Here is a 66,674-nt window from a genome sequence, read left to right as displayed (position 1 = left end):
ACAAGGACGAGATACAACCATAAGTAGCAGAATGAAGACAGCGAAAACCTAAAATCCTCGGGCGAATATTTCAATTAACTGGCGAAGTGGCTGAGTGCAATTTAATTATTGGGTCGGAGCAAACAGTCGGACTACCCGGAGCTTGATTGCTCGTCCTCCGATAAATAAATGCACGGCAGATCCTTGCAGTTGCTCCGAGGAGCTTTCACTTTGGACATTTACCAAAATTTCACGTGGTCGCTGCCTGAATTGCATTTTCTATAACTTGAAACTTTCCGTGGCCGGGCAATCTTTTCACCCGCTATATGATGGCTTCCGCCCTGGTATTCTGTTCCGTTGTAATAAAATTTCAGTTTTGAGTGAAACTGCCCGGAGGTGAGGTTGCACAGGTTTCGTTTTGTTGTGTTCCGCTCAGACTAGACGTTGTTGCTGTCCGCCATGACTTGTGATGGAATTCAATTTAATTTCATTAATTTGGACTTGATAGAGACGAGCGGAATTTCCAGTCGTCGATGGTCTGGCAATGTTTCCGTTTGGATTTGAGTGGGGGAGGCAGTTCGTCCTGGTAATTTTTTAATTTTTAATAGGAATTACTTAAGGAGAGAAGCGATAAGCAAGACAACTAATTTGGATTTTAATTTTCCGATGACTGCGAGGTACCCTTGGGAGGTGCTGGTTAATGAAGAATTATCGAGTTTTCAACTGAATCAGTTGTGATTGAATTTGTCGCGATAATTCATTTAGGTTTGAAGGGAATATTGGAGGAGCTTAATTTATTTTATTATTAGTGGAAAACGCTGTACTGCTCCTTGACTAAAAGTTGTATTTTGTTAATGTTTAAATTGTAGTTGAAGGTAACAGACTGAACTATTCCACTGATAATAAACAGTGTGGTTATATTGAACTCATCGTTGATGGTTTTTAATAGTGTGACTCATCTTAGTTCGTCTGTTCGGGAAGCCTATAATCTTCATGTATTGTCCTGTACTGCGACCCATTCCACAATAGTGGATTATATTGCATGTCACAGCCTGCAATGTCGTTGTCAGCCTTCGTTTACATGTGATCTACGCACTGTCATTTCTGACTTCTAGTCAAAGGGACGTAGACTTTCGTTGTTCTTTGGGCTAGAACCAAGTGGAGTAAAACAGGTAATGACGAAGATTTGGAATTGCTGTGCAACAGTGGTGGACACTTTCCATATGATTTTCCATATAACACTACAGAGAGAACATTGGTCCTGAATAACATAAATTCGATGTTGGCTTAGAGGTATTTCCATATTTAGATTTTGGACAAAAGAACGTATTCTAACCTAGCGCTGTAACGAGTTAACGAGTAACACTGAGTTCGGTTCCACCTGCCAGCGTTCCTGTGAAAAGTTGTTGACGAATTCCATCTTACTTTCCATAAGAAAAAAAGTGCGATCGGTGTCGTTCAACACCCCAATGAAAAACACAGATGTTTTCCAGAACTCTCTACCCGTCCTCCAGCGACACTGGCGATTTCGTAGTAAGGTATCCCCCTTCAAGTGCTTCGGCATTGAAGTCACTCCCGACCATGATCCGCCTCTTGCGCTCGCGTCAAAATTCCGGCATCGTCCCATTCGGTGTTAGATAGACTTAACAAAGTTACTTATGAACACTGAATCCAGATAAAGTCATCCACCCTGCCTTGGGCAAGAATCCTATGGCGGGTGCTGTAGAATGCGGATCATGTTATCCGCGACCTAGCTGTTTCCAGTTCTGCTCTGGGCAGTATATTCAACGTTTTTGTCATTTTGCTGTATTGGGACCTAATTCGACCAGGATTTCGCCACCCTTCGTTTTCCGAATGGAAGGCACTTTTGCTCTGTTATCTTCGGATTTGACCCTATCTCGGATTTCCAGGACTTCCGCTAAGGTCTTGCCATTCGTCGGCTTGATTAGCAGAGTTGGCCAACTAGTTCTCCTTCATCTCCCTACCTTTGTTTTTAGTACTCCACCATTTGTGAGTGCCTTAATTTTAGGCCCCTTTGCCTTGTTCTTTTCAGCCCTTTTGCACGATCCGAGGAAATTCCCCTTCAGATACGCCCTCTTGTTTTCGTTTTTATCGCAGTTTGCTCTGCAATGGGCTATCTGCGATCTATTTGGTGCTTAGGGTGCTCACAGGAGGAGAAGGATTGCTTCTGCGTTCCATGCATCTTCCGTTGCTCTCCACGTACACCTTTAGTAGGAAACACGATCCAGAGGTTCTTCAAGCTCTATCAGCTCGTCTTTCATGCCTTTGCTGATATTTTTTTAGAGGACCGTTCCAGACTGTATGCGATTTACAATTGACGCGCATTTCAGGATAAACCTTCGGCTTCATCATTCAATTTGGATCCACGGTTCTTCCACATTCGTAAGGTTTGGTAATCACATGAGTGAGATAATTTCTTTATTCCCACGAAATAGCCACGTTTGATGTGCGGTGGGCCAGTGCGTTTCCACGTTATTTTACCGGTACCTTGATTCGCAAGGCGACAATCAACGGACGATGTTAAAGTGCGATGGTCGATTAAGGAATGGCTTTGCCTTTTATGATTTCCATTATAAAATGTAGGAAGATGAGACAATCGTTTGACGAACCATGTGCTTCAAATCCTTTTCCCACATTACACCTATTGCCATCTGCTTTTTAACCCACATGACCATTAAGGTCGCCCAAGATAACGGTATTAGACCTAACTATGTAAGACTTAATTCGTCTTAAAGTTTTTACTATTATATGGGAATTAATTCGCCTTTTGATCAGTGCGTTGATTTTCGTTCAATCTTTTGCTTGGGGCTCCGGATGGTAGAATCTTAATGAAAGTGCGGTTATGTTGATTTGAAATTTTGAATAGTGCTGTAATCGTGTGTTACTCATTATTAATAATGGAATATTCAAGAAAGGAAGAAACTGAAAAAAAGACGGAGATCGTGTAGTATCCGTAAATTAAATTGCAATCGGAACATTAATTGCGGTCAAAGTATAGGTTCTAGAGCGGAACGTCACTTCGTACCCACGATGAAGCACAACAGCTGGGAAACCCCTCCTGAACCAACACCATCAGCTCTACTACCAAACCCTATCGCCACTTTCGCCTGTTGATCGCTGGAAGTTCTTTCTTAATGAAAAACTGCCCACGAGGAAGTATGAAGGCGAGTCTGCCGCGCCACTTGTACTCCAGATTAGGAGTTGGGTTGGGCTGACAACCTTACACGGAAAACTATAGTTACGAAGCTGTGGAAGGAGCCTCGGACACGATGAAATGATGACGAATCCGGCAACCAAAACCGAAGAATGATTTGCGCATTTTCTCATGGAACGTGGGCTCCCTGTACAGCTGAATGCTGCTCAATAGTTAGCCGATACCCTGTCCCGATATTAGGGGGAGATGTAACAGCATTACAAGAGATGCCATGGACAGGGGCCGGTTTCCTGGGGAAAAGCTACTACACTATATATTATAGTGGCCATCCAGTAAACCATGTGCTGGGAGTAGGTTCTGCTAGTCAGCCAAAAAATAAAACCTGCTGTTTCGGCTTTGAAAACATAAACGAAAGGCATTTGCAAGGCCAATTTAGAAATATAAGCCTTATTAACATTCACGCCTAGCTTTGAATATCAGAACATATAGGGGAGCTAATATAAACTCGTATCATAATCTCGTTGGCATAGTGCTCCGGCTCTATTCATAACAACGCCTACAATTCCTTCTGACAATCAGCTGATAGTGAATACTGAAACTATCCACAACAAAACCATCCGTAACATCCGTTTGGGGAAATGGATACCGCAATAACCGCAGTTAACAGATGCCCCCGAGGTGCAGCTTCAACAAATGATCTTCACAACCACCTGAAGAGCATTATCATTGATAGGACCACAAACATACTTGGTACCATCTACAAGAAAAGTCGGAACGGCAGATTCGACGATGAATGTAAGGTAGCAACGGAATGGAAGAATGTTGCATACCGGGAAATGCTGCACGCTCAAACAACGCGGGCACGCGGAGAGGCCTATCACGAACTCCGTCAAGTGGAGAAGCGACTTCGCGGACGGAAAAAAGAAGCCTAAGACAACTATTACCGAATACTGTATCCTATATGCATGTATATAAATTGATCGTAGACCTATTTCCGATTTACTTCGTGCATAAAAGTATACATATGTACATATATATATTGTACACCGCTTGTTCAATATACAAATGTATCTATCTGAATTTGGCACTATTCCAAGGCTTCATTTACATATAAATATAAATATCATACATACTGTCTCGAGTAATTGATATTGATATATAAACGATTAAAAAACTAAAACGAAATGTTTCCCTGCGACCTCCCATTAACATGAGCTCACTTCGTTGTGGCATTGACGAATTGATATGTTACGATGACGCCATACACATTTGAGAATGCACGAAATTCACACAAAATGTGGAAGTTTCACCTTTTATAATTTTGTTAATAATTGTTGGATATCCTTAAAATTTCCCAGTTATGCCGTACGTTATCCCTTATCTGTTCTCCTAGCATTAACTTAAGGGGGGAGATATTTTGTGGCCTAGATTTCCTTTATATACACCCCCGGATTTTTTTTCAGATTTTTTGGTTGGATAGGTTCTGAGAACAAGACCTGTTACACTTTTTGAGGGTCTTATTTTGACCCCTCACTCCGCTATCTTGTTACGACTGTTACAAAAATAGAGGAGTTTGTAGCCACTTTTACGCATTCGCACTCTATGCCGCAGTTCAAGTTTCTTGTAGAGCACAAATATCAATGCGCCTATCTGAAGAGCTCTTGCGTCTTTCCAATGCTTGTTTTGCTCGAACCAATTTACTTGCGTCCTGAGACCTTCCATCTGCCAAGAACCCTTGCCGATTTCTCGACAGGACCAGGACCTGTTTTGTGCCATCGACTGGGGTGAACACCCCAGCATTTCTGCCAGTTTTTGAATTTCTTCTCAGCATGATCACTTTTATTTTTGACGACATTGAATGCATTTGGTTGGTATACCTTATCACCACTTTCCCTGATCTCAGCATTTTATTTTCATTTTACTGAATATAGTACAAAGTACGTTGCCTCAAACCCCTCCTCCTTTATCTAGGCTTGGGACCAGCATGCTATATATTAGTAAATAACATGGCGGAGTTAAAGGATTATATACAGTTGCAAAGAGGGAGAGCTTTCCATGTAAATACTATAAACTAGGGAAATCGAATAACTCAATAGCGATTCATCCGAAATCAGAATTTAAAAAATGTTTGTCAGTGTATAGTATTGTCTCGTCGCTAAACGAAGGATGCAAACTTTTCAAACACATGGCGAGGCTTTTCACAAAGTATTTTGCAAAATGTTTGTTTAGAATATGAGGAATCTTCAGTCAATCATCCGTTTGATATCGGGGGCGGACTAATTTTCGAGAAACTTTCTCCCACTGGTTCTGATCCACGGGCTCTTCGCTTCCGGCTGACATTCAAATGAACACGTGGTGAGGCAGCGTCTGATGAGCTGCCTATGTCCTAGACTAAACCGTAAGTCATCTATATTTTTTTTAAATGTTGACTGTTTTGAATTATTTACTTTAAGAAAAAATTATTTTTAAAAAGCTGAAAATCTTCAGCTACTATCTATTATCATAATAAATAACTGGTAAAAACTTGACGCTGATGGCGTAGGAGTTTTCTAGTAATCGAGTCCACCGCGAAGGTACTTTATTGTATTGAGGGTATACTGTATTAGTAAATTAAGGAGAAGTTATTGTTTTTGTTCGTTGGTTATAGTAGGTTTACCATATGTACAGCCCTAAAAGCCCTATAAGCTACAACAATTCTAGCTGGACCTACTGTGACTCCTAATTTTCACGAGTTGTCGTCCTATTCCGAGACACAACGAAACCATTTTTAACTGACCTTTTCACACAATGCGGACGGTTCTGGCTCTCATTTGATTTCTTCCGATGTCCGCTACCCTACTTTCTTGGTACGGGATTCTGAATTCCTTTGCAACTACTCTCTGACTAGAGTCCTTTTCTACCACTTTAACGATAAATCAACAATTAACTAAGAAAATTACTTTGAACACGAACCACGAACCATAAATTGGTAAAAATTATTTTGAGCACGCTTTTTTTTTCGCCCAAAAAAAATTTGACGTAATTAATTTATGACACCTTTTTCCAAAAATTCAAATTACACAACTAATTCCATATAAGATATGCTACAAAATCATACAACATAAAAATAAAGTAAATCCTTTTTTAACGGAAAACATCTTGAAAAACTTTAGGCACCTTTTTTGCGTCACTGTATAGCTATCTGCCAATAGGAAGACGTGCATAGAAGTTTCCTCACATAAGATGAACACAAAACCTTTATACCTGAAGCGACCCCCTTCCGTTATCCCGACCTGTTTAATTCTAGTTTTGATTCATATAATAACAGTTCGTCTGGCACTTCATTGCCTTCTGTTCTAATAAGACGCGGAATCACGAGCATCTATATTTAATTATATAGACCAAGAGTATTTACGTTATGACGGCATTCCTATGCCGGTTTGGAGTTTCCCTAGGTGAATTTCAGTACCTTGATGACCGCCTGGCTGTCGATTAGAATTGGAATGTTCTACTCGCTGCAGGTCGGTTTGGAGTTTGAAGTCAGCACATCCGCAGATATATTTCCACCTGGCTGGTATCTTCACTCATTGGCACGAAATATTTATTTCTTCGCCTTAAAACTTGTGCATCTGCTTCCTCTGTAGAATTTAGCTTTTGCTTTCCAAAATACCCAACTACTTATTCGAGCCTAAGATCTCTTGTTAAAGGAAAACTACATTACAATGTTCATCATTCATTCTCAGCATTTTAGTATATTGCCTGCAAAGAATGTGGAGCTTACCGAAGTAAGCTATATCCTGAATTAAGCCAAACCTTAGGCAACATTCTAACCAAGAGCTAACTTCTGTTGATGAAGGACTAATCCTAACAAGACCCCTGAAGTAGACGTTGGATATGTTAACTTTAACTTTGTCGAAATTATCAGTCCGTAGATAATCATTGGTCAGTATTTTAAGGGTGCCGCTTTACTTTTTTAACTGCAACGCTAATCGTTTTAGCCGCTTCTTAAGTATTCTGTGGATATATAAGCCTTCTAAGTAGCTTTCGATTTAAAATATTTCTTTGTTTCACATTCGGTAGCAAACTGCTACTGCAACTAAAATGCCCGTCATGTGTCGGTTATTAGCAGTTTGCTCTTCACCGTCTATCGTTCTCGAGACTACTAGCTAGGACCCAGCTATAATGCCAGCTAGGGGGTCGCAATTACTTGCTCGAGTGAGTTAGGATGGCACTCCACATATCATAACACACCCGTTAAGGATCGGTGACAACCCCTGTGGGAGGCTGAAAATATTGATAAACAGTGAACAGCCATGGTTATGTTTTTTGAGAGCATTAAATTGTCCGCAACGTCTCAAAAGGATATCACAGGACCGGGCCGAATACGTAATCATTGAGTTGGATCGCTGAGCCTAAGGATGTTCTGTGGATTGTGGGGGTGAACCTTAGGCGTAGAAGCTCCGTTGCTCTGATAAGGTAGAGAAATCTAACGTAGCCTGCTCTTTGACAAAGGGAATTCCACTATCGCATTGGTCAGCAGATAACACTGATTTCGCGATAGTATATCGCGTCACGAAACGTCATGTGAAGGACGATAACACTAGGCTTCTGATCAATGCTTAGCAGCTGAAAAAGTATAAAGACTATTTCTCCACGATACTGAACCATATATCATTCCCCTTGTAGATAATATGGCACTTTAAGACTCGAAGCTTTCATAAACTCGCACTGCGGGAGCTTCTCCAGGAATTATCCTGCAACAACATTAGCATGGCTAAGAGCGAAGAAGCAGAGAATTGGGTACCGCTTTTGCAAACACATTTAGGTAGCCGGTAACTGATTTCAAACGATTAATGAACGAATCTGTTTAATCTGCTTCATGGTGAAATTTCTTAATGTGTGATATATGATGTAAACTGCCATGCATCAATGGAGAACAAAGATAATGGCATTGAGGAGCAATTCTACACCCGAATGGATACCTAAAATGAAGGGCAGACATTCAATCAAATCGACAATATCCTCGTCAAAAAAGCTGCCTCAAACTTATTGGACATGAGGACGCTACAAGGTGCTACCTGTGACTCGGACCATTTCCTGGGTAGAGGAAAATACCGTTGTCGTATAGCCAAAACCAGCCATAGCTACAGGAGCTGGACTCCTAAAATCAATGTGAAAAGGCTGAAAGATGACACAGTTAAAGACAATTTTCGACGCACTATCTCCTGCTGGTGGAGAAAAGTAGTGATGAAATTTAGCGAAAAATTATGTCCAGAGTGCAACTAAAACACCTTTGGGCATGTATAATGAAGAAAGCATAGCGAATGGTTCAGTGATGCCTGCCTGGAAGCAATTAACAAGAAAGCGATTAAAAACAAAAATCGAAAGACGAACCCGAGCCTGAGAAGAAAAGTATCATAAACTAAGGTGATACGCTAAGAAGATCTGCAGATGAGAACATCGAAATTTCAATAACAACAAAATTTGAACACTTGGCGACAGCTTGAAAAAGAATGACGTACGAGTAGCATTTAGCACAGTGAAACAGATGAGGATAGGTTTTACACTGCGAACCACCCTCTGTGGAGATCAGAATGGCAATATAATCAGCGGCTCAAATAAAAGCAAGATCGGTTCAGTATTTTCAAAATCTCTTGAACTCAACGACGACACATTTCCATGTCTTTCCGGATGATCCAAACGGAGAACAAATCCCCACACCCCGCGACTCTGTACGAAGTAGAGGCATCTTTATTCAAATTATAATGAATTGATGACATTCCAACGGAGCTCTTAAAACAAGGGGAATTGAGCTCACCGGTCGAATCTACAAACTAATCAGCAGAATCTGGACAACCAAACAAATACCTGACGACTGGATGAAAAGTATAATTTCTCCAGCATACAAAAGGGGTCTGCGTTGCGAAAAGTGTAGGGGGATCTCACTGTTGTGCACATACTGGAAGATACTGCGAAAATAATCGAACGACGTCTGAGAGACAACACGGACAACATCATCAGAGAATACCAAGGTGGCTTCAGATTCGGATTATCGACAACGGACGAAATATTCGCAATTAAGCAGGTGCTTGAAAAGTGTTGGGAATATGATGTATACCAACTGTTCTTTGACTTCTGTCAGGCATACGATGGTAGAAAGCGTAAAGCTTTGTACAGAATAATGATCGAGCTAAAAATCTCACTGGAGCTAGTCCGGCTAGTGAAACCCACAATTATTAACAATGAGGGTCAGGTAAAAATGCAAAATGAACTTACACAAATAATAATAATAATCGTTCTCGCAACATTCCATATCGGATCAGAGCCTTAAAGTGGGCCAGACCACTTCATTCAATATCGTAACGGTACATTACAGTACACTGTAGGAGATAATGTGGTCAGCATTGCGCTCGCCCGAGATTATTAACCTGGTTTGACTCAGATAGTCGACTGGTATCCGACATCCAGTCCATCCTTCTGCCACCAGTGAGATTTGAACCGCGACCTTCCCCATGACAGCCGAACTCACACAGCTTTCCTATAGTGTCAGGTCTTAAGCAAGCGAATGGTCTCGCCCACAACCACTTTGAACTAGTGCTCGAAAACATCGTCAGGAAGGTGTCTTCAGTTGATCCGTTACTGGTAAAAACCGCGCAATTGGTGGCGTACACAGACGACGTGGATATTTGTGTTTGAGTAGTTCGAGTCAGTAGTGAAAGAAGAAGAAGAATATCAGGGTCAATGAATCCATAACGAAGTACATGACCTTAACTCGAAAGACGGCTGTTAGTGTACAGAACATTGCAATGTGCGCGTATAATTTCGAACAGGTGGACCAATTCGTCTACCTAGGAGCCCTCGTCTCGAAGAACGGAAACGAAAAACACGAAATCCAAGGCGGGTTACTACTACTAAAGCTGTTTATGCGGTCCTCCCCATAATGAGATCGAGAAAAGTACACAGACGGAATAAACTACGTATCTACAAGATATTAATTCGTCCCTTGCTGCTGTATGGATGCGAGACGAGGACCTTGACGCAAATGTCGGCAAAAAAGATCGATCGAAAGTCCTTCGAAAGACGTTCGTAGCCGCAAAGGAAGGAAATGCCTGGCGAATCAGATACAATCGTGAGTTGCATGAATTTTTATTATTTCAAATCTATAATATACTGCAGTGTGCAGTGTCATCCTTTACAGTTCTGAGTCTTGGCCGACTATAAAAGACAATGAACGATGTCTCGCGGTAATGGAGATAAAAAAATGTGGCGTTGGATTTGTAGCGTAACACGCCATGATCACGTCCGAAATGATGATATCTGTGATCGACTGCACCGATGGTGGAAAAATTGCGAGAGCGGCGTCTTCGATGGTATGATCACCTGATTTGCGCTAACGAGAATTCACTTTGCAAATTCGGTCTAAACATCGAACTCGATGGGAAAATACGAAAAGCCAGCAGAAAGAACGGTGGCCTGATACGCTGGATGGTGATTTAAAAGCCCCGCGACTGCATCCAGATCATCTTTAACAGAGCAAAATGGCACAACCGATGAGGACAATCCCGTCTCTAACCGGGATAAAGGCTGAAGAAGAAAAAAATTGTATATAATCATTGAAAATATAAAATTTAACAAATGTTGTGCAATAAAATGCAGACTTTTTCGCCATTTTGTTTTCTTGGTGTGCCATGATTAGACCTTAATTTATAATCTTTGATTGATTAAGCTGCTAATGTTTGTAATAGTTTAAGCGGTTGACCACACTTGTCATTTTAAAAAAATCAACTTTTATTGCTGCTGCTATCTGAAAATACCACCTTACAAGTTCAAGTCGATTCGATAAAAATTGACTGAGATACGGTCATTGAAGGAGAAGAATTCGTGACCAAGAGCGGTTAACACCCTTCGAAATGAGGAGACATTTCTGTACCTTCTGTCTGTACTCCGGTTTTAATAAGAGGTAAACATTGAACATTGTTCAAAGTTCTTCTCGGCGACATTAAGTATTTTTCCAGCTACAGTATCTGGCAGCATACGAATTTTAAGATTGCCGAAGATGTTGTTTCCAAGAGTTTATCACTAGTGTTAAGAGTATTCTATACTTATTTTCCCTGACCCTCTATAATCTTCTGATGTAATTTGTGAATAAAAAACAGGTTTTTAATGATTGCTGTTTATTTAACTGCATTACAGTTAGATATAGAAATGTTCACAGATGGAAATAATAATTAATTATTTATCTAGAACATTGCGAGCAGAGTTGTACGAGTTTTAAGGAATATGGCATATTTTAGATGGTTTCCATGATGTTGAGCAGTTTCGGCGAAGTTCAATAAACCAAGTTATCTATGAAATAAAGGGTTAGAAATTTGCATTTTCATAAGAAAATTTGTACATACCAATACCGCGGTCACGGCCACCTAAACCGTATTTATTATCGTAGTAGGTACGTCCTTGTGTATTCAAATTGTAGTCGGTATTATAGGCACCAGTCCTACGTCCATAAATATCACGTTCTCCACCAGTAACCAATTGGTTCCAGTTTCTGTGTCCTGTTATGTCTCGATCGACGTTAAGGTCATAACCACGGACTCCATAGTTTTGTCTGTCCCTTCCCAAAATCCCTTGGCGGCCGTAGATATCTTTATCATATCGATTGACTCCGTAGACGTTATCATTTCCATAGTTAACAGTGTCACGATCATCATCGCCAATCACACCATAGATGACTCTGTACCATCCTACAACTCCGAGGTCATTACCTGTTGTGTCCAATCTGTTATCATAGTTTAAGCTTCTTTGGTAGCGTCCATACGTACGGTCCTTATTCCAGTCATTGTCCACACCACCTATACCTCCAGTTTTCAAGCCGCCAACTCCGCGTCCTGTAATGTCATCACGTCCATAAATATTACCGCGTCCATAAACATCACTACGTCCTGTCAAATCGCCCTGGAAAACTCCACGTCCATAGGTATCTCCACGGTCAAGTCCGCCTACTCCCTTATTAATATTAGTATCGAAGAGCTTGTCAGTACCGCGGCCGGTAGTGTAGTCGCGATTTACCAAATCACGGTTGGTTATGAGGTCGCGGTCCGTTCCAAATGTTCCTAGGTTGCGATTAATACCCCAGACATTGGTTGCTTGGTTGAGGCGCCAGTCAAGGTTTCTGTTGGTGTTCATGAAGTCGGTATCCCGGAAGAAAACGTCGCATTGCCTCAAGCGATTGACGAGATTATCGAGTTCGCCGACGTTGTTGAGCAAGTTGTTGCGTTCTAAGAAGTCAACCTGCCCCAATGTAATGGCCATTAAGTTCCCAACGCAGTAGCGGTATTTAGCCACGTCTTTGCCGATCTTGTAGTCATCGGTGCATGAAGTCACGCAGCGGTCAACGTTCACCAAGATTTCGTCAATGAGATGGCGTTGTGTTAGGTCTACATTGAGGGTGCTGAGACGCTGATGAATCTTCAACTTGCAAACATCACCGAAGTTAAGGACATTTGTGTCTTTGTAAAGCAAGTCATGTATAATGCCTTTATCCTTGATCTTGTCCTGAAATCAATGCGGGTGGAAATTCGGGTTAATATAATCGATTGAGCTTATCGAAAGTTCTAAATTGTCTACAAATGAGTGCCTATTTAGGAAATTTCGGAATAAGTGAATAATACGCATGAAAGGATCCTTACTTTAGCAAGAGTTCCAATGACTAAAAGGCTCAGTAGGAAAATCTTCATTTTGCTGCTGTTTCCACTACTTTACAATCTGAAAGGGGAAAAAATATAAATAGCTTCTAAATGATACAGAAAAAATGTAATAAGTGTCCAAGGAAGAACACGTGAAAAGGTAGACACTAATAAAGGATCTCGTTCTCAGTCCCGACACCTGAATAATTCCAATCGCCAGATGTAGAGAGGGGCAAGTATGTTCTGGAAATTGCTTTTCCATTATTGGTCGGAATTGATTTCGATAAGCACCACAACTTCAACAAAGGACTCGTCCTGAATATTCGTTTCCCAGTTCTTTTCAATCTCCAGTAGGAGGACAAGTATCCGCTTGGTTGTTTGATTCACTATCACTTTGCGGGGATACTTACCAATGAAGAAGTTCTTGCTTGATTGGATAGCTCCCAATGAAATGCTCACTTCAGTGATTGATTATTGATTGACTGTGCCAGCTAATTAACTTGTTTCCATTTATATAGCAAGTTTTGGTCCTGGTCGAATCACAACGCTGATGTGGAAGAACCTCATGGAGGGGCTAAACACGTTATCAGCAAATTAAAATCGGGAGAAAAATATGAATTCTCGTAATGTTTCTCTGCAAAATCGCAACAAAAGGTATCATTTTGATTGTTATTAATTCAGCAGTGATTATGCATTTTAGCAGAGAGAAGAAACCGATTCTTTGGCAGATAATTTTAGCTTTTGATAAGTATCCAAGGGGAACATAAATCAGAAGAAACAGTTGCTCAGACATGTATTGGACGCGGGTCATTTCCAATACTCAATACGCAAACCTGATAACGAACATTTCCAGGGCACAACTGTTGTGTGCATAAACGGTTGACACAGGCGTGACCTCTTCGGTAATCACCACCTTGTCTTCGTATTAATAATATTTTTTCTTAAATAAAAAGGCGTTACTTTGTTCTTATCGCCAAGCAGAAAAACTGATCGACGAGTGCATAAATGAGGTTGAAAAAATACTGTCGAAAATAATAGCACCGAAGCCAATTAAACAAAAGAAAAAATAAACAGTGACTGATTATTTTAAGGTGGATCGGTTGTTTTTTGAATGCTGTGATAAGACTCAGTCAAGATTAAGACAGCATAAGCTCTTCTGGACCAATTTGCATAGCGATTTATTTTTAATTTCCAAATTGATATTGTAAGAATTTAATGAATTTTAATAAACCAGCAATTGAAAGAATGATTCATTTCTATTGATTATTAGCGAAATGTGTTCACAATGTTGCAGATTATATTTAAGAACAAAAAGATTTGTCCTTCTCAAATTTGAGTTTTTGGAATTTGGGTGTATTTATTGAGGTGAACTTTTTGTAGCTCAAATTTATGGTTTATGTTAGTAAACATTTGCACTCAATGGGGGCTTGCATTGAAACGGGTTCAAAGGCTGTCTAGCAATCAAAAATGTTTATCTTTCTAATATCAAGACCGGATTTATAGGCAAATTGTTAATCTTAGTCTTTTATTTCTTTTGGAGGTCTACCTGTCTGGCTGCCGCACTCGTTTTCCACAAAAGGGTCATACCGATTGACTAAAAATTTGGTGGGAAGGTGGGACTTATGAACGCCCACGCATACAGTCTACATGGAATTTAAAGGGGGTCTCCGCACCTACTATACAAATGAGGGGTGTATATTTTTTTATCGAATATAATCATGTTTTCAAAGCTGGTCTTAGTTCAGACATTTAACGCACAAGGATTTCCGCACTACTGTGGTAATTTCTTTCAGGGAACCATTCTCAGAACCTATCGAACCAAGAAATTTGAAAAAATTAGAAAGCTGCCAGTATACCGTGCCTAGGCTCCTAAATACCTTTCATACCGATATCTGTTCAAATAAAGTTAATAACAGTATAATACTATAATTTTTAGCAATCGGCTGTGAAAGCCCCTTTAAGTTCATTCCAGAATTATGAAATGCAGTAATATGAACTATAGTATAAAGAATGATCCCATCAAGTTTGGTAGAAATTGTACCATTACTAACAAAGTTATAATAGGTCAAAGTTGTCACTTCAATGCAAATTCTAAGACTTTGAATATCAGTGGCACGCGGGAATGAATCTTGTGACATAATATATGCATATATAATATATTACGGACAAATATCCACTCAAATATTTTTATATAAGAAATATACAAAACCTTTCATACCTGAAGCATCCAGCTTCTGGTTTCCGGACTTGTTTGTTTTTCTTTCTGTTTTTACCAATAGACTGTATTGCCAGACACTATCGTTGACTAACAGACCTGCCATAAGTCTGCCATAAGAGCACGTATCAACGAACGTCTCAAATCTAAAATTTACCGCAATGTCGTCCGTCCAGTCGCTCTCTATGGTTCTGAGTGTTGGCCGACCATAAAAGACAATGAACGACGTCTCGCGGTAATGGAGACGAAGATACTAAGTTGGACTAGTGGCGTCACACGTTTAGATCACATCCGAAATGACGATATCCGCGATCGTTATGGGGTTGCACCGATCGTGGAAAAGTTGCGAGAGAGGCGTCTTCGATGGTATGGTCACGCAATTCGTGCAAACGAGAATTCACTTGCAAAGATTGGTCTGAACATCGAAGTCGATGGTAAACGACCAAAAGGCCGACCTAAGCAACGGTGGCTTGATACGCTGGATGGGGATTTGAAAGCCTCGAGATTGCACCCAGATCAGGCATTCGATAGAGTCAAATGGCAAGCCGATCACGACGAGCGGACCCCGCTTGTGAACGGGACAAAGGCTGAAGAAAAAGAAGAAGACTTTCATTTGCCAAGAAGCATTTAGACGACTATGTTTAATAATTTATATTATCAGTCCAAAACTATCTATCAATCCTCTAACATAGTGCCTCTTCTTGAATGATTGATTAGGACTGCCCTCCAATATTTTTTGCTTCCTGGATTCTGGAAATGGCGGCGAGAACCGGGCACGTAGTTTTAAACATCAGATCCACGTCAACGTTTTGGTGCTCAGGCACCGTCGGAAGACTTCTCGGCAAGTCATCGTCAGTATGTCGCGTTTGAAGTGGTTGACGCTACTTTCCAGTGACTTGATGATCGAGACGTTGAACGTTTGCCTGAAGAAGGATATTTTTCCTTGTCACAGAAAGATGGCGAGACTCGCGCTAATCAGGAAAAGAAAAGGAGACCTGTGGCTGCCGTCTGTATACCGACCGCCTTGTATGCTTAACACGGTCGGGAAAGTGTTCAAAATACTCATCAGGAGTAGACTCGCTGGCGAGATCTGCGCTGCCGGGACTTATTTCCAAGGTAGTTCGGGTTCAGATCAGGGAGATCTACGGTAGATGCTGTTTTGGAGATCAACGAGACTGGTCGGTTATGCAGACTTGGCATATTGATGCGACGGGTAGGCAGATAAATGACTGCTCTTGTTTTCAGCCTTGCGCTGGAAAAAACCAAATTAGTCATCTTGACCCGAAAGAGAATCCCGACCCTGCGTCCCATATCGATCGGTGAGTTGACTGTGGAGTCAAAACCACCTGTTAAATACTTTAGTTTAATGATGATGAGTTTCTTGGAGCAAGTCAAAGCAGCACCACATTGCGATAAATTTTAGATTTAACGTTTCGATCACAAAGAACACTAGTTGTGGACCGCCACTGCATCTAGGTTACGCTAATGCTTGAAGTAATTTCATGACGCAATTTTCCATTGGAACTGTGGCATTTTCTTACCAGTCAGATAGTGTTCTGCCTTCTTTAATAACTCGGTTAAAGAATCTACTGAGCCACAGTGTTGGGCTCAGATGCGATGTCATCAGGTCCTGTTGTTTTCCCTGATTTCATTTGTTTTATTACTTCCTCATCTTCAGTGGCGCTGACGGGGGAAATGGCTCCAAAAGTCGGCAATGCTTGTGGAAGTTCTCTCGTTGAAATCTGCTCGAAATATTCAGACGATCTATTGGCCGCGGATTGTCGGTCGATAGCGACTTCTGCTCTCTAAATCTAATTGTTACGAATCTTTTCGTCGGTCGGATGTACACCTTCAGACAATCTGAACAAGCGATTTTAAAAATGCCGCTCATTTCATTTTTTAATGTGGCTGTATATGTCGTGACAAATTTGAAAAGGCGACCCTTTTTAGTGTGGTAGATGTCGATTGCTGGCTGTACAATGGAGTTAGGATATTCCGTTCTATACTTCGTGCGTGTCTCCGGATTGTCGTAGCTATGGTGGTCTTGCTGTATCCGTTCTTCCTTGTAGTGTCCGTAATATATTGTTTTTCAATCTCGAAGTTTTCCTCTATGAATGGAATTGTCAGACGGTTCATCGCCTTTTGACAATTCCATTCACAGAAGAAGACTAAAACAGGTAAAGATAATTCGGAATACCAGAAACTCGCTTTTCGGGTATAAAGGTTTTGTGTTCATCATGTAAGAAACTTCAACGCACATTTTTCTATTCGTATATACCTACAAATCCAACATATTCCTTCATTCATTCGTTTCCAAACTACAAGATATACATACATATTACAGCTATAGATATTACCCTCACCCTAAACAAACAAACTGCCTATTTCCGAAAAGCGCAGAAAAGCATACATATGTACATATATAGTGCGCATATTATATACGACTGGTTTAATGTACAAATATATCTATCTGAATTAGACACTACCCGCAAACTTCATTGGCTCGCATATACTGTATACCTACATACACAGATGTCTATTTGGAGTAATTGATTTATTAATATCAAATGACTAAAAAACCAAAACAAAATAATTCTTTCATATGAATCTATTTTGTTGGGGTATTGATGAATTGATATGGGGTGATGACGTCATTCACGTTGTAGAATGCACGAAATTCACAAAAAATGGCAAAGTTTCACCCCATATAACTTTGTTAATAATAATTGCATTTTTGTCAATTATTGCCAAATTATGCGTTATATTATCCCTTACATCAATACCAAATTTTGTACTTCTAGAATGGATATAAGGGAAGTTGTCGGGTAAATTTATAAAATATGGAAATATACTATTATTTACTTTATTATTTATTATGTGCAGATATCAGAACCGGATGTATTTTCAGGCCTAGATTTCGTAGAGATGCACCATGACGCACGTTCTGAGAACGAGACCTGTTACACATCGAAAAGATGTTCATATTTTGAGCTTTCACTCCCCTATGTTTCATGCGATATCAAATATGGAACCAGTTTCGAAAAGTACTAAGTACTTTCATTAGATACCCCACATGACCACATTTTATGAAAAGAAATTTTGCACCCTCCATTCACATTTATATAACACAAAATGGCTTGCTGCATATAAAGGGAACAACGTATCACATGCTCTTACCAATTTTCGTAACAATCGATCCAGCCATTTCCGAATAAATCGGGTGTGACAGACAGACAGATAGACATCGACTCGATTCTAATAAGGTTTTGTTTCACACAAAAGCTGAATGCCTACGAAGGCCTATTCATTAGCAAACAGGCCGTAGAGATTAGGTTGAATTCAAATCTAGGTAATTGGTATACCCCGTTATTTAAACAAATAATCATTCTTCTTCTTCTTTCAGGATATACAAAAAAGTTTTTAAAGTGTAAGTTTTTCAGAAGAAGGAATAAGTTTTTAAAAACTCGTCTAGTAATGTAATTAATATTGATTAGAATAGTAGTATAGATTTGAAATAGAATATAAGTTGTTAACAATCCCAGTTAAGAAAAGACTTGCAGCACTGATGAAGGGAACAAGCCTTTCAAGAAATGTCGATATTTTTTTTATTATTTCAACAAATTTGATCGCTAGAAACACCGCGACACTACATTTAGAGTAAAAGAAGCGTTCGATGTTGTTCATGTTGACTTTTGACAAGTTGATATAGACCTCTCTCGCCATCTCGAGTCCCAGTTTATCGTAAAAATCTTTGTAATGGACCGCTCGGGTGCCAGCCCAGTTGCCATTCTTATAAATTTTCCAATTGGCCTGCGTTTTATCGTTGAAAAGCTTGAGTTAGAAAAAATCCAACGGTTCCCAGCTTTGAGCATCTGATAAAGAGCAGCGTCTATTGCGATATCTGACGCATTGATGAGCACGGCTAGGGATGCACCCTGTCGAGGGCGTTTACCAGCTGTTACTTCGTGGCTTCAAACGGTTGAAGGGCTTCTGGAGACTGCACAACCTTTCGCGATTCATTGATCTTAGGACCAGACAGCAAGTAAAGGTTGGTTGTGAGTTTTGGGCAGAAAACCACGGTATAAGTTTACCATAACCAAGAACATTCTAAGGTTCTTTTAATGGTTGAGAAATTTCACCTGTTGCTAGAGAAATATCTAAAAAATCTATTTCAGTAAGTAACAAGAAAGAAAGAAAGAGAAACTCAATTTTTCTATACGTGCCAGCGTTGACACTTTTTTTCACGGCCAACTATTGAACCTTAGCTTGCTCTGTAAAAAGCATGTAAGAAGAAGAAGAAAACAAGTCGGGTAACCGGGAGCTGGGCGCTTGAGGTATGAAAGGTTTTGTTTGCTTCTTCTGTGAGTATATTTGAGTGTAGAACTATCCCATTTGTACGTAGTTCGTTATGTATATGCTTTAACATGTCTGACTACCCACTTCAGTGTGATATTGATATTTAGTTGCAGTAAATTTACACGGTAAAACTTCAACTTCGAGCTACTGTAACTATATTAGGAATAGTATGATTCGAAAAGTAGTAATCGAGACCTTTCATTTGATACCCTACATAACTACATTTGGGGAACAAAATTTGTACACCTTCCTTTTACATGTATGTGGACCCCCCCTAAATTCAACCTAGAAGGAGATCAATCACTGCATGTTTGGGGGTCCACAGTTCCCATCTTCTCACCAAATTTTGTATCAATCGGTATAGTCGTTTCTGAGAAAAGACGGACAGACAGACAAGCAGACATTGAACCGATTTTAATAAGGTTTTGTTTTCCAAACAAAACCTTAAAAAGAAACACAAGTAGGAAACGGGAAGCTCGGCTCCTTGTTGATTTTTATATAAGAATGTTTGGTTCTACTTATATTTAGCTTGTAGTGAATATACGTTGAATATACCCGATAGTCAATTGAATGAGGTACTGTAATTTTATTTCTAAATTTCGTATCAATAGGAGCAACCGTTTCTGAGGAAATGGGTGTGACAGGGAGACATACAGAGAGACACACCTATTCTGCTTAATGAAATAGTAACCAATCATTTTCCAAAAAATATGATTACCGTTAACCTTCCTACTATTGAGATAAACACCGCCGATGTCCTCTTGGTGAATCAGGAGGAGGTCCTAGGTCTTCTCTGAGGATCAGCTCGGTTTTGGATAGGCGAGGTCTACGAATAGAGCGATTTTTGTGCAAGAATTAAATGAGCTAGTAAATCATAGTGTATGTGAACTCAATACGCCAGGCTTTGCATTTTCTTGTGATACTGGTCTTCTATTCAGACCTACTATAGCTTTGTCAACAAAGGTTTCCAATGTCATGCTTTATATTGCATTTTACGTTTCAGTTAAATTTAGGAAACTTAGGATGAATTTAAGGCTTTTCAGTAAAATTATAAGATATAGTAATACACTATTATTAGGATATCTATTTTGATTCCTCGATTTTACATAAATTTTGTTTTGGATTTTTCAGGTGAGTAGCTTCTGAGAATGTTGGGATTCTATATAAAATCATATTATTCACTGCATGAAGCGTAGAGAGGACTGAGAAGACCCAGTGGAATGCGTGGCGGGATATACGGACACCGATGGCTCAAAAACAGAAGAGGGTTCTGGAGCCGGAGTCTACCTCTCGAATAAAAACTAGACGTGGGCTTTTCCTTTGGGACAATATGCAACGGTTTTTCAAGGCGAAGTTTATGCGATCCTAAGGGTGACAAACTGAGTGATTGACGAGCGGTTGAAGGGCAGGCGCATCGCAATCTGCAGTTACAGTCAAGCTGCACCGATGGCATTGAGCAGTCCTTTGATCACCTCGAAAATCGTTCAGGAATGCAGAAACCGTTTGAACTCTATGTCTAGATTCAATATGGTGGAACTAATCTGGGTACCTGGTCACTGTGGCATAGAGGGAAATGAAATCTCGGACGCTTTAGCGAAAGAGGGGTCAATCTGCCCTATGCCGGGACCGGAGCCAGCAATCAGTAGCATTGGCTAAATCTGTTTTCAAAAACTGGGAACAAGTTTCCCATAGTGACAGGTGGCAGAGCCTAAATGCTGCTCGACACACCAAACTTTTCCTGTCAGAACCGAACATACGTACAGCAAAGTTTATCCTTTCGAAAAGCAGGAGGACTTGCAGGTGTATTGTGAGCATTCTGACAGGCCATAATTCACTAGCTGGGCATATGTTCAGAATAGGAATTACCGAAGATGATACGTGTCCCTGCCCGGAGCATTTCCTATGTGAACGCCCCGCCTATGGACGCATCAGGCATCAGATCTTTGGTGCCGATGTTCTCCAATTCCGACGGATAGCATCACATACACTAACGGAAATCCTGCGATACGTTAACGAATCCGGAATTTTTCGTTAGACGGGGGAGGTGAGTACAATGGGCCAACACGGCCTGAGTGCTCAGAAGCTGAAGCTTCTCCCCCACCATACACACACACCACAACACACAACCGTTTCCGAGAAAAAATATATGTGGCAGACACATGACAGACAGTAAGCCGATTTTAATCGGGTTTTGTTTCCCTACGAAGTCTAAGGAGGATGTAAATAACATTTTTCCGACGTAAAATTTCATATCTATTAACATATTTTGACTTCTTTGGTTAAAATGTAAAAGGAAAGCATAACATATTCATATCAATTAAAACTATATTCCTCACTTATACTAGATAAGTTTGTTATGTTAATCGGAGTCTTGTTTTAACTAAATCTTTTTTTCGATTGTTCACTCCTTGTTATTTTCACTTAAGATTAAAGATAATATTTGTATGATTTCTCGCCTGATTTAGGAACGAACAATATTATTTCGGTCAAAAATTTCCAGTCGTACTTCAGTACTAAATGACGTTCACTTCCATAGCAAATATTTTGATTCGCCAAGATACATGTGGTCCAGAATAATCTTTATCGGTAGCAACCGTTCACCTTTTGCCTGTATTTTTTTAACGCATCAACGATAATTACAGTCATTATAAGAGTCCATCATTTGCATTCTACAAGGTTTGATGTTGAGAGTGAAACATTGTAATACACGCTAAGATTTGAAAATACTCGAATGACGTCAACATTACTATCAGGAAAGTAAAATGTATCAAGGAAATTGCTGAACTTCCAATAAAAAGTCACCTTTTTGCACTTCTTTCCTCACAAAAGGTGAATAATAATAATAATTCATTGTAAATGCAAAATGATGATAAGTGATTGTTATACTCGAAAAGAATTGTTTTTAAAAAAAGGAATGAAAGCACACCCCTTTGTCTATATCGTAATCTTTATATTGGCGTACATCCTACAGTGGTTTAATCGGTAAATTAGGATAAGTTTTTAGAATTTTTTCATTCCTCCGGATATTATTTTAAATTAACCTTATTTTTCCAGGATGCATCCGAGCAGTGGCTCAATTTTCAACCGAATAACTTGATTTTGGCTTCTAATATGGGTCGTATCTTTCCCCATAATGATCACTATTCGCGACGATATATGTAGATGACTTTTCCAGAGTCTTCATTTTATGCGGATGATTGTGGAAACTGGTCGTTGAGATTTCCTATTGTCTGAAACAATAATAATAATAATCGTTGGCGCAACAATCCATATTGGATCAGGGCCTTGAAGTGTGTTAGAGCACTTCATTCAAGACCGTAACGGTACACTGTAGGAGGCAATGTGGTCAGCATTGCGTTCGCCCGAGATTATTACCGTGATTTGATATGTAGCGTGAAGTTGCCTGCGAAATTCTACGACTTTTATCGCTGATGCCCACACTGGCCCCGCATATAAACGAACATAGTTAACAATTCGCGGTAAAAGTAAAGTTGCTCCAGGTACTTTAGCGATGGCTGGGAGCAAGCAGTATATGAATTGACGTAGATGTGGATGGTTTTTTTTGTTTCCGCCGTTTCTTAAAAAGTACCAACTCCATTTTCTGGTCGGCAAGTTTTAGCCCGCATAAATCTCCACTTCGCCAGAATGATTAGATGTTATGACTACCGCAATGTCAACTGCTAATCCTACGACAACAGGCTGCTTAGGTACTGGGAGCCGTAGAACGCTATCATACATAAAGTTCCACAACTGAGGACCCAGAACAGAACCCTGCGGAACTCCTGCCGTTATATAGTATGTCTTGGAGCCTTCATTCGAATCATAAAGTAACTTCTGCTGTCGGAAGTAGTCCAAGATTATATTTCATAAATAATTATGCAGCGATCTGGCAGAATTGAATCCATTCTTGAAGTTTAGAGCCACCAGTGCTGGCTAGTTCAAAAACTCTTTTGGTAGCATCAACAGCTAAGCGAGCCTTCCGGAAACCAAACTCTTGCCTATTGTATTCAGAAGACAGATAAATCTATAGGTTTTTGAGACGCCTATCGACCTCCTTGGCTTCATGATTAATATACGTTTTTAAAATTTTCACCCTGCGGGAAAGATCGTCTTTTTAGGTAGGCTGTGAATACCAGTATGAAAATGCTTGATGCATTCTTATTTTGGCGCCTTGTTTGGGATCCGATGAATACCAGGAGCAGCGTTATCCTGGACTACTGCCTCCTAAACTTCATCTGTGGTTACTTGAGGGACGTCGTCGGAACTTATTGATATTGTGGAAATCTAGTTTCCGGATGTTTGCAAAACAGTGTCGAAATGATCTCCTACAGCAATTTGGGGCACATAATACAAGGAGAAATTTTACCTTTTACTCTCGGCATAACTGGTTTGTATGCATCTGCCTTTGGGTCAGAATCTGCTACATTACGGAGTCGCTTGAAGCTACCGTTTTTACTCTTTTTGATGGCCGATCGCAACTTTTTACGCCCGCGTTTTTACTCCAGGTATTGTTGTTCATATTCTAGCATGTGTTTCGGCATTATTGACTTCGTCCTTTGGTCTTCAGGCGTTCCGATTTTGTCTTGCATGCATCTTGGCATGGAAGGATCACATTCTCGATGTATTTTTTGGTATGTCTGTATGTCTGCCCGTCTGTCACACGAGATTAACTCGAAAACTATCGTGACGAAATTTGGTGAGAACATGTGGACTGTGAACCGCTACATCATTTTGTTTTGGGTTTAAGGGGAGGTCACCATATATGCGAAAAAGTGAAACAGGTCTCGTTTTCATAACCTATGCAACCGGGAAATTTGAAAAAATCACAGTGAAGCATCTATAAAAAACTAGGTTTCAAAATACATCCCAATACGATATTTGCTCAAATAAAACTAATAATAGCGAAATACGATATTTCAGGAATTTACCCTAAAACCTCTGCCCCCCTCCCCCCTTAAGTTCATTCTAGAAGTACAAGATTTGGCATTAATATAAGTGATAATATTAGACGTAATTCTGAAAAGTGGGAAGGCAATCCAACTTTTACTAACAAAGTTATAGAAGGTCAAATTTTTATATTTCAGATGACTCGACTGTATTATAACACGTGTATGACGTCATCATCCTATAAAGGGAACTCACATGAACGGATGGCGCATCAAGGAATATTTTTATTTTTTGGTTGTGTACGAATGGAAGAACGTACATAGAAAGTTTCTGACATAAGGTGAACACAAAACCTTTATACTCGAAGCGTCCAGCTTCCGTTATTCCGATTTGTTTTTATTACAACTTTGTTTTTTACATAGCTACAAGAAAACATATAAACTCATATCTAACACTTGGAATAATTTTTTCGTTTTGGAAATATACAAAAATGCTTGAGCATGAATTTTCTGGGACCCGACTGCAACTGTAATGATAATATTGCCCACTTATTTCATATAATATTTACTGGGTTTTTTTTTGTTGGTATACGGTGGTGGAATACTCTTAGGAAGACATGTCCGCTAAAGATCAGGCTTCCGAACGTCGAAGCTAAAGTGGTCATTCCTGTTTCAGGCCAACAGGAGAACCATTTAGGCATTACTTCATAGGATGAGTTTGCGCTTCGCTACTTTCATCCTTGTGAAGTTCGTTCCGTTTTTTTACGGTTGTGGAGGATATCAAATTCTCTCCCTCCCGAATCTTGGTCAGCGAAATATCACATACTTTAGACATTTACTACTAGAGAGTCCTTTCTGTGGTATAATTTTCCACCCACCTCGCCAAATATTCGGGAGTACCTATGTCACCCAACACTTCTTTAATTCGTTTCCAATTGAAGGAATTTAATGCAATTTTGACATCTAATACCAACATGATCGTACTGTAGCTCCTCAGCTACTCGAAGGTGATTGAGCTAGGCCACCGTTTGCTTATTCCGTTTTGGTGGTAAGGAAACAGAGTGGCAACAACCTATTTTAGGACGTGGAGGCAAGGCAACTGATGTGATCTTCGCTGCCATATCATTACCACCCTGTAGGTCCCTCTCAAGGGTTTACATTGGCACAACTGCTTGAAGCGTGGAAAAAGGTGTGGAAGCCGTGGAGTTCTATCACTTGATTTTAAAAGTCATTTGTTCGCTATAGCATTTACGTCATGCATGAAATAAGGAGTTTTCTAGCAACAATGACAACAGTAGGAGTTCTTATTAAATTTGAAATTAAACTGATCTGCACTCATGTAATAAGGATAATGAGAAGAATGCGGATGCCGCTATCAAGCAGACATATTTTCTGCAATGTTCTGGAAGTGGTTTAACTTTAATCTTCAGGTAGACTGTTGTATTCCTGTAATTCTTCTTGGTTCTCTTTTATGGAAGACCTGTGATATAGGGTACAACTACTTCATGTGACTGCTTCTTAGTAACCTGGGGACCTTCTGATGTTACAGAGTAAGAATTTTCCTTCTACATCAACGTAAACAGAAGCGTCTATCCTCGGAGAAAGCCAGTGCCATTTTAATTATTTATAGTGACTGGCAACTCGTGAAGAATAATTTTGCATATACGAATAAGTTCCATTGTTCAGACAGAGTCAAAATCCTTTTCTAGAGCAAGGGCTTTTATGCGCTTATTTTTGACGTGAAGTCTGGAACTTATTCTGTTGTGAGAGCAATAGAGAGTATGCTTTGTGACGTGTTTATAGTGGAACTCAATTGACAACTTCCTTGAGCTCACAAGATCGGACTGTATCTATAGTCCATAGTTTCCCAGACATTTTTCTCAGATTAAATAGAAAAGAATTTTGGTCTAAAGTTGAAAAGTTTTTTCAATTTTCCTTTGGTATTAATGAACTCAACCAACAACATCAAACCGCACTGATCAAACGAAAATAATAAAGGTAGGAGACTACAACTTTGAACTTGGTAACTTCTCCTATCTAGGATCGCAAATCACAATCGATAACAGCTACGGCGACGAAATTTGCGCACGGTTGTTGGCTGCCAGCAGAGCCTCTTTCAGCTTACTAAAATTGTTTCGTTCGAAACGTATCATCATAAATTCGAAGCTTTTACTGTACAAGGCAACGATCTTGCCAGTCCTTATGTATTTCTCGGAGACCCAGGTTCTTAGCAAGAAAAATTGGAAACTTTTGGCCGCGTTCAAGAGAAGAATCATTCGAAGAATTTTTGGCCTACATAACGACGAAATCTGTGAGAGATACCATGGCCGTCAGGTTTTAGATGAAATCCGGCTCAATGGGTTACGGTGGGCAGAGTACTTAATCCATATGGATGAGGATGATCTAGCCGGAAAAGTCTACAAGGGTAATATGTATGGTAGAAAAAGAAGAGGAGGCAGACTCTGTCTGAGATGGAGCGATGAAACTAGGATGCTAGATAGTTTTTATAGATATCGAATTGGTGGACCTCGACGCAAAACCGGGATGTCTGGGGTTCCTTATTAAAGCAGGCCTAGACCGGATATCGGTTGTTGCGCCGTTGATGGTGACGATGATGATGTATGAATTCAATTATGTCTTCTGAATGTGCACACTAAGAGAGGCGCTAACATCGGCCTCGGAAGGTATCACCATCTAATGGGGACTTGTCTTTGTTTGCTTATTGTGTTTCCTAGGGCAGGGTTGGAGAGCCAAGATTAATCTTTCGATTGCATCTGGGATAACATGAAGAAATATAGCCAAGAAAACCATCTAAGCCACCAGCGCTTACCTACCTCGTCCCTACCCGAAAGGTGCTGAAATTGCTCCTCTTGTGTATAATCTTCTTGCCACCACTGTTCCCCAAGAGCGACAGCGAGGTAAACGGAAATATCGCCCAACTCCTTGCCGACCCTTCTTTCCTTATTCCTCAACCCACACAAAATCCCTTCACCCACGCACTCGTCGGCCCAAGTCAGCGAGAAAATATATTCCACATTCACTTTCTCAGTCCAGACTCCGTCAGAGCGGCGATCGCCGCCTTCTAGAACAAAAAATCGGTTGGACTTGACAAAATCCCCTCAATCGTCCTCAAGAAATACGCACCTAGCATTGCTCCCGTTATGTACTCCATCATCAACCACTGCCTCATCAACACCCACTTCACAACAGATTGGAAGGGTGCTCGAATTGTTGCTATCCCAAAAAAGAACCAAAAGCCTCTAAATCTCGATAGCTACAGATCTATCTCCATCCTTTCATCCTCCGCCAAGATATTCGAACGGAGCACTGTGACTCCAATCATTCACTCCTACAATTCCAATTCACCAACCGACCCAAAGACTTCGTTGAGCATGCACTCCTTGTGCTCAAATCGGACGTCCTCCTGGGCCTCAACTGGAACGCGCCGACTATAGCCTGTCTCCTTGACATAAAGAAGGTTTTCGACTCCGTATGGCAATACGGACTCGCATACAAGCTTTCCGAAGTCCTCCATTTTCATTCGCACCACTACAAGCTAATCCTTAGCTTTCTTGTCGAGCGGAAATCGCAAGTCCAACTTCATGAGCACCTTTCTTCCCCATATTCTAGTCCGCCTGGCATCCCTCCGCTACCCTCTTCTCGCTGTTCTCCGCAGACCTACCCAAACCAACTCCACACCCAAATCCAATCCGAATTCTTCAATACGCAGATGACCTCATCCTCTACACCTCCACCAGAAATATCCCAGCCAGTGAAACCCGCCTGATTTGTTATTTGATGATGAGCTCTACCGGTATTTTCCCCCTGGAAACTATCCCTGAACCCGCAAAAGTGCGAGACCATCGTATTCTGCGGTAACGCTAAGATGATACCGAAAATGACGAGCGACATATCAACCCTATTCCTGAAGATCCACAATGACACAATCCCAACCGAAAAGGAAGTCATCTACCTTGGGGTGTCAATGAATTCCTGCCTATCCCACCTCCCACATATCACGAAGGCATTAAGCCGTGCAACTAGTGGCTTCAAATCGCTTTACCCAATCCCAAAAAATACAGCAGCCCAACGCCACAGAAATTCAAGCTGTATTGCAACAAGCAACTTATCCGCCCCCTCCTCATTCTCAAATTCCTCGGCAACTGCCTATCCTATCCAAATCCACTTATCTCCCAGGCCATGCAGATCGAGATCGTCGAAGAGAATCTTCTACGAACTCATCTGTTCCCTTAAATACTCCTATCTCTCCAGACCCGAAACCTCCTTTTCGGCCCCGACGGTAGAGTAATCTTCTACAACGGCATCTACCACTCATCCCAATCCCAACCCATCCTCAGCGTCACCCGTAGCTTCATTTCCCAGACCCCTCCCGCATGCTCCCCATCCCAATCCACATCCTAGCTCCTTCCTCCCCCCCCAATTGGTGATAAATTAGTTTAAGCCATAGTTCGTACCTTAGATTAAGCTAAGCTGTTAAGGTAGTACATACATTTTTTTTGAGAAATATAGCTCCAAAAAAAACGCGTTTAAAGTTTTGGGTACCCTAGCATCGGACAAAGAGGACTTCTTCAGAATAAAGTCTGAATATTCCTAAATGGTATTGAAACCTACTGAGTAGACCGAAAAAGCGTAACTGATTTTTATCTCAGTATTGAGCTTTCAGCGTGCAGCACCCATAGTAAAATTCTGTCAAAAACTACCCGACATACATCAGTCACTAAATTTCAATAATAAAAGTATGTGACTGACAAGAAAAATATCAAAAAGTGAAAAATCTTCGATGTGATTTCTTTCATGACCGTTCCGAGTCGAAGAAGACTAGAACCGAACCGGAGCCTGCACAATTTCTATTTTTTAGCCATTTTAATTTTACTCACAATCATTGGACTCGATCATAGTGGCGCTAATTTATATTCAAATTTCAATAATGGTCTCGACTTTATATCAAATTTCGCGGAAAATAAAGTGAAAGAGGAAACATCTTTAGCTATGGATGAAATTTATGAGAGAAGTGGAAATCTATTGGAAAACCAATTCATAAAAGTTTCCGATGGAGCAGACTCTGAGAAAATACAAAAAGCAGAGGAATTTACAAAATTGATGGAAGTTTTAGCGCCGTATTATAGTCTACCGGAAAACTACGACCGTGGAAAGCGTGACAGAGAAGACATTCAAACCGATATCGCAGACAACTTACAAAGAGGTCGAATGGGGCGAAACATAGCTGAAAAAACTTTTCAAAATCGCAACTCCTTTTTACCAGAGAGCAGCAACTTTGGATTTAGAGAAGACAAATGGCCTGTGAACACTGGTCTGCCGGGAGATTCAGGAAAACAGTCAATCAGTGTGGTGGGGCAACATAAAGCTGTCAATAGGAGAATCAGATGTCCTGTTCGAAATATGGCGAAGAGAAGCAAAGATTTGAGGAGATTACGAAAACGATTTGACTTGCCCTTGCCAGTTTTAGATCCCAGGCCTGTAATGAATAGTGCTCCATCTTTATATCCTAGCATTATGGCAAAGACAGCCGATCTAACGGCTCTGGCTGGTACCCCTAAACTTGATGTAGCTGCGGGTAATCTGCCTAAACTAGATGCGGCCGCTCCTAATGCACCTGCGAATATAAACGTAAATGGGCTGAACACAGTACCGAACATAGTAGGCACGGTCGGAGCAACAGATGCATCTTTCCCATCTTTAAACCAAATAAAAGATTTGCAAAATTTATTGCTTCAAGCTTCACCGCGGCATGCACCGGATTATAATCCAGGTATTTTCCCCAGTGATTGTTTATATTGGTTACTTCTTTGCTTTTTATGGGTTTATTGAAGACAAAATCTTACTGAAATCAGTTTAATGGCTGTTGGCCAGTCTGCTATCAGAAATGGTTATATCGATAGACACGAAATTTGGTGGTAGGATTGGAACCGTAAATGCATTGAGTCGTTTTAGATTGAATTTTGGGTCCTTAGGCAAGGGGAAGGAAGAGGAGGGTTGGGAAGAGGGCACCTTAATTAAGGAGCGGTTCTCACAAACTACTCCGCGGAAAAATCTAAAAAAATGGTAATTATGAGACCTTATAATATTCTCTATATTGAAATCGGTTTAAATGAAATACTGGTATATTACAGTACATATCCGAGGTGTCACTAAGCACTAAGCCGGTAAACGAGGAAATCCGTCAAAAATCCCCGCAACATTCAGCATGTGTCAAAAAGGTGTACTTCGGTATGGTTTGAACCAGATTGGAGGGAGGTTCCGGACATCTAGGGAAGCCATGACAAATTTAGGCGCAATACCTGCAGTAGAAAATATTATGAAAACTACAACCACTATTTGGGATGTCAAATTTCTTTGATATCCCGATCACCCGATCCTGTGACTCCTAGTCCACTTTTTTTTAAAGGTATTCTCGTTAAATGTAGCTATTATGAGTGATAGTAACATCAATAATCTACGTGGAAGGACTCATCTTTTCGACAAATAAAGATCGACAAATGGTCGCCAGTGTTTACCGTACAATCTGCCTTACAAACAACCACATGTAAAAGTTTTGTCTGCTCTTTGTTGTAAAAATAAGCGCATAGTGGGTCAACTTGGTGATGATGTTGTGCCGCAACGTCAACTACAATGCTGACATCGGAGGCAGCGTTGTAGTTGAGAGGTTTACTCGTTCCACAGCAGAATTTGAGTGATGGATTCAGAATAGTAATCTATATCCGCCTTTGAACGTTTTCCAGATCGGTCTTCGTTCACGCCAATATTCCGAATGTATATGCCAGTGAAGGGATAGGGAGCATATTCAGCGTGCTTATATTATTCTTCTTCCTACCTCGAAAGATGAATTTGTGAATGTTTCCCTTTTAGGGGCAACGTTGGTAACCCAAGGGTGTAGGGCGAAAATTCCTCCGGCCTACTAATGGCCTGTTATGTGTTAGGTGTCAACCGATGGTTTATTTCAGTGAACATTATGTACCGGAAATTTTGCATCGGATACAGACCAGGGCCCTTCCAATTCTTGCAGCTGTTTATGGTTCGTTGAAACTTCCACTCCAGTACTATCTGGCTTCCATAAGATATTGAATACGTCTGTAGTGCTCTGGAACAAACCCACAGAAATGTTCTGCTTTAGTGTGTCGGTAAATGGTCTAAACTTTTTTTTCACCCGTCTGTTGGCATTACCAATGTTGATTTGAGTTAGTTTAGCAAAGCTCTTCCTTAATCAGTTGTGCCGCCGCTCCAAATGAATTTTGGTGTATTTCTTTGGTCACCCAGCAAAAAAACTCGCAAACGAATTTTCTGAGCGTGCAGCCTGAATGCCGCAAATGCACCACAATACACAAATGATTCTAGTGGCAATAATGACATATCAGCACACAATCGAGACGCAATTTCATCATCGATTTGAGATAGAGATCTCAGAGTTGCTGGAGACGCGTACAGCCTGGGAATTCCTGGTCTATTCAAAGGATCCATTTCAGAAAATTCTGTACACGTTCTTTGGAATTCGTCCCGAACTTCAGTGGAGACTCCAGCCTGACGGTGAAGAAGAATGCCTCGACAAGTACTGACACCGTTGCCAGCAGTTTCGCCTAATGTTGACGATACCGCCTCAGTTTCCTATTGAATCTTGGTCATCAGTTTTTCGACAAATTTATAGTAGTTCAAGGTTATTTTACTGCTCCCTGAATCATCTTAACTACTTGTCAAAATCATATTAAAGTGAATAGTCTGGTTTACAACAAGAGGGCTCAATTGGTGCTTTTGGCAACTGGACTAGTTTCCAATATCATATGTATGTATATTCCACGCTGATATCGGTTCAAATAAAGTTAATACTAGTGTATTATTATGTTTTGGAAGTTTGGGATGACAAAAACCCAATACGATAAGTGTTCTCTCACAAGATGCAAATGATGGGAAAATCACGTTAGAAATGTGCTCTAGCAAAGTTTAATGATTAAGCAGTGTCGAAGTTATATATATTAATGAAATAAAGTAACGTATAACGGTACAGGGCTCACCGATTGCATATGATGCGTCTTAGAAGCGTTGACCCTCGTTTGCTAAGATGTTGATGGGGAGCATGTCTGCTATCACACATCCTGCTTCGTCTGATGTTGTACGGTAAGCGCGCGACGTTCGTAATGTATTCAATCAATATGCGGCTGCGATTCTCCTTTTATTTGCTTCTATTATAGCTTTAGACCAGACTAAAGCTGCATAAAGCAAGATGGATCTGACAAATCTCGAGGTAAGGAGTTGACGATTTTACCTAGGAACACCTACATTTGGGAACATTCTTGCCAACAATGTAGCAACCCCGGAAGTCTTGGTTGCTAAATTCTCAAGATGGGTCTTGAATTTCAGGCTTTGATCAATCATGACTCCCAGATATTTGAGCGTTGGATGTGAATGTATTATGTGTTCGCCAATTATGATCTTTATCGACGTTTGATTCCTTCGTTGGTGATTAAAGCTACTTCTATTTTATGCGTTGCCAGCGTTAGATCAGCGTCTTCTAGCCAACCTTATTTAAAAAATTGCCCGGTTAGTGAGGACCCCGATCTTCTTAATATGGTGTGTCACGAGAGTCACTCCCATGTCGTCTGCGAAACCAATGATTGTCAATCCTTTGGGCAGTTGTAACTTTAAAATTTCATTATACATTGTTATCCACCGGAGAGTATCTTCCATCCACCGTTGTAGAACTCGGCAGGTTGTTTTGCATGTCTTAGGCCTATCGTCCGAATCGTAGCATAACTGTCTCTCCCGGAGGAATTCTATGATTATGCGGATACCTAGTCCGCAGCCCAATTTGGCTGAACCTGCAATTATTTTGCACATTTTGCACTATTGAAGGCATTCTTCACTCGAGGGTAACTATCGAGCAAGATTTATTGGCCTCTACTGCTTCCTCAGCTCCTTCGTCACCGCACTGACAGTAGACCTTGCCTTTCAGAAATCGAACTGCCTATCTAAGGGCCACTCCCTTTTCCAGGGAATGGTGAAAGCCTATTGTAGGTGAATTGTTCGGAAAGTTTGCGGACGCGAGTTTTACTTCTAGAGATAGCTGCTTGCAGTTCTTTCCTCGCCTTATTATATGGGTTGTGCAGTTCTTCAGACTCAGGTTGGTTCCAGCCATGTTGACTGTGTCTCCTGGCTTTAAGGCAAACTTTGCGAAGTTCATCGATTTCGATATTCCACCTGAAATTGGCATTCGTTTCTTGAGTACAGTGTGGCGTGGCATGGAAGCGTCACATACTTTTTGTATCCTTTTAAGAACCTGCGTCATCTTCTTATTGGCGTTTCCCATCGGCATTGCTTCCTGTATTTCCCTGAACATTTCCTTGTCAATTTTTTTAGATAAGAAAATCGCTATTGCAGTTTTCTTGGTACGTTTTGCGCCTGTCCTACGCTCAATCTGGTAGTGATAGCCTGATGGTCGCTGCGCATATATTCCTTGCCATTGGAAGTCCTTAGATAATGTGCCGCTAACAAACGTGAGGTCTATCACCGATCCCGTATCTTGTCTCAGAAAAGTATTGACGCCACCAGCATTTGCTAGAACGACATTCATAGTTGAAAATACTTCGAGAAATATGTGGCCTCTTGTATTTGTTTCGCGACTACCCCAATCTTGTCTCCGTATAGCTGAGTGGTCAGGGCACGAGGCTATCGTACGGAAGATCGCGGTTCAAATCTCACTGGTGGCAGTGGAATTTGTATCGTGATTTGACGTCGGATACCAGTCGATTCAGCTGGGCTGCCTGACAATGGTTTAAATTCAGCTGTAGGAATTTGCAAAAAGCTGAAATCACGTTCTTGAACGCCGGACATTTGTAACTGCCTGTGATATGGTCGATGTTACTCTCCTGTGTTTCTCTGCATAGCAGGCATTTAGGATTTGCATTGTGCTCTTTGGCAATATGCCTTTCGTCTCCGCATCCTCGACACAACTTAGACTTTTCGCACTTGCTTGTACAGTTTCTTGAAAAGAGTCCAAATTTCAGGCATTTGAAACATCTCTTTGGCGATATCTGCTCTTGCAGTCCACATCTGACCCAGCCAACGCGGTTTTAACCAACAGCAATAGCTTTTTTCGCTGCTTCGAAGGCTATTGTGGTCCAAAGTGATCATTTCTCTAATGGACCCATTCTCAGAAACTACTCAACCGAAAAATCTGAAAAAAATCAAGAGGCTGCGACTAGTATGATACCTAAGCTCCAAAGTACCCTTCATCTCGGTATCTGTTCAAATAAAGTTAATAATAGTATATTACAATATTTTTTAGTAATTGGCTGCAGAACCTCCCTTAAGATCCTAGCATCACGAAATTTTTCAGCAATGTAGGCTGAAATATACAATAAGTCAAAGTTGTTGCTTCTTTGCAAATTCAAGACTTTGAATGTTAGTATCATCCGAAAATAGATATTCTCACATAATGTATGGATATATTACGTGCTAGGTACTAATAGGACAAATGCACACTGAAATGTTGTTATGCAGGAAATACACAAATCCTTTCATACCTGAAGCATCTATAATAGCTTCCAGTTTCCTGATTTGTTTAAATCTTTTCTTAGTGATTTTTAGATAATCCTTAATCCAAGTTTGATGGAAACCCGTTTTTTTTCCCATTTTTCTAGGATCCTTTTTCTATTTGGGACTGAGGTTACCTCATCTAAATTGGATTCGCTTTTTTTTCTCGTGGGTTTGCTCTCGGTGGAGCTGATATGTATTGAAGTCATTCAAGTTATTAAGCCATGGTTATTTCGGTCGGCTACGGGTATGATTGTCAACAAACCCGGCTTGCTTCTTGGTAATTTGAACAATTTTCCAAATATGGTTGTGAAGAAAGCGTTCAAAAACCGCATTTGATAACAACGGAATAGGATGGTAATTAGATTATTCTGCTGAATAAGCTTTCGTTTTTCAAGCTTTCTTGTCACTCAAATGGTATTCTACCCTCCTCAATAACTGGATTTTTCCAGTTTCGTTCCATTTTTTTCATTGCCTTTTATGGTGGATGCAGAAATATTTTTTCAGCCTGTCTGTCGTGGCTCGTCCGTCAGTGTTGACGAACACTAGAACTGTGCGCTCGCCTTTCAGATGTTCCCAATTTTCGAGACCAAGGAATGGATACCAAATTCACAAGATGGTCTTCATCGTTTTCTGATTAGAAAAGGTGCTCCTAAATGATCCTCATTTTAGATGCATGCTCATGCATGCTTAGACCTTTTCACTGATCCAATTCTATAGACTTATTCAAACCAGAAAGGTGGTTCTAGAACTTTGCCGATTTTGCTGCTAATAAAGTAGCGTAGTTTTACCTATATGTGATGAAAACCAGTTGTAAAATTATGCTGTGGTCAGTATGGGGTCACTAAGTTTCCCTCCCACTCTTTCTCTCAATTGAATTGAATTTGTGTGTTGTTGTACTTATTTTCAAAAAGTCTCGTCCACGTATGGTGTAGTGCATTCATTAAAATCGATTCATGGTCTGTCTGCCTATCAGTCAGTCTACCTTTTTTTGTCGCTGGAAGGTGGAAAGCTTGAAAATCTACCGTTGGCTCTTGCCGGACCGTTATATGGGACTCTTACCCACTAAAACCATCTCCTTCTCCTGCCACTCTCCCCGCGGGACTTCCACACGGTATTACGTCGCGGGGCTGGATCAGAATTTATTCTCCACTCGTGTTTGCGCTTGTGGTCCTCAACCGTTCCTTCTTCCGGCTGATTTCCTTCTGTTTAAGATTCCTATGAATAGTTGCGATCACCTTTTCGACTGCTGGTTCCTTGTATTTCAACGTATGTTTCGTCATGTTTTTGAGAGTGAAGTGCTCCCAAATTGTAGCTTCTTATAAGACCCTTTTAATCGTGAACCTCGGACATTGAAATAAGGCGAGTTCTGTGGCATCTGCAATATTCGGGCATTTTAGGGAACCTACTTCGTCTTGGGGTCGCTCGAAACATTTTCGAGTATCCCATATGATTTCGCGCTACTATCGGCCTTTCTCTGACTCTTTCCAACTCTGATGTCACTCGGTGATAGTTTCATTTCATGCGAACTGCCGGCGACAGGTAGAAAGTTTTCCTGTGAAGTACGCTCGATCATAAAGGGGCTGTCCTTCTCTCGTTAGAATATCAATTGGGACCATCACTGCAATCTCCGCAAACCGCTTCATTGGATTTTGTCCAATTAGCGACAAGTGTTTGAAGTGTAGTTGAGCGATAGGCAGCTCCCATTTTTCGTCTATTTACTGTCTTTTTCAGTGCATCCGCCCGCACTGAGGCTGCATATAGTAGGATCGATGACTCGGCCTTGGACGAGCTATATTCGGCAGCATATTTTCTGCATCCAAACATTTATGTTTGGAATCAAGCTCGAGGTCCCTATGTAGTTGCTACAATATTGAGGTCATCACTGTAAAAACTCTGCGAGTATATTATTGCCATGCCAAACTCTTCGATAGGGCTCTCTTTATGTGGATCTTCATTGGCTAAATAATACTAAATGCCTTAACTTATTTCTTGTCGTAGTTTTCATAAGGCAGAAAGGATTATACCCCAAAACTTTGTCCGACCAGGACGGATGCCACTACCGCATCGCATCGCACTGTGGGCAAATGCAGTATCTTGAAGGATATTAGAACATGTTATTGGAGATGTTATTAGAGATGAAGAATGATATGATAACATGTTAATCGAACTGTAGATAATACACTATTCAACTAGCGGTTAGACTTTATACTGAGGAATATATAACTTCTCGGATTGCTACCTAATATATTCATATACTCCTTGATTGCCGCACATCTAAAAGGATGCACCATTTCCAAAGATTTTGCTCAAAGGAACAGCTTCTGTCTTCGAAAGGGAGACCTATCGCTTTCGGAATTGTGCTATCTAGAGAATCTTTTCCATATCCCTAGCGTCATCTGCATCCTTTGTATTAATCAGATTTGAGCGTCTACCACCTTGTGATTGGCACCGCATTATTTGAGTAAAGAGCTTCCCATAAAGTCAGATGAGTTTCAACTGATTGGCAGTGCCCGCAGAATCAGATTGACCATATTGGGGTCAACAGCACATTCAAAAGTAGTTTTCTTGATGTTCCTAAGAAGATAGGTGCTGACATCAGTCTCGAAAGGGGTCATTATCTAATGGTCGCTTGGTTCACATGGTTGGAAAACTGCGGTCCCCAAACTCAATACTAACCGCTTAAATAATTTGGCTATCGCTCGCAGTGCGAGAGGTATCCTGCTGGTCGAATAACAGATTTCTTGAATAGTTCGCCTGAGAATGTTGATAGACATTGGGCCGCCATTAAAAATGCTCTTTTTCCCGGGCTACCATTTCGGAACAGTGAGTGGTGCTCAGATCTCTGCTATTATCACAACGATCTATGGTGGCGCAAAATATCATGTTCTGCACCAAAGCAAAATCTTAAAGGAATTCGAAATCCAAAGCAGTGTCCACCAGGGTTGGATCTGGTCACCGACGTTATTTTTACTTGTCATCGATGACATTCTTCATGCTGCCTTGTCCGAGGGACGTGGGGAGCTTCAATGGACCATAACATCTTCCTTTGATCACCTCGCCCACGCTGATGACATCAACAGGTGTCAAACACGCATGCTTGATATACTAAAAGCCTTTTTGACGCCAAATAAGGACATTCCAGGACATTACTTATTTTTTTGTCTCATTTATAAAAACTCATGTTGAACGTTACCAATTACTTCGAAGGACTTATAGTAACCGTGCTCTATTGCAACTTACGTGTGGGTTTCGAGGTTTCAAAAATAGTGATTTCGAGGACCGCGGAAAACCGGAAAAAGTACGAAGTGCTCAAACATAAGAACAACTCGCAGAGCGTAAGTCTACAAGCTGTTTTCAAGCGCAAACAAAAGATGGAGAAGATTCAATAAGGAAAGAACATGAGTTGAACAGGAGATAAATGGGGAAATGAAAAAGCACCTGTGAAGTTTTACTTGAACGATACAAAAGAATATAGCTTTTCCGTCGAATTGTTATCCGGGATTCACATGTTCGCCAAACTTCAACAAGCCATCGGAAATTCAAACGTGCGGATAGGGTGCTTAGATTGGGTTGTGTAGGCTTGCAACGTTTGTCACTGATCCGACCGGTTTTTCAGACAAATCAAGGCGAATTTGCTTGCCTGCTCAGAAAATATTACCGCAATGCGAACGTGTGGATGGCGACGTTTGGCAAGCGAAATGTTTGTGGAGGTTTGAAGTTTGCGGCAAGCGGAAAACATGTGGAGCCGGCATTACTTTTGGTGAGAAGTGGATTCTTATTGAGGATTCCAGGCGAAAAAAGCCATGGGTAGACCCACACCCCCTTTCCATGTATTTGGTGGAACCTGAAGGCGGTGGCCTCTTGTGACCTGTTAAATCTCGGCGCGATGGTTAATAATAGCCAATATCAATAACAGTTGGACGATTTGAACCGTTCTCTTCTTGAAATACTAAAGCAAAACCGGTTTGTGGGAAGTTCTACTTCACGCCATTTATTATTGATCAGACTTGGCTGCTTTCGATTATTACTTATTTACAACGTTGGGATTCGCCCTCACCGAGTAATGTTTTGATTCGTCGAAAGGTGTGAAAAATAGCTTGGTGAATGGTTCGTGGCGAAGGGGGATACTTTTTACTGTCGTGATATCTTCAAATTCCTTGAAAAATGGAGAAAATAAAACTAGCAATGGAACACACTTTCAATAAACTGTGTTTTCATATATTTCCGAATATATTTTTTCTAGCAAAAATCCGCATTCCATAGTTATGCATCTGGTTCTCCCTCACTGAGTCACGGACTTTGACCAAATGGGTCTGGAGGCGAGTAAAGGCAAACTGAATATAAATATCAAGAAAAGTAAGTCTCTCAGTCTGACGAGTCATCCTACTCTTTCTATCTGCATCAATGGGCGGAACATCGATTAATGGCTTAACTTGATGTCTTTCGATACGTTAATAAGGAAGCACTCGATCTTCCCTCACCAGTTTTATTTAAAATCTGAAAATGCAGTTATCTTAACACCAAGAAGTTGAGACAGTTCTGTATTAATAGATAGACCGTCAATGTTGTCCGCGGCGTATTACCGGGATTCTTTGCCATGATAAAAGTTCAAACTAAGAACTTCCTTGGTGCACAGGCCGTTCGTGAATGTGTTGACAAGGCGAAAGTGGCAGTGGATAGGTTACAATTGAGGACAATTACCGCACTTTTAAATTCTACCAAAACTTTGTGTCAGTAAATATACGTTGACGAATCGCAAGACTTGTGATTAGAACAAAAGTGGAAATCTGAAAAATCGTTCACATAAAGAACATTTTCACGGCACGGTAGCGCCGTTCTAAGGAAATACTTAAAAGGCTGATTGTGACTACCTTAGTTTTCTATAGATAAATTTAAATTTAAATTTAGTATCATTTTCTCCACATCCTCCTTTATAAACATGTATATAAGCGGCACTCAATGTCAATTTATTTGGTACGGTTTGATCTAAGTTTATTCTCGCAATTGAAAGTGCTTTTACCTTATGACACCATCATATACGCTTGTTGGTTCGGTTCGGTTATTTGACCTACTTCCTTGATTTATGAACCTTTTTAATTGCAGCTACGGATTCCGGATCGTTATCACAAAATTGTGATCAAAATTCTGTATCTACGAATGTGTCAGAAGTTCTTGAACGTGTCCTTACCGAATTGGAAGCTATTCGAGAAGCGAAAGTGGGCAATTTGACAGCAGATGGTATGATACGTTAGGCCAATAAATTGTTCTTTACAACTTGCAGTTTATCCAGGAACTCCCTGCGATGTTGCTGGCTTCTGGAACTCTGAGATTGCTGGAGTACGTTTCGATATAAGCTTACAGAATCCCAATGCAAACTGTTCAACTGATATCAAAGTTGCAGTTCGGAAGAAACGTAAAAAACGAAAAGATAGTTTGATGGATACTACATGGACCTGCACGGGAAGTACCATTAAGCCTAAAGGTGGACCATTTTCTTTAGTAGCGCAAAAGAAGGGAAGCAATGTGTTAGCAACTTTTACAGGTTCACTTCACTCTGTTTAATCTCAACAGACGTCAAAGTGTAATTAACACAGTTCTTTAATGGTAGGATTTTGTGCAAAGTGTGGCGGATGTGATATCATCTTTGGATCCTGGACTTTTGTCTATCCGTGCAAAAATTGCACAGAAATATCGCTAGCAATTGAAACCAAAAGAGATATTTTTCGGCGTGACATGGATGAGGAAAAGAAAGCCAAGGAAAAGCTTGAGCCAAAGGAGAAGAAACCTTCTTGTTTACGTGAAGATATTAATGGAGACAAACAAAGGAACGATGATGCCATGGAGAATATTTATCAAGATGATTTTAATGCTGATTCATTTTATTAACACTCCTAAGTAGATGGTTTATTTTGTAGCCTATCTTTATTTCATAATGTTTTAATCTGTTTTTAATACTGAAATATAAAAAAGAGAAACAAATGAGTTTATTTGGCCAAGCTCATCTCATGTTAATATTTTTTTTTTTTTTTTGTTTTAATCTCTCACCATGCCTGCCGATAAAACCGATTTCAGATCAAGGAAGCTTTTCAGTTCCGATCTGGCTGTATACTGGATGGTACATAAGGACTAAAGAAGAAGAAGAAGGCACTATAATTGCAAGTATTCCAATTTTATTCATTTTTGCTTGTATTAGAACTATAGTGAAAGGGGCCCGATTGGAATTGTATAAAAACGCAGAATGTCTTCTAGAAAGTAAAGTAAGTTGCCAATAGTCGCTATTAGTAGGTAGATAGTAGATTTTATTATAATCAGTTCGATACGAGTTAAGCAAAAGCCTTGCAATTGCATCTAGATCAGGCTTTTGATAAAGCCAAATGGCGCAACCGATCACGACGAGTCGACCCCGCCTGTGAACGAGACAACTTGTGAAGAAAAAGAAGAGGCAACCGAAATTAGGAAATTCTAGCAAGCTGGGAGATTACCTCTTTAAAATAAGATGGTGACTTCCAAGCGTTTTCGCAGAGACATTTTTCATCATAGCGGCTGGACCTACAATTCAAACAAAGATCCATTAGGCAGTATTAAGATTTTTTTTTAAATGTTCTTTGCAAAGATTATCTATTTTTGAAATAAAAAATTTAAAAACGCTAAAAAATTGTTTGAAATTTTTTTGTAAGAACTGAACTATGCTATATAAAAAATCCTGTAATTGCAGAAATTGAGTGTAGTCCATGAAACCAACCCCGCTTATACTTTTTAAGCTTTTCTCTGATAGAAAGGGAATTATAGAGTTGATGGCAGTTTCTTGCCTTAGATGTGCATGTGCTTCTTCAATTAAAAGTTCTTCGAAAAGCATTGTTTAATTGTAATGATTGATCCTTTCAAAATTTATGCTAATTCATGCTTGACATCACATTATTCCACTGATATGAATCTTTAAAAAACGGACCAAATGTGTTTCCTAAATAAGTAACGCATACATCCTGCTGGACAATATCGACTTTCAATCAATTCAATTTTCCATAAAATTCTTCCGGAATTCAATTCTTCATCGGCTTTCTGATATTATTACAGCTTTTTTCCAACAGGATACTACTTTGTATATAATTTGGACTGTGGAAGGGAGTGTAGTATGAGAATCGAATTCCCTACTTGTTTAAATATCAAATTCGGCAGTCAACGGGTAGTATAGTATAGTACAGTTATCATTATCAACGGCGCAACAACCGGTATCCGGTCTAGGCCTGCCTTAGTAAGGAACTCCAGACATCCTCAGCGCAAAACCGCGCCGAGGTCTACCAATTCAATATCCCTAAAAGCCTAACGCGCCAAGCGTCCTGACCTACGTCATCGTTCTATCTCAGGCAGCGTTTGCCTCGTCTTCTTTCTCTACCATGGATATTGCCCTTGTAGACTTTTCGTGCTGGATCATCCCAATCCATACTAAATAAGTGACCCGCCCACTGCAACCCATTAAGCCGGATTTTATCCACAACGGTCATCATCATCATCATCAACGGCGCAACAACCGGTATCCGATCTAAGCCTGCCTTAATAAGGAACTCCAGACGCCCAGGTTTTGCGCCGAGGTCTACTAATTCGATATCCCTAAAAACTGTCTGGCATCCTGACCTACGCCATCGCTCCATCTTAGGCAGGATTCCGGGCTGGATCATCCTCATCCATACGGATTAAGTGACACGCCCACCGTAACCTATTGCCGGATTTTATCTACAACCTGACGGTCATGGTATCGTTAATTGATTTAGTCGTTATGTAGGCTACAGAAATTGTCCATCCTCATGTAGAAGAAGAGTTCACAATTTTTCTTGCTAACAACTCAGGCCTCTGAAGAATACATGAGGACTGACAAGATCATAGTCTTGTAAAGTAAGAGCTTTGACCCTATGGTGAGACGTTTCAAGTGAAACAGTTTTTGTAAGCTGAAAAAGGCTTTGTTGGCTGCCAACAACGGCGCGAAGATTTCATCGTCATAGCTGTTATCGATTGTGGTTTTCAACCCTAGATAGGAGAAATTTTCAACGGTCTCAAAATTACAGTCTCCTATTTCGTTTCACCAGTGCGATTCGATGTTATTCGTTGTTTATCCTTTGGCGCAGACCATGTACTACGTACTTCATTGATGTGCAGCCCAAGATCTCGCATCGCCTCCTCGATCTGAATCAAGGTAAATTGTACATGTCGGTTTGTTCTTCCCACAATGTTAATATCGCCAATGCTGGCCAGTAGTTGGGTGGACTTGAAGAGGAATGTGCCTCTTGCATTGATATCTGCATCGCGAATTACTTCCCCCGGGGGCGAGGTTAAACAGGACTCATGATAGGGCATCCCCTTGTCTTATACCATTGTTTATGTTGAATGGTCTCGAGAGTGACCCTGCTGCTTTTATCTCGCGGCGCACATTGGTCAGGGTCAGCCTAGTCAGTCTTACCACATTATTAAATCCATTCTTCCGTCAAATTGCCCCTGGACAAGGTGAAGGAAATATTGTGTAGGTCGCAAAGCTATGCAAACTACAAGGGATATCCTCCAGAATAATGGCCTGAAAATGCAAGGCATAGCGGGAATCTTAAAAGCTTTATAGCGCATCTAGGCAGGAGAAGCATCGATTGTCGATTCATCTGTCGTCGATCTTCCGTCAGCTCGTGGCACTCGGGTCTGGTGTTTTACGGCTCCATGCGCCCGGTCGAACCGGTAGTTTTTTTGTTTCAATTCAAATTCAAGTGTTGATTATTCGTTAGGTGCACGCGAATTCCTGTGTTGGTTTCAGGACCCGGTGTTGGCTCATGGATCGGGTAAAGGACGCGTGAATTATTGTATAATGACAGAATTTCTCGAATTGTTCAAAGGACGCCCCGCCCCTTCCTCACATTCCCGCCCCAGCCTAACGCAGAGCAAGGAAGCACGTGTCGTCGGAACATTTTGACGGAACTTCAATGTTTGCGGGTGAACCTTCACGGTTTGGCATCTTCTCAGGTTTTGGGATAGCCTTCTCCCTTCGTCTTATCCGGCCATTTAGAATGGTCCCTGACCATCATCCCTAACTTCGTTATTACCTATCAAAGCTTCCTGAAAAGAAGTATCTAGCGAAGAATTTTGTTGGTCTCAGTGGGTAGATGGACGAGTCCATAAATAACGGACAATAATGATTACTATTTACCCGGTCCTTCTCAGCTCCTACCAGGGACTTTCCGAGATGCTTGCACTTCTCTTTCACTGTTCTGCGCCATGTGCTTTTTGGGCGGTCCGCTCTCCGGTCATCTTGGAAGAGTTGTCCTGTTTTAACGTGTTACCCATTCATTGTCACTTCCGCCTTTTGATCAACATGCCTGCGAGTAATTGATGGGCGTAACCGTATCGTAAAAATTTTAAATTTGACGTGAAAAATTATGAATTGAAAATATTTGTTTAGAAAATGTTGAAATTGATTTAGAGAATTCTGGAATTGGGTTGGAAAATTTTGAAATCGATTTAGGACATTCTACAATTTTTTTTGGTAAATTCCAAAGTTGCCTGAAAAATTCGGAAATTAATTAATTAAATTAAATTAAATTAATTAATTAATTAATTAATTAAAATTTTGAATGTGGTTGAGAAAATTCTAAATTCGACTTGCAGAACGAATATATTCATATTCATTCATATATATAATTTGGTGCTCTTATGCGCCTAGGTTATTCTCGTAAGGTCCGGAAAATTTCCAAAATCACTGTGTTTTTAAAAGCAGGAAGCACGAAATGCATGTGGTACTCTTAAGGGCCATAAAACTGCTGCTTATCCTATGAAAGGTTCTTTAGAAAGTAATACCTCTTAAAACAAGGCTTTCAAGCCTTGGACAAGTGAAGAAAACCTGTTCGAGTCTTCAGCTTCACCTTCATACCCTGAACAATTAAGTGATTCATACAAACCATATATCGAGCTATTTCCTGTATCCATCGTCACTGTGAATTTTGAATGTCAGTTCAAATGTTACACAAAGACATGATAATAAGCTTGTAATTTCCACAAAACTTCCCAGCAAGATACACTATATTGTAATCTACTTTACTGTAAAATTTTGTACTTCCAGGATGAACATAAGTAGGTAAGTAAATTTCCAAAATATAAAAATACATTATTAACTTTATTTGAGTAGATTTCGATGGTTATTTTGAGATCTAAATGTCATAATCTTCATGAGATGTAAGAATTCTTATAGATATACATTAGACCCTCCACTAGACAGCAGGAACGGCGATCTTTTTGGATGTAGAGTAAGCTTCCGAGAATGAGTGGCTCGAAAGTACGATCTCTGAAAAAAAGAAGTACTTCATATTCTGGAATTGTGTTCTTTGGAGTGGAAAATAAAAAAGTTCTGCATGGGCTTCCACATTTATTAGCAAAACCATCAAGAAAAATTTAAAACTATCATTCGGACTAGATAGTTTACATAAATGTTATATTATGATGTCACTTTGATCCTCAAGCTGCATAGCTGCCCTGTGGTCTCAGTGAATTAAATAACCATCCCTTAATATGTAAGAAATCTCAGCTTTCATCTACACAGACGACTAATTGGGAGGAAGTACATGAAAATGAAAGTATCTTCCTAGTACGCATACTATACAACAAGTGATTTTGGAAATAACTTATTCTGATACACTCTTTTAACAGTAAGATTTGAAGATTTATTGTGAGTTTCTATTCTAAGGAGGGTATAAAAATATAAGATATCGCTAAATAAACACAAAGCTTTCAAGTCTTTCGAAGCATAGTATAAAACAACCTCTGTAGAATTCTGAATTATTTTGAATTGAACAACCAGAGTATGCATTGTACTCTCCATTTTCTAATTTGTTACTAATTCAGCTTTTAATTTATTATTTCTTTCGGATATTAATGAAAGCAATCAATTGAAGGCTAAATCCTTTCTAATCACTGCTATCTGGTTTTTGATGAAATCCTTTCCCCTGCCTCCACTTCCCTTCTTCTCTTCGGTTTCTCAGAAATAGGGCCAATAATTTCAACGTCTAGCCCAAATTTGCGTAAAGATAATGAAAGTTCAGGAAATCAATTCCCCTAAGCAATCATCGAGATTTTCGAAATTCTCGCTAATACTTCGTTCCCTTCACGTCCTTCGGCATCCTGCCCGGCATGATTGTTTTGATGGATTGATGCGATACGCACTGGTATGCTACGCTACCAGAAAACATCAATATAGTGGAAAAGTCACCCCCTCCTCGCGTGATGGACTGTACTGCGAACTCATGCGATAAATTGAAACTTATTGAAAATTGCAAAAGTCCAGAATTATTTTGCAGGAATCCCGGCAATCTAAGATAGGGCGACCCAATTTCAAAATAGATACACTGTCGACAGAGATATTGAGTCAATTCGAAGAATACTGAATATTTGTTGAACTCCACCCTAGTGTTCCCAATTTCATCTCCAGCGTAGTTGGGGATTAACGTTTCTTGAATTGGAAACAAAATGTTCGGCATAGTTTGATGGTTTCCCGAAAGCTCTTGATTTTGCAGTTATTATTTGAGACTGCAATTAGTATGTATGCTGCTTGAGGCTTTGCCTTGACCAAAGGGTTACAGTGATAAAATGGGGGCTACTCAATTCTTTTTCGAATGAGCATATTTTCTATTGAGCTGTTATCCTATTATATAGCAGGACCTTCAACGTCATGGGGAAATATGTGACCCACTTACCCGCAAAAGCAAGAGCCTCATAATTTTCATTTGAATGAAATTTTACGATTTTCGGAATATACACAATAAAACTTAGTCCTGAGACCCTATTCAAAAGTGAATTGATCCTTCGCTTTACGACTGTACCACAATTCCAAACCAATAAAAAAATGTGGACATACGAAATTAATAAGGAGAATGAGAGAAGGCATAGGATGATCGGGATGCGGTGAAAAAATGGGGAAAAATGAAAAATAATGCCAGTCCCATGTGGCCTACGTTTGGTGTCGGTTACTCTCCCTGCTCTTTAATGGTTTATTGTGTATCCGCCATTGAATGATTTATATGGAACACAATGGCAAGGATTCGAAGTGGGATGTATGGGTATGTGCAATAATGCGAGTGAAAATTTTTCTTACTTGACATTTCACTGACAAAATGTGAAACGGGAATGTTGTGAATTTCCTAGGAAATGCAAGGTCCTTTCTGTTGAATTGTATGACGCACGATATGTATGCAAGCATGATTGGATAATTGACTGGAAGCTCAAATATACTTTCGCCGGGAATGATGTTGTTTAATTATGAAAGAGAAGAGTTTTTCGAAAATTGCAGTGTGGAGTAAATTAATTGATGCTTTTTTTCGAGTTCCACTTAAGAGGAAGTTGTAATTGTCAGCAAATTTATCTGAACTGATATTTTATTTTTGCGGTAAACATGATTTATTTTCATGTTCCTATTTTTTTGGTAATGGTTAACTCGGCGAAACACGGCTCCAAGTTTATTTGGCAAGAGAGAAAGGAAGAGCTACTGGGTCAAATAACTCACTTAAAAAGTGACACTGTGAGTTGAGGCACAAGAATATGTACATTCTCGCTTACTGCAAAATGCTTCTAATAGGGCTAGCTACCTGCAAATTTCAAATAGCTTCCATATGTATATGCTAATAAAATTTTATCTACTCAGCAGTGACAACCAATTCCATCCATGTATTCACATATTCTAGTTGGATGACAATGTGGTTGAAATTATTGTTGTATCTATCAAATAAAGGGGAAAGCTTTGCTTGAAAATCAACCATACAATATTAGTTTAAAAGGTTTGAGGATGACGTTATACACATTAAAGATGAACCTTGTGTATATCGATTGAAAACATAAAATTCTGAAGTCTTGCATGAAGGAATAGAAGACAATCCACTAAAAAGTGTTCACATAGTATTCTTCAAACTTGGCATGCCTAAATCTGGGCTAGGTCGTCATTTTCATCGGCGTATAAATCAATAATCCACACCCCGTTGAGGAACATTGGAACGTACAAGCAACATACTTTCAAATTACGAACTCGGCATGATCGAGATTTTTGAGAGAGAAGTGTTTCCTCCGTCGAATAAATTCTCCTCGACACTGAGAGGATAGTGGCCGTTCTTTTCACAGTGATAGGACAACGGTTCAGTCGGTGACGGTGTGGTGTGGGCGCGTTTGTGCTTGAAATAGGCTCTTGTCGCAAAGTGCAGCAAAGGAAGTCAATCGGACTAGCGACAAATCAAGGACTTCCACAACCCATCCAGAACTCGTGACGCTCGCCGTATAATTTACTTTTTGCCCAAGGCTATTGTACAGAGCAGCTTCAACAACATCAAAACACCCTCCAGACAGCTATACAAACCCAATTAATAACACAACAACAATAGAAGCGATTAAATGTTCCACTGGATGCAATTTCAATGCAACAAAAAACTGTCCCGATAGCTGAGTGGTTAGAGCACAAGTCTTATCGTACGGAAGGTCGCGGTTCTAATCTCACTGGTGGCAGTGTGATTTATATCGTTATTTGACGTCGGATACCAGTCGACACACCTGTGAATGAGTACCTGAGTAAAATCAGGGTAATAATCTCGGATGAGCGCAATACTGACCATATTGCCTCCTACAGTGTACTGTATTTAACCGTTACGGTTTTGAATGAAGTGCTCTAACACATTTCAAGGCCCTAATCCAATATGGATTGTTGCGTCAACGATTATTATTATTAAAAAACTAGCATCGCTGGGTGCCTCAGCGACGGCTACCCGAAGCGCAGTACCACGTTGCCTTACAATATTCGACCCTCTGAGTAGCCGTTGTTTTCTTGTCAAGACGTTCGCGAAGGTGTCGGTTCTCCCCGTAACCCGTCCAAACACGTTGATACCACAAAACTTGTGACTGGCTGCCGCGAACTCCTCTCCTGTTCGCACTTACGGCGACAGGCGGATGGACATAGTACCGGACTTTGCCGAACGTTTTCATGGCCATTCGTTTTGGTGGACTTTACTACTCTAATTTTAGATGCAAATTTCCTGTGTTACTATATATTGTTGGTGGACCTGCAGAAAAAGACTCCTTCACCTTTTTAAAGTCATCAGGAAATGTTTCCACCCGCAGAAACGGGATTCTTTCTATCGTTTTCCACGACGTTGCCGACCATCGCATTCGGCAGCCGTTTGAATGTTCAGACAATTCCCGACAGGTACCCTGCTCCATTCGTCCATGATTTCGCGCATTCAGTGACAAACTACCGTGCTCTCACGACTTTGGATCTAGGCAAGGCGTATCACCAAATCCCTGTTGCTTTCGAAGAAATTCCGAAAACGGCTATCTGCATACCTTTCGGACTTTTTGAGCTCACTAGGACGAGTTTTGGCTTGTGCAACGCTGCCCAGACATTTCCGAAATTCATCCACTTTATCCTAAGGAATTTAAATTTCTGTTTCGTATACATAGATGATGTTTTAGTCGCTTCTTCTTCCGAATCTGGACCATCTCGAATGCATTTTTCAACGTCTTTTTCAGCCCAGGCTCGTTCTAAACATTGAAAAATGCTTTTGTAGGAAGCAGGTGAAATTTCTCTGCCACATGATTACTCCTTACAGAATTCAACCAGACCCAAACCGGGTTGAAGCGATAAAAAAGCTTGCCCTGCCAATCACGGTGAAGGATCTGCGAAGGCTCGTGGGCATATTAAACCTCTATCGCCGTTTCTTGCCCAAGGCCGCTCATCACCAAGTAATAATTAACGCTTACTTGTCTGGGCCCAAAACCCAAGGCTCCCGCTAGGTTGCGTGGTCCACTGAGGGCGTCCAGGCATTTGAGATGGTCAAACAACAGCTTGTTGATGCTGCACTTCTGGCGTTTCCTCGGCCAGATGCACCCCAAGCTGTGTTTGCGGTAGGCGTCGCTCTTCACCAACGGGTAAGTCAAACCTGGCAACCGTTGAGCTTCTTTTCGAAACAACTCAACGCAGCTCAACGCAACTACAGCGCCTAATATCGTGAACTATACGGCGTGTACTTTTTCATCAAATACTTCCGTTTTTCCCCTTCGGGCAGGCCGTTCACAGTGTTCACGGACTACAATCCCCTTACTTTCACGCTTAAGCGAAAGCTCGACAAAGCGTCTCCCTGCCAACTTCGGCAACTGAGCTTCATCAGCTAGTTTACTTCCGACATTCAACACGTGTCTGGATAATACGTTGTTGAATTTCGGAGGTTACATCTTTTGCCGCGGCCGATTATATGGCAGTCGCCGAAGCGCAGAAAGACGACGCAGAGCTTCAGAGCCTGAAGATAAACTCCAAATACTGCAACTCCTCCTTACTCTGCGAGACCTCAGATAAGGGGCCTAGGCCATTCATTCGGACAATTTCCGCAAGAAAGTATTTCACGCAGTAGACGAGCTTGCGTACCCAGGCATTTGGACGACGAACCGGTTAGTCACTGGAAAATACTTTTGGCCGTCCATTAACAAGGACGTAAACGCTTGGGCCAGACATTACGTTGCGTTCCAGAAGTTCAAAATCAACAAGCACGTAAGAAAGGAAGTAGGCATATTCCCTCAGTAGACCAAGCGCTTCCACACCATTCATCACGACATAATTGGCCCTTTGCGTGTATTGCCTCACAATCATCGACAGGTTTACGAGGTGGCCTAAAGCAATACCTCTGGCACAATCAGGTGCCACTGTCGAGAATGGATCCCGCGCTTTGGTGTACCAGCCATAATCATTACGGAGTTGGGCAAGCTTCTTGGTTTCAAGCGTCACAGCACTACTGCATACCATCCGCAGTCTAATGGGATGTTGGAAAGTTGGCACCGGGCACTAAAGGTCACCTTGATGGCTCGTAACGATTTGTTGTGGTCGCAGTCCTTGCTTTTCGTTCTCCTCGGCCTTCGCATAGCTCACTGAGAAGAGTTCACGCCAACCTCGCCGAGATGGTGTACGGGGAGAATCTGCGAATCCTCGCTGACACTATTCTGGATATCAGAGCAGGGTTAAGTGATTATAGCATGCTGTGTCTGTTCAGGTACGCGGTTTCAAAGCGCCGGAAGTTGACACCCCCAGGGACCTCGAGACATGTTCATCGGTTCTCATTAGGTTGGACACTCCTCGTGGGCCGCTGCACCCACCACACGAGGGGTCGACTTTCGGGGCCGGCCCAAATGTCGAGGTTGAAGGCCTTCGCTGGACCGAGGGATGCTCCAAAGAAGCACCTGCGAAACGTGAGGTTCTCCCGGTAACTCCATTGGTGGTATCACGGCTCGGATTCCTCCTCTAAACCCGCGTGGTTTCAGCTGGAGTCGGAGTCATGTGGCGGCACATCGGAGGCATAGACCATAACTGCGTTGCCGTGGGGAATTCGCCTCCGCCGACGCACTGTACTGACGGCGCCGCAAACTTGCGTTCTTCTGCGTCAGGCCGCTGGCATGAGCAGAAATGATTTTAAAAAAATTCCGAGGCGCGTCACTGCGGTGTACGAAAGTATAGAAGCTGCGGGAGGGGTAGTAATAATTCAATTCGTACCTTTTAAGGAGTTACTGCGATCGGGCGTATAAATTATTAATCAACACCCCGTTGAGAAACATTGAACCTTACAAGCAATAGGCCTCCCAAGGGTTGCTTTAGACAATTATACATTTTTTTTCTGAGTGGGCTTGTGTTTGCTTAGCTCTGGTGCGTGGATTAAAATGACCATGCGAAGGATATTCATAAAAAAAAAACAAAAATGGAAAAATTGAAAAGGCCTGGAACCCCAGTATCAGCTGCTTTTGGGAGTGAGCAGGTGGCCTACCTACCGCCGATATCCCTCGACCGCAGTGTCTGAGTGGTGGACAACTTGGCTACCGTGGCATCTAATGGTATAAGTGTTTTAGGCTTAGAGAAAGATATGTTCAAATGAAACAAAACTCTTCCGAAGCAAAAAATGATATGCCCAAAGGTGATAGTCGCAAAAAAAGGAAATTTCGACACTCACTACATTTAGAAGAAGAAGAAGAACTGCCTTTCATGCAGGTTGGAGTCAAAATAGTTGAGCTGCCATCAAGAACAAGCATAACGTGCAACAAACCATTAAGAACATCATAAGAGCTTAAAGGGTGCTTTTTAATAGGTCGCAGTAAAAAGAAGGAAAACATAAGGAAAAGAGAAGAAATCTGCACTGCTTTGAAACAAGAATTCAACCTGGAGGAATTCGGAGAAGTATCCACCGTGAGTGTAAGAAAAGCTTACAGCGGTTCTCAAGCGGCCACAGTGCGAGTACCATTAGAAACAGCGCAGCAGTTGTTGGCCGTAGGGAAAGTTCCAATTGGATTCGTTGTTTGCCGTCCAAGAGAATAGATCCCTCTAAGGAGGTCCTCCAAATGCCTGACATTGGGGGCATGCACTAACAGCATCGATCGGTCCGATCGATGTCGGGGGTGAGGGGAAAAAGGACATATTGCCAAGGAGTGCAATAGGAACCCCAAAGAGGGGGGGGGGGGGACAAGCAAAGAGAGCAAAGAGACTAACGCGCGGATGTGGTGCTAATTTGAAGCTTTCGCCCAGGTAAATATAGTTCTGACCAACGAAGGTGATGTAAACACCTATCGGGAAGAGGGCTTCGGTTCAATTGTAAATCCGCCCTTTGTCAACCTTGCACTGGCGCATAATATATCGTAGCAGGTTAGCAGGGATTGCACGTACAGCGATCACCAGGCAATTACCTTTGAACGATGGGGGAGTCACAGGGCAAGTACACCGTAGGCCGAACGTCGAAATAAAAAAGAACACCAGAATCGTCTGCAATTGTCTGTGTGATTAGATCAACGTAGCAATACAGGCATCTCCACGGATGGAGCTCTCCATGGCACACAATGCATCTCTAAAGCGTGTGAAGCATTGATGCCTGGGAAACGTTCTTTCCCCACTAGAAGACTCAATTACTGGTGGAATAATGAACTGGTCAGTTTTCGATTGACTTGCACCGATTCAAACTAAGGCCTCAGAGGGTCTTCCTCGTCTTCTTTTTCTACCATAGATATTGCCCTTATGGACTCTCAGGGCTGGGTCATCCTCATTTATACGGATTAAGTGACCGGCCCACAGAAACCTATTCAACCAGATTTTATCCACAACTAGACGGTCGTGGTATCGTTCATAGATTTCGTCGTTATGTAGGCTACCGAATTAACCCGAGGATTCTTTTCTCGAACGCAGCCAAAGATATCTGTTAGCTGCGGATATTGTGGCTTCCATTTCCTCCTTACAATTGTTACGGAGGGCTATGTTGTGAATGGCTTCAGTATTCACTCTCACCTGATTGTCAGAGGGGATTGTAGATGTTGTTTTAATTCGAGTCCGGAGCACTATGCCAACGAGATAGTGATCCGAGTCTATATTGCCTCCCTACATGTCAAGGCTCCTTCTGTGGCTTCGTAACATATTTTTTCCATGAAGGGTTGTTAGCCCTACTCAACTCTCAATGAGGAGGACCAGTTGATACAATTTGTTCCGTTTTTAGGCACGGGAGACTCGTCTTCATTCTTCTCCGTTTGGAGTTTTTCATTAAGAAAAAACTCCCGGCGATTACCAAGAGGAGGTGGAGATAGCGTTTGGTAGCAAAGCTATCGATGTTGATTCGGCAGGCGTTTTCCAGGTTTTATGCTCCATCGTGGATACTAAAACACGTTTCGCCCTGGGATTTATACTACCCTTTGACGGCTGTTCTCAGGCTCAGGTTAAGAATCATCAAAGGGTTATTTCTCCAACAAGACGTCTTCCAACGACCTCTGAATGTGACACCGATTTCGGCAGTAAACACAGACGAGCTGTTTGAGATCGGCAATTATTCTATTGCCGGCAACAGTCAAACCCCGGGTCTGGACGGTATACCGAATCTGCGCATCCAGCATCATGGAAGCGCAAACGCTGGCGTTGCTGATGAAAGCTGGTAAGCCTTTAAGTGAACCATATTCCTTTAGACCAATATGTCGCGGGTAATTTCCAAAAGATTACTCCCGATATTCGAGAGGAGGAATTTCAGATCAGCGGTGTGGTTACTGACTAGGCCGAAAATTCAATTCACGGAAGGGCTTGTACCAGTAAATATTTCGAGGTGGTGACCCTAGACGTGAGCGAATGTATTTAATTCGGCTAACTGGAACCTTATGCGAAAGTCTCTCGCGGCGATTAGTCTACCCACCTATTTCGCTTTGGTATGATACCGATGCTAGACCGAAGGAGAATATTGTCGGGCGAGTCCTGCTGGATTCCGTACAGGGCAAACTACAACTACAATATACAAGCCACGGTGGTGGGTTACACCGACGATATCACTAAGCCCCGTAAGAGAAATTACGCTTGTATTAGAATTTGCAATTATATCATTATTTCCTAGCCTGGCATCAAATATTTCGGAGTGATGATTGATGGAAAACTGAGGGTACACTCGCAAAAAAGCATCCACCATGAGCATGGCGCTAACAAGGATGAAGACTTCCACCGCCTTAAAGAAAAGACAGACCGACGAACAAGCAGACAGACAGACATTGGACCGAATTTAATAAGGTTTTGTTTTAAAAAACAAAGCCTTAAAAACTCGTTATAAATCTCACTTCGGGGTTTACTGCGGGCAAAATGGAAAAGTAATTCATCCCATCGAATTTGTTCTAGGTAATAATCAAAATGATCAGCAGATTTATGCACAAACATCCGCTGCAGAAAGATAAGGCAAAAGGTGGCTGAAAAAGTTGCAGTTTAATAACTGCAATAAGATTAAGTAAATATATTACGCATCAGATGGTTGTTATCAAGATTTACACAAATCCGATGAAGATCTAACATATAAAAGGTTTCACGCACTTCTCATACCATAACTCGAATTTCCTCACCCGATCAGAGACCTGGTGGTTTAGTGCATCGGAAGATTTAGCGTACATTTAATCTTTATTTTGTTTTTATCCGTCGTATATCGAAACTTTGATAAAAATGGTGAAAGTCAGCTTATTTTGCCTACTAGTGGTTGCGGTTATCTCCGCCAATGTAAGTAATTATCGTAGTCGAATATATGGAAATAATATCGGAAAAGTTAGATATATAGATTTTGCACGTCTGATTCAGAATTTTCCAAATCTATATGGAATTTTCTAAACTAATTAGAGAAAACTTCAGTTCTTTCTAAATCAATTTCCCAACTTTTTACGACAAGGATGGATGATGGAGCTGGGTTCTTTGAAAAAGCTGGGGAGCGCATCACTTTTCTATTATTTGTTTGAATGGACCACGGTTTTCGGTCTGGGAACAAATGTAATCCACTTAATCTGCTACTTTTTACATGATCTCCAGATATTAAATCGTGTACTTGTGATTGCAATTAAATCCGCGGTTCCCCGTAGAACCTCATTAATGTATACTGACAACCGGGAGGACTTCCCAAGTATTAAGAAGTTTAAATTGTGGTGTTGCAATTATTTTCAGCTACTTACCTCTCCTCAGATTCTCAGACCATTCATTACAGCAAATAATGATAGAAAATTAATGTGCAGCCCAGATTTTTTCGAAGAATCCCAATTTCATCCTTATCCAATAGTAAGAAGTTGGTATGAAATTTGATAGGAGTAATTGAAAAAAATTTGAATTGGAAATGGAATGGAAAACTCTGAATTTGAAGTGGAAAATTCTGAAATAACTTTGAAAAGTCTAAAGTTAATTTTGAAATTTCTGAAATTATAATAGTTTGAAAAATTCTAAATTAGTTTGGAAAATTTTGAATTTGAGTTGAAAAACCTACATATTGGTAAACTATTGAATGTGAAAAGTGCATTTTTTTATTGGACACCATATCTACTCGAGGTAGCATGCGATTTATTGAATCGAATTTTCAGTCTTTTTAACATTTGAGACCTCAGAAGAATTAAAAAGAATATTACATTTCATTCTACTACTTCAGAAATGCAGAAGTATTATGATCTCGTGAAAACTGGCTGTTTTCATGTTCAATAATAGTGACGACTATATAGAAAAACGGTACACAGAAATAAATGTCAATCAATCACTATCCTCTTTTAGGCCCAAGGACTTGGATTTTTCGGATTCGGTGGTGGGTTCGGTTTTGGACCGGGAGTAGACTTCCACAATATTGTTCTGCAATCAGCAGCAGCTAAATTAAGTGCCCAAAACTTACCAGAAGACCTTCAAAATCGACTCACAGATAGTCTGGCAAGAGCTGAATTGGCTTACGTTGGTTGCGAGAATGGTGTCTATTGGCAGTACAGACGTTGCACCGCTTTGGAGATGAAAAACGCATTAACTGAAATCAAAGCAATTGAGAATGAACTGAACTTGAGGAACGCTGCAACTTCAGCAGCACCAGTTGAATCAGTTTCAGGTAATGCTGTTGTTGAAGAGAATACCGGAAAATGATAGAATTAGATACGTAGTGAAATCCATTAAAAAGAAAATTGGAATGTTAGTTAATTGATAGTGAATTATTGGCATTTATATTAAATTGTTGCAGGTGATGCAAATCTGTATTTTTCAATTGTGTTGATAGATATTCGCTTTAGTAGTGGAGAAAGTTTGGTTCTTGAAAATGATGCCCAGTAATATTTCACACCGGCAGGGGTGGGTATCACTACCCAGCGATATCAACCCTAGACAAGGCTTTGCAAACGTTTTTGTTATGGAATAAAAGGTTAAGAAAATTGAGCCATTATATATGCTGAGCATAGACTATCTATACAATGCTTGGCATAAAAGGGCTAGGTTGTTCTCGGTCAAAGGGTAGTATAGGTCATAGAGCGAAACGGGGATTGGTACCTACGATGGAGCATAAAACCTGGGAAACACTTGCTGAACCAATACCAAAAGCTTTACTATCAAATCCTATCTCTACCTCCACGTGGTGATTGTCGAGAGTTCTTTCTTAATGAAAAACTGCAGACGGGGAAGAATGCCGCTCTGGAATTGGTTTCCTGGCGAAAAGTCACTGCACCATATATTGTAGTGGCTATCCAGCAAGTCATGCGCTTGGAGTAGATTTCTTTCTCAGTTAAAAAATGAAACCTGCTGTTATTGGCCATGAAAACATAGGCGAAAGGCTATGCATTCTGTGTTTGCGAGGCAAATTTAGAAATATAAGCTTCGCTAACGATCACGTTCCTACAGAGAAGACTGCAGAGGCGGAGAAGGATACCTTCTGCAAGGCAATAGAACGAACACTCAAAGTTTGTGTCAGGTATGATATCAAAATCATGCTTGGAGATTTTAGCAGTCAAGTAGAGACGGAACCAGGTTATTCAATTAGGAGTTTCGCCGAAATGGTTGTTTGAAGAACCTGGTTTGCGCGGAAAGTAGTCCACAAATAAACATGGGCCTTTTCAGACAGACACTCTCAATCAAATTGACCATGTGTTGATTGAACGCCGCCACCTTTCAGCCTTGATGAGTGTCAGAACATACAGGGAGGCCAATATAGACTCACTATCTCGCAGGCACGGTGCTCCGAACTGTAATAACAACACCGCCTAGAATCCCCTCTTGATAATCAGGTGAGAGCAAACACTGAAGCCATCTAAGCCATCTAAGGGGGAAATGGATGCCGCAATAGCCGCAGTCAACAGAAGTCCTGGAGATGAAGTATCGACTAATTATTTTCATAGTCGCCTGAAGAACGTGGTCATTGATACTTGTAAAAAAGTCGGAACACCTTGTTCGACGATAAATGTAAGTTAACAACGAAACGAAAGAATACTGCGTACGGAGGAATATTGTATTCTCAAAGGATGTGGGCATGTGTAGAGACTCATCACGAACTCCGTTGAGCGGAGAAGCGGAAAATGGAAGCCTGGGAGAACCAACAGGCCTTTGAACTCGAAAAGTACAGCGAGCAGCCACACAAGACGAGGAAGTTCTACTAACGTGCCAGCAGGATGAGACCTTATACACCTCGATGCTGGAATTTTGGAGCGTTGGATTGAGTATATCAGCTGCACCATTGTTTCATCAACTCTAAGGTCGCCTATGATAGCATAATCAGGGCAAAACTGTACATGGCCATGAGAGAATTCGATATCCCGACGAAATTGATAAGACTAACTGGGCTGGGCTAGAACAGGATCACTTTTGGGACCATCCAATATCAACAACCGTCTAAAACAAGGGGATGCCCAGACATGCGCTCCCTTAAACTTGGCCCTGGAAAAAGTTAAGTGATACAGATGTTAATGCAAGAGACACCTTTCTCTTTAAGTCCACCCAACTACTCTCCTACGCTGACGATATTGACATTATGGAAAGAATAACCCGTGATGTACAGTCTACCTTCATCCAAATCGAGCAGGCGGCGCAAAATCTCGGGCTGCATATTATTGAAGGCAAGACGAAGTACAAGGTGACACACCAAAGAACAAAGAGCAAAGAACGAATAACATCGAATCGCACTGGTCAAACGAAAACAATAAAGATAGGAAACTGCAACTTTGAGACCGCGGATAATTTCTCCTATCTGGGGACGAAAATCACAACCGATCAGAGGTATAACGATGAAATCTGTGCAAGGCTCAATGGGTTGCGGTGGGCGGGTCACCTAATCCGTATGGATGAGGATAATCCAGTCCGGAAAATGTATAAGGGCAACATCTATGGTAGAAAAAGAAAACGACTAAAATGGAGCGATGGCGTAGGCCAGGACATCAGACAACTTTTAGGGATATTGAATTGGTGGACCTCGGCGCAAAACCGAGGTGTTTGCAGTTATTAAGGCTGGCCTAGACCGGATACTGGCTGTTGTGTTGTTGATGATTTCTGTACCGACAATATATGTATTAGACGCGAAAAATGTAACTATGGTTTTGACTATTGTTTATGAAGACTCCTTAATAAGTAATTGGAGGCAGCAATATCCAACTAAAGCAAAATAGAAGGTTATTCTGGGTATTGTCGATCCTGGGCACCAGGTGAGGTGGAGCAGAAATATAAGTGAAGCTTTGACCATTTTTCGCCCGCCATTGGTGGTTGATGATATTCTCATGATATGCCGTACTATACGTGGTGATGATTGGCAAAATTATTAATATATCGACGGTGGCAAACGTCGTCATAAACGATAGGAACCGCTCATCATGGATGAATACAAGAGGTTCAGCTGTGATAAAAATCCGTTTATGAAATTATAAATATAGATTCGAATTGGTTGCTAAGTAACTGCAGTTTGATTGGTTATCATCAAATCAATGTTACGAAGGAGCTACTTGACTCGCGGGAGCAACAAAATCCATTTGATGTGTATATAATGATGGCTAAACCACATACCTCAAGCTCTGGAAAATTAGGCTCAATAAAATGTTTACCAGCATTTTATAAAATTAAAACTATCATCTTAGCCAACAAGAATGGTCTTTCCGGTAGCATTAAGGAATTATTTGAGGAAGAGCAAAAATGATTTAGAAGATTATCAATGGGGTACAAAGAACAAATCGATGTAAACTCTGCAGCTCTTAGAAAAACCTCGAAATATTTGTGGGTGCTTGGTAGATTGAAGTATTTGACTGCATGTTGAAAAGAATGAAAAAATTAAAAAAATGGTGGACAATGAAAATAATTGCGATCACTGAAACAAAGATAGCCGTTTTAATTTGTTTCTGTTTAGCATTAATTCCACTTTAGATCCTGAATGTTTGCCCTAATATTAGGAACCCGAGATCACGTTGTTAAGATCATCCTCACTTGATATGTATCTTTCGTCAGCATAACCACAGAAATTATATAGTCGAAATTGTATTAAGCAAATTAACGCTACCTAAGGTGGGGTTTCAGAATACACTCGACGTATTTCATATTTGAGGACCAGCAATCTGCAAATTTCAAAACTATGTTGCTACTGAAACGTCAACAATACCTCGCGTGATTATCAAAAATGGTTTTGTTTCTGGAATGTGTACACGATCCTCGGTAATAGTATCGAATGCCCCCAGAATGCTCGGCTACTCCTACTTTGTCGAAAATTCGGGTGATATACATATTTTGGGCCTAAGCAGAGTGAGATTGTAGGATTCTGGAAAGAATTCCTCTCCGCTTTGCGGCGCTGGACTTTTGTATTCAGACACCAATCTGGTATTCTAAGGCGCACTCTCATTACCTGGGAAGCGGTTTCTGGCTGGATCTTGAATTCTATTATGCTACAATTTAAGGGGCACCACAATTCCATACTGCTACCATCAATGGAGATTTCGGGTATAGAGAAGAGGGATACTTTTTATGACATTGGTATCGTGATTGGTGATCTTATTCGGGCATGTATTGAGGAGGCATGGTCTTTCTGGCCGCAACAAAAATGGTAAAATGTTTGTAGGCACAATGTTCGAGTATATTTTTGGGTTTCGATTGATCCGCAGCGATTGATCTCGTAATCAAAAGTTAATGTGTCCAATGCTATGACAAAATCACAGAAGCATTTGAAACCGTTAGTAAAATTCATCAGGACTTCATTTTGTCGCCGATGCTATTTCGTCTCGTTACGGATCACGTCTTTCTTATGGTCCTAGCAGGAGGACCCTGAGAGATTCAATGGAATATGTTATCTTTGCTCAAACAGCTGAACCACGATAATGACTTCCGCTTGCTCTCTCAACGAGTCGAGGGCCTTGACCAAACAGTGCTGCATTTGGAGAAGCAGGCAAGTATAGTTGGACTGAAAATAAACACAAACAAAATCAGGGTTCTCAGTCTGACGAGTCTTATTCGTATTTGCGGTCGTCACTTCGAGGGCGTTGATCAATTTATATATCTTTCGCCGGCGGCAGACTATGTCATCACATCTGAGGAATAGATTCAAGATTTGAGCTGGTAAGCTGACGAAATACAATATAAAATGGAAGTAATTGCACGCCTAACTTTTCAAAGAAACCGAATTTTTATCCACTAGTAGGTTTGGAAGTTCAAAGTACCGTTACAATAATTTATGTTGAAATTTAAATGAAATGAAAAACGCATTAAATCTGTGACGGTAAAAGGTAGAGTGCCCATTGCATGGTTTAGTTTCTTCAAACAAGTGGCCCCATTCACCATTAAAATTTCTACCATAATGAACGGGACACTTCGTATAATGATAATATCTATGGTAGGAAATGATGTGGCAGACCTTTGCCTCAGATTGAGGTATGGCGTAGGCCAGGATATCAGGCGGCTATTAGGGATATGAAATTAGTGGACCTTGGCCAAAAACTGCGATGGCTGCAGTTTCTTAATAAGGTAATCTAGACTGGATCCTTTTTGGGCGCTGTTGGCGATGGCGATGAAAGATGAGATGAAATGGAAGCTTTGCAGAGCCCTTAAAAAGGATGAGTTGGCCAAGTTGAACTCTCTTCGAAAACTAGTTAGAACTTTCATGAACTCGGGATTTGAGTCAATGCAGCACCATCCGGGAGCGCATTAGTCAGAAGTTTGAGGTAGAGAATAAGCGGCTTTCGGTTAGTATTTTCCGAAGCCCGTCTAAGTTTTGACATTTGTTAGAAAGGTGGGAAGTGCGGTGAGTCGAAAGTGATCATTTCGTTAATGGACCCATTCTCAGAAACTACCAAACCGAAGAATCTGAAAAAAAAATCAAGAAGCTGCCACTATATGATGGCTAGGTTCCGAAATACCATATGTACCGATATCTGTTCAAATAGAGTTAATAATAGAATGTTATGCTACGTACTAATCGGACGAATGCATACTCAAATGTCCTTATAAAAGAAATATACAAAACCTTTCACACTTGAAGCGAGCGGCTTCCGGTTTCTCGACTTGTTTAAAATTTTTAACTGGGAGGGCAGGTACTTTTCCTTGGATAATTTGAAAGCATTGATTGATAATAGAGAGGATCTTTGTTAAACTAACGTCGAGATTACTGTGTGCTGAGGTAGGTGTTAATTGTTACCTGACAAAAAAGGAATGATTAGCAGCCCTCGAGGAGGTATGCGATTGCCATTTTTGTGGAGTATGTTGATCGATTCACTGGTATGTGGATTGCAAAATCCGTCAAAAATATACACCGCGTCGTTGATTTGGTTAACATTTGGTGGACAAGAGATTTAAATTAATCTAGATCGGCACTTCTGGTATGAAAGGTAGTGAAGGTTGCGTTGACCTTTTATGAAAGAATATCTTGCTGCACGGTTCAATTTATACATAGCTCATAGGGTATGTACGTTGAATATATCCAATATTAGAGAGAAAGAGATAGAGAGATACCCCTACCCTCGATTTTCCCCAAACCACCAATGTGTATCCACATTATTACGTAAGTGCTAAGTCCTTATGTTGACGCAAAGGTCGGCCTGCACAACGCATAAGCTGTGAAGGATCCCTTCATATTTACCTCAACATGCTTGCTCCTAAAAAGTTTCTTCTCTAGAATATATCCCATCTTCGGAAAATTAAATTTGTGCACCCTTCATCTCGAGAAGGCAAAAACCATTCAGTTTGGAGCTTCTTATAAATAACACCATTGCAGTTTTATTTGGATTTACTGAAAGCCCACGCCAGAGGCACTAACTATAAATCAAATCAACGGTGTTTTGTATTGTTCTACACACTGTTCCGAGATCCGTATAATGTTCAACGTATGATGGTAGATTTCACAGCTGACATAAAAATTAGTCCATAAAAATACTTTCCAGAAGTAGCGATAGCACACCTCTTTCCGGGCAACTTTTTGTTCACTTCTTAGGTAGCAATCAACACCCAGTTTGGCACAAAGCAATCTCTGTGTCAGTATAGCATAGATTCAGAATGGCTTACGTACAAAGGCCCCTTCAATATGCACGAATATCTCCATTCCGTGCTTGCCTTTCAGAGTTGTGTCCTCTTATCTTTGAAACCAAGGAAGAGCAGACTCGTAGGAACTTCCACGCTATTGAGCATGTTGATTTTCATTTAGCTAGGGCACTCTCGTAATGTGATGCTTAACTAGTCAGTCCAGACATTTCAGCGAGAGAAACATTAAGCCGATCTGTCTGAAATTCTATGGGTTCTTTCATTTCTTTTCGGCTTCACAACTATAAGGTTGCAGCAAATATGTTGAGCGTTCGCATTACAACATGTTAGGAAGTCAAGGCCATTTTATTCAACAGACACTACTATATACTATATATATGCCTCTAACGACTTTAAGATCAGCAGGCAGGCTCTCCACCTTGTAGATCCTAGCCACTTTCTAGATTTTGGCAAATCGAACTCACAGCTCCTTTAACAGAAATATATAAGTGCTGCAAGTTAATTGACTAAACATTACATTCATTGACATAACGGTAGTTTAATGCAAAACAGCTGTGTCCAGTGTTACCAGTTACCGCCAAAAGCTCTGCTTCCTTGCGTCTGATTTCTCTGGATATTATTATATCTGGTGGCGCCCTAACATCTATGTCCTGATTGGCCACAAGCTTTCACTTCTTTCGCAGTACCTTTCGCCGTCGTGGGCAAGTTTATGGTATCCTTGCTGGAAGGATCCGTTTCAACAAACTGGCATTAGACCAAACGCATCCACATTACTAGCTTTCCCGTCTTTCTCGTGGAAGCAGAAGAGAGTCTATAGTCCCTCTTTTTTCAGGGTTGAAGCTTCCTTATACCGAGCTTTCCCCTCCCGTTTTGGCATCGGGTGACGAACCGTAATCAGGGTTTTAATTCCTCTCATTATAGGAGTTTTTGTACTCTCCGTTCTGCCTAAAGGCACCGTAAGTATTGAGAATTCACAGTTCGAATAGGCAATTTTTCTTACAAAGAGCCCACGTCTCCAAAGAATACATGAAGACGTGTAAAGGCATTAGCCTGTTCGAATTTTGGCCTAACGGCTTCGAACGAAAAAGGCTCCGTTGGGGTATAGCCACTTTTAGTTGTTTCTCTTTAAAATTGTAGTCAATGAAAGCAAATGGTCAAATCCCGCTGCTACAGAGTACCACGTTTTTCGTATTCAATTTTACAGGATAGGGAGATAAATATTTACGTATTAAATTAAATTATTGCGTATTGAAGTAATTGACCCTTTTAGGATCCCCGTACTTCTCCCCTTTGCATGTCAAAACTAACATTGGCTTCGAAAAATACTAATCGAGACCTTTCATTTGATAGCCTAGCTGGCTTTATTCGGCGAGAAAGGTGAAAAAAAATTGTGCACCCTTCTTTTTCGTGTATGGGGATCCCTTTGCTTAAGTTAACTGTGAAACAATGTAATTCACCTCATGTGTTGAATTCAACAAAACCTTAAAAAGGATCAAAATGAGTTATCTTTTCCTTCCAAAGGTGAAGGGAATAACCCTTCAACTCTTCGGAAAAGTGGAATATCTGCAAGTCAATTTAGAAAAGAAGCTTCTTTGGAATAAACATGTAGGGACGAAGATGAAACGAGGTTTCACTGTGAGATAGCTTGAGTTGAAAGAGCTCTATACCTGGGTCTTACTGGCGGTATGAACACGACATCCAGTGTAGCTTTGGATAAACTACACATTTTGAAATTTGAGAGCATTGACTATTTTATTTTGATCAATGCAAAACTAGCGGATGATAGGGCCCCAATGCACTGGAAGAGGTTTGAAAGTACTGATATGAGGGAAACATAAGGTGTGGTCAAAAGGTTCCTGGACCTTTCAAATTGCGCGCCTTTGTCTTAACGTTGATAGCTGCTTCGGCGCTCTTTTTTTAGCGTAAACTCCATTTTGTTTGGTTGCTCTAGCCTTCTCCAAACCGATTGTTCAACTATTTTAGTGAAGTCTGAAGGAGGAGCAACATGGTTGCCTGGAATTTTGGGTTAAATTGGCAAATCGTTCACGAAAACTTTCCAAACGCTGCAGCAATCCTTTAGTGATGAAGTAATGAGTCGTTCACGGTGGTTTAAATGGTTTAGGGAACGTAGAACATTAACGGAAGATTACCCTCGTTCAGGAAGGTCTTCAACCTTACTTCACGATTGTGATGTGGCCAAAGGGAATGCCCTTGTGCGCTCCAATCGTCGTTTGACGATTTTAGATAGAGGAGTGCGACATCTCATTTGGTTCATGTCAGAAGATTTTGACCCAAAAATTGAAGATGAGATGGGTTGCAACCGAGTGAGGCCAGCAACAATGGTACCAATATATACCAAGAGGGCCGTCCCGGTTCCCATGGTACCAGATAACCTCCGGTGAGGCTTCGTGGCCGAAGCCACTTCAGATGAGTCCCTTGCAGACTCGGGTCTGATCGCCCTCCTCGAGTACGTGGGGACGGAACTCCCGGGGGGGAACGGGTTAACTCGGGCTCTGAAATATAGAAAAGCAGTAGCGGCTAACTCTGCTGTTAAAAACTCTGAATAAGGGAACAGTGGACCACTGCGGGCAGAGTGTTGAGGAGCTTCGCCTCTCCCCCTTTCCACGAACATGCACACACACGATGACACCTTCTGAAGCAAAACTAATCCAGCGCTATACATATCAGATGAAAATTAGAAAAGGGTGATCATCTGATGGTGGGTAATTGGTTCGAAAAAGAACAAACACAATCTAGATGATAAAGAATGCCTGATTTAGCAGAGTTTCGCGATCAGCAGCATCATTTTTGTATGTGCCCTAGCACTCTGTTTGCAAATTCTGCCCAAGAAACTTTGGTGAAGGGGGTTTCTGAAAGTGATATCTTTGGCCTGGTTTTCCATTTACATAGCTAGTTAAGGGTTTCCAGTTGACCATTTTGTCACCAGGCAGCATTTCAGTAATTTCCTCCGACATTTATGCGACATCAACATGCATATAGGATCCCATCAACATGTCTACTAAACTTCATGATATGACATTAACATTGTCTCTGTAAAAAAATGAAAAGAAAAGCAACATAAATATGCCAACAAGAAATATTTACTGCCATAGTTTGAATAGAGTCTCGCATTCTCTACTTGAGAAAGTTAAATGCCAGATTCCAATTCAATAAATCCACCCTGAAGTCATGTGCCTCTGCTACGCAGCAAGACAGCTACAAAACAGGAAAAAATATATAAAAATAAATAAAATTGCAAAGCAATTTCTATCCATACTTATTTCGTTAGCGAATTTCCACTAAAACAACGCCGACACTAACACACCGACGCTATGTCACTTCAAGCATCCATGCTTCATTTCTTGCAAAATCTACTCCTTGAGATAGATGGAAATAAAATAAAATTCGCAGGAAATAAAATTATTGAGAAAAGCTTTTAAGGCAATCGTTTCAGCTATCGCAGAGTCGAGCCGATAAAAGGAGTATCGCAAACGCTTGAAAATCTGTCCTGCTTAGGAGCAAGCAGGAAGGGTAAAATGAAGTGGATAAAATCTGCAGGCAAGTATGCATAGGAAAACTAGAGAAAAATCTCACAAAGTATCAACTTGAGACGGCGGAATCCTCCATATTGACGATGCCAAGAAATTTCCAGGGATTTATTTCAATTTATACACTTATTTTGAATGGTGACAAATTTTCAATGTGTCAGCTCATCTTATCGGGTGGCGTCAAGGACGGCTTTACAAAAGACCTGGTAGCCAACCTCGCGTTGCTTCCTCGCTCTTGCTGCTGTTCCATTGTTCTGGAGTTAATGTTCTCGATAACTCATTCTGGAATTGCGGATTTAGCTTCTATGAACTCGTGGGACAATTACTCCATATTATCTCGACCGCAGATTTATTACTTGCGTATTATTGCCTGCATACTTCGCAGCAAACTAGGATAAAAATGTATCCTAGACTCACCAGTTTTCCACTGACTGCATAATAAATAATTTTTAAATTTAAATGGTCTCCAGTGAATATGGCTGCTCGTGGATCTACAGAAAACAAAAGGATGGGTTTGTTGTTCAACACCTCTCATGGAGTAA

The 66,674-nt window shown here is 40.8% G+C and overlaps 3 protein-coding genes across 4 annotated transcripts; 2 read left to right on the top strand and 1 right to left on the bottom strand.

Moving 5' to 3' along the window:
- Positions 1–11,290: 11,290 nt before the first annotated feature.
- On the bottom strand, positions 11,291–13,380 carry LOC119651990. 2 transcript variants are annotated; one of them, XM_038055907.1, is made up of 5 exons: positions 13,227–13,380; positions 12,820–12,895; positions 11,953–12,685; positions 11,533–11,895; positions 11,291–11,479 (listed from the first exon to the last, which is right to left on the bottom strand). In XM_038055907.1, exons 2-5 carry the CDS (start codon positions 12,865–12,867, stop codon positions 11,463–11,465), a joined length of 1,161 nt encoding a protein of 386 aa, XP_037911835.1. In that variant the 5' UTR covers positions 12,868–12,895; positions 13,227–13,380; the 3' UTR covers positions 11,291–11,462. The 2 variants fall into 2 exon arrangements, with proteins under 2 accessions (XP_037911835.1, XP_037911834.1); XM_038055906.1 differs by having other exon boundaries at positions 11,533–12,685; positions 13,227–13,379.
- A 15,613-nt stretch (positions 13,381–28,993) lies between these two features.
- On the top strand, positions 28,994–40,751 carry LOC119651864. The gene is made up of 4 exons (XM_038055671.1): positions 28,994–30,064; positions 39,943–40,077; positions 40,130–40,381; positions 40,448–40,751. Exons 1-4 carry the CDS (start codon positions 29,089–29,091, stop codon positions 40,723–40,725), a joined length of 1,641 nt encoding a protein of 546 aa, XP_037911599.1. The 5' UTR covers positions 28,994–29,088; the 3' UTR covers positions 40,726–40,751.
- A 13,938-nt stretch (positions 40,752–54,689) lies between these two features.
- On the top strand, positions 54,690–56,366 carry LOC119651673. Its single transcript, XM_038055365.1, has 2 exons — positions 54,690–54,868; positions 55,895–56,366. The coding sequence occupies exons 1-2, from the start codon at positions 54,815–54,817 to the stop codon at positions 56,246–56,248; spliced, it is 408 nt and encodes a 135-aa protein (XP_037911293.1). The 5' UTR covers positions 54,690–54,814; the 3' UTR covers positions 56,249–56,366.
- Positions 56,367–66,674: the final 10,308 nt, after the last annotated feature.

This window comes from Hermetia illucens, chromosome 3 (genome assembly GCF_905115235.1).
Source record: "Hermetia illucens chromosome 3, iHerIll2.2.curated.20191125, whole genome shotgun sequence".
Taxonomy (NCBI): domain Eukaryota; kingdom Metazoa; phylum Arthropoda; class Insecta; order Diptera; family Stratiomyidae; genus Hermetia; species Hermetia illucens.
The sequence above is the reverse complement of the archived record's forward strand: the minus strand, read 5'-3'. Positions and strand labels throughout refer to the sequence as shown.

Excerpts from the sequence above, each read along its gene's own strand:
- LOC119651864 (XM_038055671.1), top strand. The coding sequence starts at position 29,089 with ATGACCGTTCCGAGTCGAAGAAGACTAGAACCGAACCGGAGCCTGCAC. Across the intron at positions 40,078-40,129 it reads GGGCAATTTGACAGCAGATG|GAACTCCCTGCGATGTTGCT; the intron begins GTATGATACGTT and ends CAGTTTATCCAG. Across the intron at positions 40,382-40,447 it reads TGTGTTAGCAACTTTTACAG|GATTTTGTGCAAAGTGTGGC; the intron begins GTTCACTTCACT and ends CTTTAATGGTAG.
- LOC119651673 (XM_038055365.1), top strand. The coding sequence starts at position 54,815 with ATGGTGAAAGTCAGCTTATTTTGCCTACTAGTGGTTGCGGTTATCTCC. Across the intron at positions 54,869-55,894 it reads TTGCGGTTATCTCCGCCAAT|GCCCAAGGACTTGGATTTTT; the intron begins GTAAGTAATTAT and ends ATCCTCTTTTAG.
- LOC119651990 (XM_038055906.1), bottom strand. The coding sequence starts at position 12,867 with ATGAAGATTTTCCTACTGAGCCTTTTAGTCATTGGAACTCTTGCTAAA. Across the intron at positions 12,686-12,819 it reads TCATTGGAACTCTTGCTAAA|GACAAGATCAAGGATAAAGG; the intron begins GTAAGGATCCTT and ends CATTGATTTCAG.